This window comes from Somniosus microcephalus, chromosome 1, assembly GCF_052327205.1.
Source record: "Somniosus microcephalus isolate GS21.2 chromosome 1, FLI_Smic_1.0, whole genome shotgun sequence".
In the NCBI taxonomy this organism is placed as follows: Eukaryota; Metazoa; Chordata; class Chondrichthyes; order Squaliformes; family Somniosidae; genus Somniosus; species Somniosus microcephalus.
This window is the reverse complement of record NC_140987.1, coordinates 430,331,354-430,403,442: the sequence shown is the minus strand read 5'-3', so window position 1 is coordinate 430,403,442 and position 72,089 is coordinate 430,331,354.

Genomic DNA, 72,089 nt, shown 5'->3' with positions numbered 1-72,089 from the left:
AGGATGCTCCTTTTTGGAGCTGAAGGTCACATGCTTGTTAAAACAGGCATGGCTGGAGCGGGTAAGTGTATTCTCCTAGATCTGTCGCACCTGGGAGCAAAGCATTTGCTCATATCAGAAGGAGTGCTAAGGTAACTGTATCCTCCTTTGTATACACGCATAATCTTTCTCCATAGAAAGCAGGGCACTTCTGTTCTGCACCCTAAAGGCGATAGCATCCAGAGACCATTTATTCCCTCTCACAACACTTGTTCATACAGAATGGAGGTCAAAAGTTTAGTAATATTTTGCCGTAGCAGCGAGTAGACTCACAAAGAAAACTGCCAGCAGAAACACTGTGCCTTCTAACTTGCAAAGTGATGGCTGATTGGAGCAGAGGGGTGCTGTTTGGGGTGCATGGGTAGTTGATTATAACTTGCTAAATGTGTTCTCCTTACAGGCCAAGGAGGATACAGTTACCTTAGTACTCCTTCTGGTATGAGCAAATGCTTTGCTCCCAGGTACAACAAATCTAGGAGAATACACTTACCCGCTCCACTACCTCTACAGGCCAATAACATTTATATAGCGCCTTTAACGTAATAAAATGTCCCAAGCCACTTCAAAGGCGCGTTATCAAACAAAATTTGACACCGAGCCACATTAGGACAGATGACCAAAAAGCTTGGTCAAAGAGGTAGGTTTTAATCACACACAGAGGATCAGGACAGCCAAGGGAGCAGTCATTAAACAGCTCACCCAATATGTAGCCATTGACCCACCCAATTGGCCTTTTCAGCAAGTATCTATGAGGGTGAGTTTGGGGCCACGGTGCCACCATCCAGCAAGTCTCCGCCATTAATTATTCTTCTTCCTGCACTCACATTCACCGAGATGGCCCTTGTTCAGCAGCTGTGTGACATACAAAATGCCTTATGATCTTACGTCACCTTGAAGGCATTGTCTTGGGGATGCATCGGAAATCTTCATCCCAAGGTGAGGCGAGAGGAAGTGAGACCACAGAGCCTGACGCATCACAGCCGGTTGCATCAAGCACTTTCCCCAGCCCATCAGAAGCACAGATATTAGATGCCCCAGGGTGCCTTTATTCCGCAGCAGTCCACAGTGTCTGCATTATTTGAAGATCCTTAGAAAATGAACAAATGACTCTTGTTCGTGGCTGTCTTAGGAGGGTAATGAGGGCATCCCAAAGTTCTTTACAGCCAATGAAGTACTTTTGCAGTGTAGTCACCTGTTGTAATGTAGGAAACACGGCAGCCAATTTGCAAACAGCAAGCTCCCACAAACAGAAATGTGATAATGATAAAAAATCTGTTTGTGATGCTGGTTGAGAGATACCTATTGGCCAAGAATCTGGGGAGAACTCCCCTGGTCTTCTTCGAAATAGTGCCATGGGAACTTTTATGTCCACCCGAGAGGGCAGATGGGACCTCAGTTTAATGTCTCACCAGAAAGACGGTACTCCCAACAGTGCAGCACTCCCTCAGTACTGCACTGGAGTGTCAGCTTAGATTATGTGCTCAAGTCTCTGGAGTGGGACTTGAACCCATGACCTACTGACCACCTGACTTTGAGGCAACAGTGTTACCACTGAGTGCTGCCAGCTGTGGCCCTAATGAGCCAGTAGAGCATATCCTTAGTCCTCGAGGAGACGTCTGTCCAGTCTTCACATAATGGTGGCCCTATAGATTGCCACAAAATGAAGGAGTCTTGAGTGCTGTCAGGGTAGTGGACTTTCAGATGAATAATTTTCTGCCTATGGTAACAGACCGCATATTAATGGTCTGGAAATCCTTTCTGTTCAGCAAAGATGTGGGATTGAGGGCTGCAGATCTGTCATCAATAATGTCTTACACTTTGGGGAAATCTGCAACATGAAAGTGCAGTGAACTGCGGCCAGCTTTCCATGGGGAAATGCATGGATGAGTTAGCCCAGGTGAACAAGGCAGCTGTCATCTGCTTGATGCATCAATGCACTACCAGTTGCAAAATTTGGCATGTATCCCCCTACTGCCAGGTCCAGTGAAGCATCGGCATAGAAAGTTAACATGTCCTCGGAATGTCACAAAGCACTTTACAACCAATAGATTACTTTTGACATACAGTCAGCGCTGTTATGTTGGCACACAAGGCAGCTGACTTGCACACAACAAGACCCTACAAACAGCAAACAGCAGATGATCTCTTCATTTATGGTGATATTGGTGAGGGAGCAATGTTGACACAGGTACTGAAAACACAGTGTGTCGCTGGTGCAGGGGAGCAGAATTTCAGTCCAACTGTTCTCTTAGTTCCTAAATCTAGATCATGTGTCTATAATCATTAAGAACTGCCCAACACTGATGTGTGTTTTCTGCTGGCCCTGCAATTTCCTGGCTTATCCCTGTCTCATTTTTTGAAGAGAGGCGTCACATTTGCCACCCTGCAATGCTCTGGGGTCCACTTCCCTGCCCGCTCCCCGTAACCCCTAATTCCCTTATCAGCTAGGAAACTGTCTGATGTGCCTTCAATAACTCACAGACAAGGAATTTAAAGGATTCAACTAAGGCTTTTAATCACTAAGAACATAGCAGCATTACAGGTCTTCCCACATCGGGCGTCTGGTAGGAATGACTCATACAGCTCCTGAGACCTTTATATGGCAAAAGACAGGGGCGTAGCCAATACACACAATAGAAACAAAAGGGGGCGGTTCACACAATACAAGCAGGTGAAACACACAGGTAAAACACATAGGCTGATGAAGGCATATATTTCATCACACTCACCCCTTCTACAGATTTAGTCTGTCAGGGGGTGTGATAGTCCTTCCTGAACGTCGCAACAGTACCTCGGGTTCCGACCAGGAGTCCGTGGTGCCCTCCTGGGCATACCCATGTGCTGGGGGTGTTGCAGGTACTGCTGGGGGTGGTGAGGATACCTCTGGGGATGGTGGAGGTTCTTCTGGGGGTGGTGGTGATGGGTCGTCGTCGTCGCTTCCTGCCGAGGCGAGGTCCTTTATGGACACGGTGTCTTCACGCCCGTCGGCGTGCTTGACGTACGCGTACTGTGGGTTTGCGTGGAGTAGGTGTACTGCCTCCACGAGGGGATCCGTTTTGTGGCCCCTCACATGTTTCCGTAACAGGACTGTCCCTGGGGCGGAGAGCCACGAGGGTAGGGATACTCCTGAGGTTGATTTGCGGGGAAAAACAAACATCTTCTCGTGAGGAGTGGCGTTAGTAGCAGTACACAGTAGCGACCTTATCGAGTGGAGTACGTCTGGGAGGATCTCCTGCCAGCGGGAGGTGGGGAGGCCTTTAGACCTTAGTGCTAAGGTGACCGCCTTCCACACTGTCGCGTTCTCCCTCTCCACTTGCCATTACCCCGGGGGTTATAACTAGTGGTCCGACTCGTGGCTATCCCCTTTGACAGCAGGTATTGGCGCAGTTCATCGCTCATGAACGACGCCCCCCTGTCAGTGTGGACGTAGTTGGGCATGCCGAACGTGCAAAACAGGTTGCCGAGGCACTTGATGACCGTGGCACTGGTCATATCTGGGCAGGGGTAGGTGAATGGGAAGCGGGAGTACTCGTCCACAATGTTGAGGAAGTACACATTGCGGTCGGTGGAGGGGAGTGGTCCCTTGAAATCTAAGCTCAGGCGCTCGAATGGCCGTGTAGCTTTGATCAGGTGGGCTCGGTCAGGCCTGAAAAAACGGGGCTTGCATTCCGCACAAGTGCGGCAGTCCCTGGTCATAGACCGGACCTCCTCGATGGAATAGGGCAGGTTACGGGATTTTATAAAGTGGAATAGCCGGGTGACCCTCGGGTGGCAGAGGCCATTGTGGAGGCCCTGCAGCCTGTCCCCCTGGATGCTGGCACACATCCCTCGTGATAGGGCGTCGGGGGATTCATTGAGGGCCCCCGGCCTATATATTATGTCGTACTCAAACGTGGAGAGTTCGATCCGCCACCTGAGAAGTTTGTCGTTCTTGATCGTCCCCCTCTGTTTGTTGTTAAACATGAAGGCTACCGACCGCTGGTCGGTAAGCAGGGTGAAGCGTTTGCCGGCTAGGTAGTGCCTCCAGTGCCGCACTGCCTCCACTATGGCCTGGGCCTCCTTCTCTACCGAGGAGTGCCTGATCTCGGGCCCTTGGAGGGTTCTTGAGAAAAAGGCTACGGGCCGCCCATCCTGGTTGAGGGTGGCTGCTAAAGCGAAGTCGGACGCATCGCTTTCGACCTGGAAAGGGATGTTTTCGTCCACTGCCCACAGCGCGGCCTTCTCAATGTCGTGTTTAATGCTGTTGAAGGCGGCGTGGGCCTCGGCCGTGAGCGGGAAGGACGTTGATTTCAGGAGGGGACGGGCCTTGTCGGAATAATTGGGGACCCATTGGGCATAATAGGAGAAGAACCCCAGGCACCTTTTCAGGGCCTTGGGGGTGTTTGGTAGGGGTAGCTCCCGTAGGGGGCGCAATCGGTCGGGGTCCGGACCGATTTCCCCATTTTCCACCACGCAGCCCAGGATACAGAGGCGCGTGGTGCTAAAGACACACTTATCCTCGTTGTAGGTGAGATTGAGTCTGAGGGCGGTTTTCAGAAATCTCGCGAGGTTCAAGTCGTGGTCTTGCTGGTCGTGGCCGCAGATGGTGACGTTGTCTAGGTATGGGTAGGTGGCTGTTAACTGGTTCTCATCGACCATGCGGTCCATCTCCCGCTGGAAGACCGAGACCCTGTTCGTTACCCCAAAGGGGACTCTGAGGAAGTGGCAGAGACGTCCGTTCGCCTCGAAGGCGGTGTATGGACAGTCCTCCGGCCTAATGGGGAGCTGGTGGTATGCCGATTTTAGGTCGATGGTGGAAAACACCCGGTATTGCGCGATTTGGTTAACCATATCCGCTATGCGGGGCAGAGGGTAGGCGTCTAGCTGGGTGTATAGATTAACCGTCTGGCTATAATCTATCACCATCCGCTTCTTTTCGCTACCCTTAACTACTACTGCCTGGGCGCACCACGGGCTGGTACTGCATTCGATGATACCTTCCCGCTTGAGTCTTTCTACTTCCGACGCAATGAACCGTCTGTCCTCCCAGCTGTACCGCCTACTCTTGGTCGCTATGGGTCGACAGTTGGGTGCGAGGTTGGCGAACAGAGAGGGCGGCTTGACCTTCAGGGTAGCCAGACCGCACACTGTGAGGGGCGGCTGGGACCCACCGTAGGTAAGCGTGATACTTTGGTGGTGGCACTGGAAGTCCAGACCCAAGATCACGCTCACACAGAGATCTGGCATTATCAATAGTTTAAAATCTCTGTAATCATTGCCTTTTACCGACAACATAACCGCGCAGAAACCTGTAATTTTTGAGGTATGAGTCTTATCGGCCATAGCGATTTTGCCCTGTGTGGGGACTATCGTTAGTGAAAGTCGTTTTACCAGGCTAGGATGAATAAAGCTTTCGGTGCTCCCGCAGTCAATCAAGCATTTAACCTTGTTCCCGTTTACCTCTATGTCCATCATCGATTTAGACAACGGATGCGGTCTGGACTGATCCACTGTGATCGAGGCCACCAGTGGGTCCTGGAGGTCCGTGTAGTCGGGGCAAGATGGTGGACTCCATGAGGGTGGACAAGATGGCTTCCAAGATGGCCGCTCCCACGGCGCGCACGCGGCGGTGGTGGAGTTGGAGGCGGGGTTCCCTCTGCAGACTTTGCTGAAATGTCCTTTCTTCCCGCATTTAAAACAGGTGGTGCCCTTCGCTGGGCACAGATGCCTGGAGTGTTTGTCCTGGCCGCAGAAGTAGCATTTCGGGCCCCGATGCATTGCAGCAGTAGTGGGGCTCCTGGGTGGAGGCTGGGGCTCCGATGGTGCTGGGCTGGCCTGAGACCTGGGAGGTGAAGATGGCTTCCAAGATGGCGGCCCCCACGGCGCGCACGAGGCGGAGTGGGCCGCGTGGCCTGGGGAACAGGATTCAGAGTTCCTCTGGGCCATATCCAGCGATCGCGCTATATATATAGCCTGTTTTAAGTCCAGTCCCTCCTTTTCAAACAGTTTCTGCCGAATATAATTTGAACTGAGGCCCGCAATAAGGGAGTCTCGAATCAGCTCCTCCGTGTACACGATGGCAGACACGGCCTTACAGTTACAGTCTCTGCCCAGTACTTTTAGGTTTAGTATAAAGTCCTCTAGTGACTCACCATGCCGCTGCGTGCGAGTAGTCAGAAGATGCCTGGCGTACACCACGTTTATTGGCCGCGCGTAGTGGGCCTTCAGGATGGTGCAGGCCTCCTCGTAGCTGGTGGCATCTTGGATGATGGGGGAGACCCGATGGCTCACCCAGTTTCGCAGGATTCCCAGTTTCATGTCTCCGGTAGCGGTTTCGGCTGCGGCTATGGCAGTGGATGAGTTTGCAATGAAAAATTCGAAGCATTGGAACCAGTGTCCGAACTGTGTGGCTGCGTCTGAGGCATGGGGGGTCCAGATCCAAGCGCTCTGGTTTCAGGAGTCGATCCATCCTGGTGTTTTAGTGATTAAAATTGATGTGCCTTCAATAACTCAAAGACAAGGAATTTAAAGGATTCAACTAAGGCTTTTAATCACTAAGAACATAGCAGCATTACAGGTCTTCCCACATCGGGCGTCTGGTAGGAATGACTCATACAGCTCCTGAGACCTTTATATGGCAAAAGACAGGGGCGTAGCCAATACACACAATAGGAACAAAAGGGGGCGGTTCACACAATACAAGCAGGTGAAACACACAGGTAAAACACATAGGCTGATGAAGGCATATATTTCATTACACTGTCTATCTCCGTTTTAAATTTATTTAATGTCGCAGCTTCCACAGCTCTCTGAGGTAGCAAATTCCATAGATTTACTACCCTCTGAGTGAAGAAGTTTCTCCTCATCTCAGTTTTGAAAGGGCAGCCCCTTATTCTAAGATTATGCCCCCTAGTTCTAGCCTCACCCATCAGTGGAAACATCCTCACCGCATCCACCCGATCAAGCCCCCTCACAATCTTATATGTTTCGATAAGATCGCCTCTCAGTCTTCTGAATTCCAATGAGTAGAGGCCCAACCTACTCAACCTTTCCTCATAGAAAAGGTAAATCCAGAGTACTGTCTCAAACTAAATCTTAATGGTTGGACTTTTTTTTATTCGTTCCTGGGATGTGGGCATCACTGGCAAGGCCAACATTCATTGCACATCTCTAATTGCCCTTGAGAAGGTGGTGGTATTGTAGGAATCGATCTATCCCTAACTGAAGCACTGAAGTCGAGTCAGTTCAATAATTTAACTGAATTTAATCAAACAAGTGAACAAAACAAAAACATGCAGGAGCAACAGCAAACAGGTCTTTTCAGCAGCTTGTTACACGAGGTCTGGCCTTAGAACCTCCCCCTCTCTGACGTCATGACGTCATCACGTTTCCTGCCGTTCGGGGCATCACGTGACCAACGTGATGACGCCATCACGTTGTTTCAGGGCTTTTGCAGAAAGCTTATTTACACTCAGCCAACAAACACAGATGCTGTAGCATTGGGTTAAAGACAGTTATGCATTTGTACAGAAGATCATTGGTGGTTTTGCCACAGTATTACATTTTGGTAGGAAGAATAGGGAGGTCACTTATTACTTGGAGGGTGCGAGTCTGGGTGGGGTAGAGGAACAAAGGGATCTCGGAGTACAAATACACAAATCACTAAAGGTTGTAACACAGTTTAGCAAGGCCATAAAAAAAGCAAACCAAGCACTAGGGATAGAATTGAAAAGTAGGGAAGTTATGCTAAACCTGTATCAAACCTTGGATAGACCAAACTTAGGCCCCGATTTTCTCCTCGGTGTCAGGATGGGTGCGGGTCAGCTGGTTTCCGGGTTCCAGTCCCGCCCCCCAGCTGCCTCCGCTCCACAGACATGACTTTCCCTTGATTGGCCCCTGCGGGCTTACCGGCCAATTAACAGGAAGTCGGTCTGATGACATCATTTGATGATGCGTCATCTACCGGTTTCTTTAACGGGACCATGCACAATTTTATTTTGACTGTTGATATTTCAGTGTTTGATGGCATTGAGGTGCTGAAAACACTGACAATCACTGCACAAAGGTGAACTCTTGCACCAAGGCTCTCCAATGACTCCCTCCATATGCTGGAAGAGATGGCAGCTGCAGGTGAGATGACAGTATCGATCTGTCACTGGTGAGAGGGGTTCTCCCAATGAGGTGGCACTGGACATACAGTTGGATTTAAAAATCTGTAAGCTAAAGAATTCTGTATATGTTTTAAAAATGCAATAACCAACATTTTCTTTGCTCTGAAACTCACCATGTGCAACACTGGATCCTTCACACCACTTCTGCAGCTGTCATCTTTTCACAAACATTAGACCAGACTCACAACATGCCACACTTACCTGGCGTGCTGTCCGGACGTCGTGAAACCCGACCCAGAAGCTGAAAAATTGAAAAACAGCCTGAAAACAACTGACAAGTACCAGTTAATTGCCTTTAATCCATTTCCCATCGCTAGGTGTTGGGTCCATTTGCAAATCGGGAACCCGACACTTGGGAAGGTTGTTTGAAGGCGAGTTGATGGTGGGTGCAGAACCCGCCGTCAATCAAAATGGCTTTAACCTCTGACCCGCCTCCAAACCCGCCCTCTGAGCACTGGCAACATCGCGGCCTTAGTGTACTGAGTACAGTTTTTGTCGCCAAATTATAAAAAGGATATAGAGGCACGAGAGAGGGTGCAGAGATTTACAAGGATGATACCAGAAATGCGAGGGTATACATATCAGGAAAGGATGAACAGGCTGGGTCTCTTTTCTCTTGAAAAAAGAAGGCTGAGGGGTGACCTAATAGCGGTCTTTAAAATTATGAAAAATGTTGTGGATACAGAGAGAATGTTTCCACTTGTGGGGAAGAGCAAAACTAGAGGCCATCAATATAAGATAGTCACCAAGAAACCCAATAGGGAATTCAAAAGAAACTTCTTTACCCAGAGAGGGTGAGAATGTGGAACTCGCTACCACAGGGAGTAGTTGAAGCGAATAGTATTGGTGCAGTTACGGGGTGCATTTAAGGGGAGTCTAGACAAGCATAGGAGGGATAAGGGAATAGAGGGTTAAGTTGATAGAGTTAGATGAGGAAAGACGGGCAGAGGCTCGAGTGGAGCATAAACGCCGGCATCGACTGGTTGAACCAAATGGCCTGTTTCTGTGCCGTATATCCTATGTAATTCTTGAACCGCTGCAGTCCATGTGGTGAAGGTACTCCCACAGTGCTGTTCAGTAGGGAGTTCCAGGATTTTGACCCAGCGACAGTGAAGGAATGCCGATATATTTCCAACTCAGGATGGGGAACTTGCAGGTGATGGTATTCCAATGCACCTGCTGCCCTTGTCCTTCTAGGTGGTAGAGGTCGCGGGTTTGGGAGGTACTATCGAAGAAGCCTTGGCGAGTTGCTGCAGTGCATCTTGTAGATGGTACACACTGCAGCCACGGTGCGCCAGTGGTGGAGGGAGTGAATGTTTAAGGTGGTGGATGGGGTGCCAATCAAGCGGGCTGCTTTGTCCTGGATGGTGTCGAGCTTCTTGAGTGTTGTTGGAGCTGCACTCATCCAGGCAAGTGGAGAGTATTCATCACACTCTGACTTGTGCCTTCTAGATGGTGGAAAGGCTTTGGGGAGTCAGGAGGTGAGACACTCGTTGCAGAATACCTAGGGAAAAAATTGGGTTGCTTTTTCCTCCCGTTAGCACCCTAAGAGGGTCCTAACGGGGCACAAAGCAACTAGTGCCCAGATGCGGCACCGCCCACACCTCCCACGAAATTGAGTGGGAGGTTAGCGGCGGCGCTAACCGGTAGCGCCCCGCAGCGCCCCGCAGTGCCGCCGGCGATGACGTCATCACCGTGCGCAGCGCCCAAGCCGCAATCTTCAGGAGCACCCCAAGACTTACCGCCGGATGCTATGTCCGACGGGGTCAGGGAGGCCTACCTGCGGCCGGGGATGGTGATATTTAAAGGTGAGGTGCAGGGCGGCCATTTTTATTGCTGGCCGCCTTCCAGCAGCTGCCTGCGCTCCCGTCCCCGGCCTCCTCAACGGCCACCACCCCCCCGCCCCCCGCAGAGTGCCGGCTGCACTCCAAGAGCCTGGCACTTCTCTTGAGTGCCGGGCTCTTTTGCCAGCTCTCCAGATCCTCGAGGGCCCAGCTGGGCCCCGGGTCGTGCTGCGCAAGGACCCTCCCCTTTAAGAAGGGGAGGAAGGCCTGCAATACTGCGGCACGACATGCCGCGATATTGACTCGCAGTGCCCCAAGAGGGTTGCGAGGCGCTTCCAGTAGTGCCCCTCTTCCCTCTTGGGACGCAACCACTCAATTTCTGGTGCGGGGGCACTAATCTTTCTGGGGCGCTACGAAGTTAGTACCCCAAATGGGGTGCTACTCAATTTTTAGCCCCTACTCTCTGACCTGCTCTTGTTGCCACAGTATTTATGTGGCTGGTCCAGTGAAGTTGCTGGTCAATGGTGACCCCCAGGATGTTGATGGTGGAAGATTCGGTGATGGTAATGCTGTTGAATGTCAAGGGTTAGACTCTCGCTTGTTGGAGATAGTCATTGCCTGGCACTTGTGCGGCGCGAATGTTACTCACCACTTATTAGCCCAAGCCTGAATTTCGTGCAGATCTTGCTGCATGCGAATGGAAATGAACATTGTGCAATCATCAGCAAACATCCCCACTTCTGACCTTATGATGCAGGGAAGGTCATTGATGAAGCAGCTGAAGATGGTTGGGCCTAGGACACTGCCCTGAGAAACTCCTGTAGCGATGTCCTGGGGCTGTGATGATTGACCTCCAACCACCACAGCCATCTTCCTTTGTGCTAGGTATGACTCCAGCCAGTGGAGCATTATCCCCCTGGTTCACATTGACTTCTTCAATTTTACTAGGGTTCCTTGATGCCACACTTGGTCAAATGCTGCCTTGATGTCAAGGGCAGTCACTCTCACCACACCTCTGGAATTTAGGGGGGAAAAATTTGTTATCGCCCCATTTGGGGCGTCATTATTGGTGTGCAAAGTTTAGCACCTGGCGCTAATTATCGCCTCCGACAGCAAACTTGGCTTTTATCGCCCCTGGAGGTGATTGGAGCGCTAAATCAGGCGCTTCACACCTGTCTTAAGGTGCAAAGGCCGAGGAGCAAGGCGCTACCTCAGAGCGCTGGCGAAGCAAGGAAGGGCAAATCAAAATGAACCTGCAAAGTGCTGCTCAGTACTCAAAACTCCTTCACACAGCGTTGAATCTCTCCAGAAGTCTCTCTCTCTCTCTCTCTCAGAATGCGTGGTGCAAAAATGTCACCGACAAAAAAAGGCAGGAAGCGGTCGCCTTTAAATAGCGCTCCCCTAGTCCCTTTCTGACAGCATAACGCTCCCCTCAACCTGTTGTTGCTAGCGGCAGGCGGTAAGGCAGGGGGCACCACTTAATATCCGGTCCGGGGCGTTACCGGGGTGTTGCGCACTCGAATGAAGTCACAAACTGCCGGCGCAGGAGATCGTGGCGGTAGTGTTTAGCGCCGCCGCAAAATGTCTAGTTAATTTCACGAGCGGCACAAACATCACCGTGCCCGGCCTCTCGTTGCTTTGCGCCCCACTTGGCGCCCTCTTAAGGCGCTAACGGGAGGCGCAACCAACTGAATTTTTCCCCCTAGGTCTTTTGTCCATGTTTGGACCAAGGCCATATTGAGGTCGGGAGCTGAGTGGTCCTGGCAGATCCCAAACTGAGCATTGCTGAGCTGGTTATTGGTGAGTAAGTGCCGCTTGATAGCATTGTAAATGACACCTTCCATCACTTTGCTAATGACTGAGAGTAGATTGATGGGGTGATAATTGGCCGGATTGGATTTGTCCTGCTTTTTGTGGACAAGACATACCTGGGCAGTTTTCCACATTGTTGGGTAGATGTCAGTGTTGTAGCTGTAGTGGAACAGCTTGGCTAGAGTCACAGCTAGTTCTGGAGCACAAGTCTTCAGCACGATAGCCGAGATGTTGTCGGGGCCCATAGCCTTTGCTGTATCCAGTGCGCTCAGCCGTTTCTTGATATCACGTGGAGTGAATCAAATTAGCTGAAGACTGGCTTTTGTGATGGTGAGGAACTCTTGAGGAGGCCGATATGAATCATCCACTCGGCACTTCTGGCAGAAGATGATTGTAAATGCTTCAGCCTTGTCTTTTGCACTCGTGTGCTGGGCTCCACCATCATTGAGGATGGGGATATTTATGGAGCCTCCTCCTCCCATTAGCTGTTTAATTGTCCACCATCATTCATGACTGGATGTGGCAGGACTGCAGAGCTTTGATCTGATCCGTTGACTGTGGGATCGCTTAGCTCTGTCTATAGCATGCTGCTTCCGCTGTTTAGCATGCATGTAGTCCTGTGTTTGTTGCAGCTTCCCCAGGTTGGCACCTCATTTTTAGTTACGCCTGATGCTGCTCCTGGCATGCTCTTCTGCACTCTTCATTGAACCAGGGTTGGTCCCCTGGCCTGATGGTAATGGTAGAATGAGGGCTATGCTGGGCCATGAGGTTACAGATTGTGGTGGAATACAATTCTGCTGCTGCTGATGGCCCACAGCGCCTCATGGATACCCAGTTTTGAGCTGCTAGATCTGTTCTGAATCTATCCCATTTAGCACGGTCGTAGTCTGGGACATAAGTTCAAACTAGTGAAAGAAAATTTTAGAACTGACGTCAAGAACTTCTTCACACAAAGGGTGATCAATATGTGGAATAGGCTTTCCATGTCGAGTAATGGAAGCAAAATTCCTGGAATTGTTTAAGAAACAGTTGGAGTTGTGACACTAGTTGTGATGAAGAACGAGGCCTAGAAATTGGCCTGAGGCGCCCAAGCGGCGCAAAGTTCGCCTGGGCGCTGGAATTTGCGCCGCGATCGCCGCATTAGCGATCGCCGCAAATTCAGTTGAAGTGCCACTAGAGGGAGACGGGGCGCGGCTCGAGGCGCTCCGCGTCCCTCTTAGGGCGCTGAAAGTGAATTTCGCAGCGCTACGTGCCGCAGCGCCACACGCTGCGGCACAGCACGCTGCGGTACTGCAGGCCTTCCTCCCTCTGTTAAGGGGGAGGTGCCTGCAACAGCGCGAGCCCCGATCGCGAGTGCCGGCAAAAGAGCCCGGCACCAAGGAGAAGTGCCGGGCTCTCGGGAAACAGCCGGCAATGCCGCGGGGGGGGGGACCAGGAGGCCGGGGACGGAGGTGCTGGCAGGCGGCCGCCGAAAAAGCGGCCGCCCCGCACCGCCACCTTAACTTGCGCCTCTGCCGGCGCAGCAAGGCCCCGTGAACCGGGCGCGGGTAGCGAATGGCGCTACAGCGGCGTTCGCTACCAAATATCGTGATCGGGGCGCGAATGGGGCGCTGCGCACACCGATGACGTCATCGGTGGCGGCGCAGCGCAAAAGGCTAACGCCACCATTAGCGCCCCTGCTGAATATCGCGGGAGGCGCAGCCAGTGGCGCTACAGCCACTGACTGCCTCTTTAGGCGCTAACAGGTGGCGCTACTCACCCAATTTTCCCCCCTTAGTGTTTTTATCTCAATGGATGAGATAAAAGATCATCTTCATTTATATCAATTTTGTTAACTTGATCTTGTGAAACAGTCATCCCTATGGTGACAAAGCAATTCTTATTGCAAAGCCAGATTGTACAGAATCTTAAATGCTCACTATAGTGGGACGTTATTGGGCAAATCCAGGTGCCTTGCCTAGAGCTGTTGCAAATGGTGTACACACATGCAGAAAAGCAAATACTCGCAAATATAAATTCAAATATCACAAAACAGGAGCTCTGACTTTTTGTTCCTGTAAGCAAGTGCTTGTCTGACCCACACATAAACAAATAATATGGGGACATATAATATACACGCATAACCAAATACAGACCCACACACATGCTCACACAGATACGCACCTGTATCTCTATATGCATATATATGTTCAGCAACAAATAAACACACTCATGCGCACATACAAATATACATAGAAACATAGAAGATAGGAGCAGGAGTAGGCCATTCGGCCCTTCGAGCCTGCTCCGCCATTCAACGAGATCATGGCTGATCATCCAAACCCTAGCACCCGGTCCCTACACCGACAGCCATCCCACCCAAGCCCTATCCCCGTAACCCCACGTATTTAATCCCCCCTAACACTAAGGCTCAATTTTTTTTATCATGGCCAATCAACCTAACCCGCACATCTTTGGACTGTGGGAGGAAACCGGAGCACCCGGAGGAAACCCACGCAAACACGGGGAGAATGTGCAAACTCCATACAGACAGTCACCCGAGGCCGGATTTGAACCCGGGTCCCTTGCGCTGTGAGGTAACAGTGCTAACCACTATGCCACCGTGCTGCCCAAGGGAGAATTTTAACTGGGAGCGGGATTTGGGCGGAAGCGGAGTGGTGAGTACCTGGCTCCTGTCAGAATTCTCAGGGCCAGGCTTTTTAAATAGATTGGGCGGGTGCCTTCATCGCTATTGGTGCAGCTGAGGTGCCCGCTAGATGGGAGAGGAAATAGTGGCGATGGGCAGCCATTGTGCACCAGTGTTGACAGGTCCGGCTGAAGAATGGGGAATAAAATGGCTCGTTTTTCCAGAACAGCTGCTTTCCTCACAGCAGCTGATCGCTTTGCAACAGGCTGCTGTCAGGAAACCAGCTTTTAATAATCTGTCGGACCCCACTTCTGCCTTCTTTAAAATACTGTTCACCTACTCCTTGTGGTATGTTGGGAGCACTGGAGGTGGGACTGGTGGAGATTCCGGTGAGTGGCATCATCGCGCCTGTCCTGTCTCATTCACTATCATCAGGACTGAAGGGTGATGGACGCAAGAAGCACCCGAGGGCACTCCGGTACTGCCCAACCAAGGCTGACACCCAATGTGGTTGGGTCCCACCGGAAAATTCACCGCCACTCGTCTCAATAGCAGCCCAAATCCGCCTAAAGGCTGTGGATTTTTGGGCCTCTCTCTAGAAAGATGCAGTGCTCCAAATCTAGCACAACAATAATCACTATGTTCTAAAGGTTGCTTTATTGAGCATCACGCCTTTAAGAGTTTCTGCTACATATATGGGAATGGGCTTGTTTTTCAATTTAAGATACAGTCAGGCAGATCAAAGAACAAAGTAAAATTTCACTAGTGGTAATGTACTCGATCTCCACTGTGCAGCCAGCTGTATATAAAGGAAGCACAAGGTCACAGGATCATCAGATAATAAGTGAGAAACAGTCAAAGTTAAAGCTCCCTTTGTTTTCAGTGGGAGTGAGTATGAACTTTGGCCTTTCCTTGTGCTGGAAAGTTCCCAGACCTTTAGGCAGTCTCTTATTTTCATTGAGGCTTGCCAAGACTGCTGAAAAACAACTCACCTGTTTGTGTGTGTCAGCACTTTCTTTCTCCCTGACCATGTTTCTCCCCCCTCCCGCCGCCTGCCCCCCCGCCCTACCTTTCCTGAAGGTACTGCTGGGCTAACTCAATCCTGGATTCACTCAATCCTGGGTTAACTCAATCCTGGGCTAATTCAATCCTGGGCTAACTCAATCCTGGGTTCATCCAATCCTGAGCTAACTCAATCCTGGGTTAACTCAATCCTGGGTACATCTAATCCTGGACTAACTCAATCCTGGGCTAACTCAATCCTGGGTTCATCTAACCCTGGGCTAACTCAGTCCTGGATTAACTCAATCCTGGGTTCACTCAATCCTGGCTTCACTCAACCCTGGCTTCGCTCAATCTTGGGTTAACTCAATCCTAGGTTCACTCAATCCTGGGTGTTATAAATCTCATCATTCATCAAGAAACTATTCGTGAAATAACTGGTGGTGCCGTACAAGGTGTATAAATACTCGGGCGTCGGCCCCAGCTTGCCAGGGACATTTTGTAAGACAAGGAACTAGTGAAGTACAACTAGACCTCCATGTTCTGAAACAAGTTGATTAAAGCCTTGCTTTATACTCAAACCAAGTGTGTAGTGAGTTTTATTACGTCAATTTAACCAACTTGATATCGACTCCACGCTTTGGGTGATTTCGGGAACAGCCAGCTATGACTCAAACGGTAGAAGGGAACTCAGACAAGTAATCGATCCATCATGGAGAAACTACTCAGACCCGCCCGTCTCGACCTGGACCCGAATTCACTTACAGCTGCTAAGGTATGGAAACACTGGTATCGTACTTTCAGCAACTTCCTCAGGGTGTGTGGTGAAAATGTTCCTGATAAATTAGAGATACTTGCTAATTATGTATCCCCTCATGTGTTTGATTATATCGAAGGCTGTGTAGACTATGACGCCGCTATCCAAATACTACAGCAGCTGTATGTCAAGTCCCCAAATGAAATTTTTGCTCGGCATCTACTGGCCACAACTCGACAACAACCCGGGGAATCACTTGACGAATTCCTTCAGAAACTTCACAGGCTCAGCAAGGATTGTAATCTTAAAGCTGTTACAGCTGAGCAGTACCAGGAGGAGTTAATTCGTGATTCCTTTATTAATGGGATGGCATCTCCCTTCATATGTCAGCGTCTGTTGGAGAATAAAACCCTCAAGTTACAGGCTGCCTGTGACCAGGCATGTTCTCTGGACTTAGCCAAGAGGAATGCAGATACCTATCTTTCACCACATGCACGGCTGCTGCTATCACTTTTAGTGACTCTTTCGATAGACCTCGGGCGGAAGCCCTCACGGATAATGACTCCAACCCGGCTGATGACAACTCTACCCTAGAAACCTACACAGATGACGACCCTGCCCTAGCAGCATCTTGGCAATCTGGAAGGAAGTGTTTCTTCTGTGGAGGTGCGTTCCATTATAGGTTCATCTAATCCTGGGTTCATCTAATCCTGGGTTCATCTAATCCTGGGTTCACTCAATCCTGGGTTCACTCAATCCTGGGTTCATCTAATCCTGGGTTCACTCAATCCTGGGTTCACTCAATCCTGGCTTCAATCAATCCTGGGTTCACTCAATCCTGGGTTAACTCAATCCTGGGTTAATGTAATCCTGGGTTCACTCAATCCTGGGTTCACTCAATCCTGGCTTCACTCAATCCTGGGTTAATCCAATCCTGGGTTCACTCAATCCTGGGTTCACAGAATCCTGGGTTAACTCAATCCTGGGTTAACTCAATCCAGGCTTCACTCAATCCTGGGTTAACTCAATCCTGGGTACATCTAATCCTGGTTTCACACAATCCTGGGTTCACTCAATCCTGGGTTCACTCAATCCTGGGTTCACTCAATCCTGGGTTCATTCAATCCTGGGTTAATTCAATCTTGGGTTAATTCAATCTTGGGTTCACTCAATCCTGGATTCATTCAATCCTGGGTTAACTCAACCCTGGGTTCAGTCAATCCTGGTTTCTCTCAATCCTGGGTTCACTCAATCCTGGGTTCATTCAATCCTGGTTTCACTCAATCCTGGGTTTACTCAATCCTGGGTTCACTCAATCCTGGGTTCACTCAAACCTGGGTTCACTCAATCCAGAGTTCACTCAATCCTGGCTTCACTCAATCCTGGGTTCACTCAATCCTGGGTTCACTCAATCCTGGGTTCACTCAAACCTGGGTTCACTCAATCCAGAGTTCACTCAATCCTGGCTTCACTCAATTCTGGGTTCACTCAATCCTGGTTTCACTCAATCCTGGGTTAACTCAATCCTGGGTTCACTCAATCCTGGGTTCACGCAATCGTGGGTTCACTCAATCCCGGGTTCACTCAATCCTGGGTTCACTCAATCCTGGGTTCACTCAATCCTGGGTTCACTCAATCCTGGCTTCACTCAATCCTAGCTTCACTCAATCCTGGGTTAACCCAATCCTGGGTTCACTCAATCCAGAGTTCACTCAATCCTGGCTTCACTCAATTCTGGGTTCACTCAATCCTGGTTTCACTCAATCCTGGGTTAATTCAATCCTGGGTTCACTCAATCCTGGCTTCACTGAATCCTGGGTTCACTCAATCCTGGGTTCACTCAATCCTGGGTTCACTCAATCCTGGCTTCACTCAATCCTGGGTTCACTCAATCCTGGGGCCACTCAATCCTGGTTTCAGTCAATCCTGGTTTCAGTCAATCCTGGGTTAATTCAATCCTGGGTTAATTCAATCCTGGGTTCACTCAATCCTGGCTTCACTCAATCCTGGGTTCACTCAATCGTGGGTTCACTCAATCCAGAGTTCACTCAATCCTGGGTTCACTCAATCCTGGGTTCACTCAATCCTGGGTTAATTCAATCCTGGGTTCACTCAATCCTGGGTTCACTCAATCCTGGGTTAGCTCAATCCTGGGTTCACTCAATCCTGGATTCATCTAATCGTGACTTCACTCAATCCTGGGTTAACTCAATTCTGGGTTCACTCAATCCTGGGTTCACTCAATCGTGGGTTCATCTAATCCTGGGTTCACTCAATCCTGGCTTCACTCAATCCTGGTTTCAGTCAATCCTGGGTTCACTCAACCCTGGGTTCACTCAATCCTGGGTTCACTCAATCCTGGTTTCAGTCAATCCTGGGTTAACTCAATCCTGGGTTCACTCAATCCAGAGTTCACTCAATCCTGGGTTCACTCAATCCTGGGTTCACTCAATCCTGGGTTCACTCAATCCTGGTTTCAGTCAATCCTGGGTTCACTCAATCCTGGGTTCACCCAATCCTGGGTTCACTCAATACTGGTTTCACACAATCCTGGGTTAACTCAATCCTGGGTTCACTCAATCCTGGGTTCACTCAATCCTGGGTTCACTCAATCCTGGTTTCAGTCAATCCTGGGTTCACTCAATCCTGGGTTCACCCAATCCTGGGTTCACTCAATACTGGTTTCACACAATCCTGGGTTAACTCAATCCTGGGTTCACTCAATCCTGGGTTCACTCAATCCTGGGTTCACTCAATCCTGGTTTCAGTCAATCCTGGGTTAACTCAATCCTGGGTTCACTCAATCCTGGGTTCATCTAATCCTGACTTCACTCAATCCTGGGTTAACTCAATCCTGGGTTCACTCAATCCTGGCTTCAATCAATCCTGGGTTCACTCAATCCTGGGTTAACTCAATCCTGAGTTAATGTAATCCTGGGTTCACTCAATCCTGGGTTCACTGAATCCTGGCTTCACTCAATCCTGAGTTAATCCAATCCTGGGTTAATGTAATCCTGGGTTCATCTAATCCTGGGTTCATCTAATCCTGGGTTCATCTGATCCTGGGTTCATCTAATCCTGGGTTCACTCAATCCTGGGTTCACTCAATCCTGGGTTCATCTAATCCTGACTTCACTCAATCCTGGGTTAACTCAATTCTGGGTTCACTCAATCCTGGTTTCATCTAATCCTGGGTTCACTCAATCCTGGTTTCAGTCAATCCTGGGTCCACTCAATCCTGGGTTCACTCAATCCAGAGTTCACTCAATCCTGGGTTCATCTAATCCTGACTTCACTCAATCCTGGGTTAACTCAATCCTGGGTTCACTCAATCCTGGGTTCACTCAATCCTGGGTTCATTCAATCCTGGGTTCATTCAATCCTGGGTTCACTCAATCCTGGGTTAATTCAATCCTGGGTTCACTCAATCCTGGGTTCACTCAATCCTGGGTTCACTCAATCCTGGGTTAACTCAATCCAGGGTTCACTCAATCCTGGCTTCACTCAATCCTGACTTCACTCAATCCTGGGTTCACTCAATCCTGGGTTCACTCAATCCTGGGTTAACTCAATCCAGGGTTCACTCAATCCTGGCTTCACTCAATCCTGACTTCACTCAATCCTGGGTTAACTCAATCCAGGGTTCACTCAATCCTGGGTTCACTGAATCCTGGGTTAACTCAATCCAGGGTTCACTCAATCCTGACTTCACTCAATCCCGGGTTCACTCAATCCTGGGTTAACTTAATCTTGTCTTCCAATAATTTGCTCACCACACACTTTCTAGCAGGGGTCATTGGACAACAATTTCCCTCTCTAGCTCAGGGCCAATGTAACCAATTCTAACCCCTGACCTGTCACCCTGCTGAACTCAGGATGGACTGAGGACTAAACCTGGTACCATTGCGATCTGTTCGGCAGAGTTCTACACTGCGCAGTGCATTTGACACCTACATCTTTGGGAGGTTCTTTGTCACATTTTAGAGAATTAGAATTCTTGTATTTTCTGCATGGCTTTCCCAGCCCACGCAGTGATTGCCACGAAGAGAGCAGGCAACAGCACTAACCTGTTAACAGCGCACCTCTGACCTGGCCACTAGAACAACAACTTGCATTTATATGGCACCTTTAATGTAATAAAACACCCCAAAGCATATCACAGGAGTGCCATCAAACAAAATTGGACACCGAGCCACATAAGGAGATATTAGGACAGATGACCTAAAGCTTGGTCAAAGAGATAGGTTTTAAGGAGTGTCTTAAAAGGAGGAGCTAGAGATAGAGAGGCGGAGAGGCTTAGTGAGGGAACTCCTAGTGGGCACAACAGTGACTCAGGATGCCTCTTCCTCCTGTTCGTTCTTCCTCCTCCTGGTTCTTCCCCATAGTAGCAAGGCTAAGATCAGGAACTCAGGAACTGGAGAAATTTTACCTGCATCCCATCATTTAAGTGGTGCTACTGATTGTGCTCCAACCTATCGCACCATCCTACTGTAGGAGTCTACGTACTCCTAGCAAAAAATACTGAACTCGGAGAGGTTCAACAGAAAAGGTTTAATTGTTGAGGCTGCATGCTGAACACAAAATGGAGTCAGAGACTACACAAAGTACAACTGCCTTTCATCAGTGCACAGCTTCGACTGCTCCTCCCCCACTCTGGGCTTAACTATGTTGCAGATCGAGTTTCTTAAAGGTGTGATCCTTCTTAAAGGCATGACGTCTGATTTATAGTCTACGGACCGGAAAGCGGATTGTGTCCTTTCTGTGATCGGTACGCCACACTACTTTGATTTTACTTTATTTATAGTCAGCACCGCTGTCCTTCTCTGGACTAAGTTTTAGTTGTATTGGCACACTGTGGCGCACAGCATCTGTCTGAACGTATCATTCTTTGCATCTGGTGCTTGAACCTGCTGCTGTAAATATTAGTCATCCTGTCAGAAACCATTTCTGTCTCTTTTTTTTATTTGGTCTCGGGGTATGGGAAATGGTGGCAAAGCTGCATTTATTGCCCATCCTTAGTTCCCTTAAGTAAATGTAATTGTTTTTAAAACAGAGCAGCTTGCTAGGCCACTTTGGAGTCATTGAGAGTCAACCATGTAGTCGGACTGGAGTCAGATGTAAGCCAGACCAGGTAGGGATAGCAGGTTCCCTTCTTTGACGGACAAATGTAAACCAATTGGGTTTTACAGTTGATCCAGAAATCTTCATGGTAATTTTGTCCGGTGCCAGCCCACAAATGACCACATTTATTGAATTCAACTTCACAACTTATCCTGATGGGATTTGAACGCATGACCACTACACTGCCATACCCAAAGTTTTCGTAAGAGCATCAATATGAAGAGAATGGTCACGTATAAGGAATTTTTGCATCCAAGGCAATGGTAAGAGAAAACAAGATGACTGTCTTGATATCTGATCCTTGGGAGTTGAGTGAATTGTTTTGTTTAATAGATGCGCTGCCAGTGTTTACTCCTCTGTGGTGTATTTGTTGCATGGTAGTCATCCAGGCACGTTCAGCAGCAACCAGCCATTGCATTGGAACGGACTCTGCCTGTGTGCAGCCAATAGCAAAGTGTCATGGAGCATGTCCAAGTGCAAGTTGAAGCCCTGGTGCGCTCAGTTTCCACTCTGAGTCCTGTTGTACAAAGAAGCAGCAAGCGGAAGCTATGGTACCTCTCCAAAGGGGAGACTGGCAGGATCAGGCCTGGGCCCAGCCTCCTTCTAGCAGCTGGTTACAGAGTGATGTGCCATCAATAACTCAAAGACAAGAAGTTAAAGGATTCAACTGAAGGCTTTTAATCGCTAAGAACATTGCACGTCATTCCACATCGGATTCGTCTGGCAGAATGACTCATACAGCTCTTGAGACCTTTATATGACAAAAGACAGGGGCGGAGCCAATACACACAATAGGGGAAAAGGGGGCGGTACACACAATACAATGCAGGTAAAACACAGGGGCTGATGAAGGCATATATTTCATCACACAGAGGAGGATATTCCTGTCTGCTCAGCCTCTCGACTGCAAGATGCCAGTGAAAGAAACTATAAATAGGGATAACAATTACAGGGGAAAGGGGACAAAACAGACCCCATCTCCTCCATGCACACTCAGATAGACAAGCCATGCAGAAATTGCTGTGATGGATAACTACATTGATTTGCAATATACTAAGTGGTCCATAGCATTACAAAATATAATACAATACAGCTACAACACTGGCATCTACCCGATAATGTGGAAAACTGCCCAGGTATGTCCTGTCCACAAAAAGCAGGTCGAATCCAATCCAACCAATTACTGCCCCATCGGTCTACTCTCAATCATCAGCAAAGTGATGGAAGGTGTCGTCGACAATGCTATCAAGCGGCACTTACTCACCAATAACTTGCTCACCGATGCTCAGTTTGGGTTCCGCCAAGACCACTCAGCTACAGACCTCATTACATTTGGTCCAAACGTGGACAAAAGAGCTCAATTCCAGAGGTGAGGCGAGAGTGACTGCCATTGACATCAAGGTAGCATTTGACCGAGTGTGGCATCAAGGAGCCCTAGTAAAATTGAAGTCAATGGGAATCAGGGGGGAAACTCTCCACTGGCTGGAGTCATATCTAACACAAAGGAAGATGGTTGTGGTTATTGGAGGTCAATCATCTCAGCCCCAGGACATCGCTGCAGGAGTTCCTCAGGGCAGTGTCCTATGCCCAACCATCTTCAGCTGCTTCATCAATGACCTTCCCTCCATCATAAGGTCAGAAGTGGGGATGCTCGCTGATGATTGCGCAGTCTTCAGTTCCATTCGCAACTCCTCAGATAATGAAGCAGTCCATGGCCACATGCAGCAAGACCTGGTCGACATTCAGGCTTGTGCTGATAAGTGGCAAGTAACATTTGCGCCACACAAGTGCCAGGCAATGACTATCTGTAACAAACGAGAGTCTAACCACCGCCCCTTGACATTCAACAGCATTACAATCGCTGAATCCCCCACCATCAACAGCCTGGAGGTCACCATTGACCAGAAACTTAACTGGACCCGCCACATAAATACAACAAGAGCAGGACAGAAGCTGGATATTCTGCAGTGAGTGACTCACCTCCTGACTCCCCAAAGCCTTTCCACCATCTACAAGGCACAGGTCAATGTGCGATGGAATACTCTCCACTTGCCTGGATGAATGCAGCTCCAACAACACTCGAAGCTCGACACCATCCAGGACAAAGCAGCCCGCTTGATTGGCACCCCATCCATCACCTTAAACATTCACTCCCTCCACCATCGGCGTACCGTGGCTGCAGTGTGTACCATCTACAAGATGCACTGCAGCAACTCGCCAAGGCTTCTTCGGCAGCACCTCCCAAACCCGCGACCTCTTCCACCTAGAAGGACAAGGGCAGCAGGTGCATGGTAACACCATCACCTGCAAGTTCCCCTCCAGGTTACACACCATCCTGACTTGGAAATATATCGCCGTTCCTTCATCGTTGCTGGGTCAAAATCCTGGAACTCCCTCCCTAACAGCACTGTGGGAATACCTTCACCACACGGACTGCAGCAGTTCAAGGAGGCGGCTCACCACCACCTTCTCGAGGGCAATTAGGGACGGGTAATAAATGCTGGCCTTGCCAGCAAGGCCCACATCACATAAATTAATTTTTTTTTAAATACAAGTGCATTATTATCACACAGCAAGTGGAAGCAAATCTAGTCTGCTATCGCTAATGCCCAAACTAGGCAAAATAAACCTGGCATTTATTTCTTAAAGAATGAATATGTTAGCCCCTTAAATTGTTCATTAGATTATTTATTGTTTTTGGTGTGAGACCAATATTTTTATTTAAACTGATTCTGAAGCTGCACAGGGATAGTGTGCTGGAAGACCAATGCCTTGTAAGACCCTTCGCTACATTTATATACAGCTGTTGCATGGTGACACTCCTGCGCTGACATCACTGTGCTGCTAATTGTTTGTGGAATGGATTTTATTTTTAGTTGTGAATGAAACCTTAACAGTAATAATTGAAAATTGAATGCTAGAAAGCTTCTCTGCTGCCGCACAGAAACTGAGCCCACTCGGTCCAAAGATGCACCTTATATTTAAAGAACCAGAAGGTCATCGACCAATGTCAAGACCCTCTGCAGGTCTTTTTTACTTCTCTACTCCAACTTTGTGTCTCCCCCTTCCTCCTGCTCCTCCGAAGGAGCTCGTCATAGTGCAGTTCATGCAGTGCTTGACACGTTAGTACAGTTGGTAAAGGCGCTTGACACGTTGGCTGAGCAAACAGGGAGGAACATGGCGATGCATCTTTAACTTCGTAGTCACAGCAAGCAAGATTGGCTTTAGAAGAACTAATAACATGATGATGCCAGCAGAATCCAGCTTGCCGAATGTGGTGGAGGAAACAGCTGCTGGCTGATTAATAGTATGTGGGTGATGAAGGGAACTAAGTGTGAGAGTGTGCGTGCCACCAGTCAGCAAGCATCTGTTTCCTAATATAGGGTTTTATAATGACACAGAATGAACCCAGTCCATAATAGTTCTCTTTGGAGCTGAGCTAAGGGCAGGAGGGGCTGTCAGTGCATAGATAGTGTGTCGCCTAATACGGCTGCAAGCCTAAATCATTGGTTGTTTGCTGGGTGGTCAATACAGGCAGGTGGTCCCTCTACAGAGGTGGTCTTTTGAGACTGATTTCACCACACTCCACTCCAGTAAGAACGTACACTGTTTCTGGGTTCTCTATTTTTCATACAGCACATTGCCAAGTTCGGACAGGAAGAAGAGGCAAAAATGTACGTGAGGGCAGCAAGACAAAGACAATTCCGCTCTGGCCACCTCAGTGTACGTATCACTGGCTGGCTACAGAATGGTATTTGGTTGAGCTCGCATTGCAATTGGCTCCCTCACTGCAGCAGAAACCCGACAAGTCTCTCTTTTTGTAACAGGCCCTTTTTAGCACTCACAGATGTTACACACGCTGTTTCTGGATCCTCGCTGGTACAGAAGTCAAAAAAGTCTTCATCTTTCTCTCTCTTTTTCTCTCGAACATATTCTTCTCTATAGCGCGCTCTCACATAACACACGCAGGGGTAGAAATTAATCTTGCGCGGTACCTCAAAACAGATGATAGTGAGCCGGCTGCCTGCTTTGCACTCCGCCCGATTCAATGGAAAAGAAAATCAGGTGGAGTGCAAAACGGGCGGCCAATTTGTTAGCGTTCATTTTCCTCTACCGCCCAAGACAAATTTATACGCCCATTGTTTCTGGTCCCTTCACAGAAGCCAGTTCGGATTCTTTCTCTAACACATTCCTAACTATATCACTTTATGATACAATGTGGTACAGCAGAGAAGATTGAGAGGAGATTTATTTGATAGAGGTGTTCAAAATCATGAGGGCTCTGGGCAGAGAAGATAGAGGCAAACTGTTCCCATTGGCAGAACGGTCGAGAACCAGAGGACACAGGTTTAAGGCGATTGGCAAAAGAACCAAAGGCGACGTAAGAAAAAACTTTTTTACACAGTGAGTGGTTAGGATCTGGAATGCACTGCCTGAGAGGGTGGTGGAGGCAGATTCAATCACGGCTTTCAAAAGGGAGTTGGATAAGTATCTGAAGGAAAGAAATTTGCAGGGCTACAGGGAAAGGGCGGGGCAGTGGGACTAGCTGAAGTGCTCTTGCAGAAAGCCAGCATGGGCTCGATGGGCCGAATGGCCTTCTTCTGTGCTGTAACCATTCTATGATTTTAATGTGTATTTTTCATTGCTCTTTCACTGATACACAAAACAGATAAAACTCTGTATAACACAATCCTTATTGTGGTATTCTCCAATATTACACTCACTGTGGCTGCCTTGCTGTTACAGGACACAGATCAGATGTCCTTCATTATTATAAATATATAAATAAGTTTGCCTCTCAAAAGCAGCCTTTCAGAGAGACCCCTGTGTTTCTGCAGAAGATACTAATGCTACCAAAAGTGTGTTAAATATCAAGAGAATAATTCACATTCACATTTTTTTGTGTTATGATTGAATCACATTGTTGTTGAAAATTGAATATTACCATCAGTGATCCTTTTAAAAATCAAACAAAGGGGGGAACTGGGTGGTTTAGTGGGTTAGACGCCAGCTTTTTATTTCTATGGCCTAGATTCACAAACCAGCTCATTGTAATGAGATGAAATTCCCCTCTGTTTGTTGGCTGTAGGGGCCCTGTATGAAATGAGTTTGGGCAATCCAATTCATAGTGGGCTTGGGCCTACACCACAAAACTGCCTTTAATTTGGTACTAGGAGGGGATACTCTTCTGAGATTGGGACAGAGTAGAGGGAGCTTTATTCTGCATCTAGCTATGCTATACTTGTCCGAGAGGTGCTTAATGCGGCACTGGATTCCTGAAATGGAAAGTATTCCAGTTCTCACTAACATGGAGAAATGTGAAGTTATCCACTTTGGTAGGAAAAATAGAAAAGTAGAGTATTTTTTAAATTGTGAGAGATTGGGAAATGTTGGTGTTCAGAGGGACCTGGGTGTCCTTGTACATGAATCACTGAAAGTTAACATGCAGGTACAGCAAGCAATTAGGAAAGCAAATGGTATGTTGGCCTTTATTACAAGAGGATTTGAGTATAAGAGTAAAGACGTCTTACTGCAATTGTATAGGACCCTGGTGAGACCACACCTGGAGTATTGTGTACAGTTTTGGTCTCCTTACCGAAGGAAGGATATACTTGCCATAGAGGGAGTGCAACAAAGGTTCACCAGGCTGATTCCTGGGATGGGGGGATTGTCCTATGAGGAGAGATTGAGTAGACTTGGCCTATATTCTCTAGAGTTTAGAAGAATGAGAGGTGATATCATTGAAACATACAAAATTTTTACAGAATAAGGAGTCGACCATTTAGGACTGAGATGAGGAGAAATTTCTTCACTCAGAGGATGTTGAATCTTTGGAATTCTCTACCCCAGGGGGCTGTGGAGGGTCAGTTGTTCAGTATATTCAAGACAGAGATCGATAGATTTTTGAATATTAAGGGAATCAAGCGATATGGGGATAGTGCAGGAAAGTGGAGTTGAGGTAGAAGATCAGCCATGATCTTATTAAATGGCGGAGCAGGTTCGAAGGGGCCGAATGGCCTACTCCTGCTCTTATTTCTTATGTTCTTATGTTTTTATCCCTCACCTCCATTTTTTTAAATCAAAGGGTTCTGAATAACTTTTGTATATCTAAAAAATAAAGGGAACTGAGAGTGCAGTGGATTATACACGTTGACCTTTCACATCTGGGACTTGAGTTCAAATTCAATCTAAACAAATGGGATATAAAATCTCCCTGGTCTGCTGGCTGTAAGTGAAATTGCTGACAGCAACTCCACCCAGTTCCGTTTTGACACTGCAATGTAGTGTATGGGGTAAAAATGGACATTCTGGCCACCAGCAAAGTTCTGAAAGAATTATGAAGAAATTGAGGAACCCCCCTCACCTGTGCACATAAAAGCCTTTGAGTCAGAAGGTCGTAGGTTCAAGCCCCACTGCAGAGGCCTGAGCACATAATCTTGGCTGATACTTCAGTGCAGTCTGAGGGTACGTTGTTCTCTCAGATGGGACAAGACGTTCCACTAAGGTCCAGTCTGTCCTCTCAGGTGGATTTATAAGATCCCATGGTAATACGAAGAAGACGGGGAGTTCTCCCAATGTTCTAGCCAACACTTACCCCCCAAGCAACACCACTACCACAGTTGAATGGGTCATTTATGTCATTGCTATCTGAGGGACCTTGCTGTGCAGAAATTATCTATCACATTTCCCTACATTACAACAGTGATGGCACTTCAAAAATAATTCATTGGTTGTGAAGCACTTTGTACTTTACTAAGTTCAAAACTAGACAGCGGAGAGGATAGGGACTGGCCGAATAATGGGATTGTGGTTTGAGTTCTGATATTTGCTATGTTGCTAATGGAAATTCCTTGAAAACCGAATGCACTCCAGGCTTCACATCAGAAGACACAGCAGTAAAAGGGAAAAATCAGGTTTTTCAAAAATCAGGTTTTACATTTCGAAATTTCTGGGCAGCTACCTCAAAAATGGACTGTTTAGTCCAAAACCATACTGGTTGCAACTTCAGCCTGCATGAAAAGACAGTCTTGAATGTGTGCTTGCATAGAACGTTCAATTGGTGGCTATAAGGAATGGAAGAATTGAGTTCTTGAAGTAAAGTTTTGAAAGCTGGAATGGTCTTTCTCAGTTTCTGTTCTCATCTCAGCTAATATTGCATGTGACATCAGGAGACAGGATACCATGCACACAGTTATTTGATTATCTTATGCCACCGTGTCATCAGTTTGCCATCTTGCCTTTTTTTCCCCTCTTCTCACCAAAATATCGCGGGAGGACGAGCCCACACCCTAGCCCTGCAATGCTCACTGGGCGCCCAAGCTGCCAAATTGATTATCGCCCCCTACTTTAGCGTCTCGCCCCGACAACGAGAGGAAGAGGAGGCGTGAAGCAGGCGGATGGCGGCTCCTGCGGCGCTATTTAAAGGATGACTTGCAGCTGTCATGTTTCACTGCTCCCTTGTCAGTTTGCGATTGTGCAAGAATTTTAATTCATCTAAAGGTTCTTTAGCATCAGGAGTGTTGTGGTTACTCACAATTAGTTACATTTATTCTGAAAAAATTTCAAAGTGTTACACTTGGTTACATTAATGGGTGCTGTACTGGCAGTCGACCTCGCCCTCCTCTATCTACGGCGGAGGGAGCGGAGGCAGCGACAAAGACTGGAACATGTAGCCAGAGGGAGGAGGGGGGCCATCAGGGCTCTCAACAGGAGGCCTTACCCTCCCAGGGTAATCCGAGAGCACTTCTCCTACCTCCAATTAAGCGAGGAGCAGTGTATTAGAAGGCTCCACTTCAGCAAGAATGTGGTCACCGAACTCTGCCACCTCCTGCAACCAGACCTCCAGCCTCAGATCAAGTCGACCACAGCTCTCTCAGTGGCAGTCAAGGTCAACGTCGCCCTCAATTTCTTCGCCAGCGGTTCCTTCCAGTCTGCAACAGGAGATATAGCGAACATCTCGCAGTTCGCTGTCCATCGCTGCATCCGGGAGATCACAGAGTCTCTCTACAGTAGGAGAAGGGACTACATTTCCTTCCCCATTACCAGAGAGAAGCAGGATGAACATGCATGTGGCTTTGCCAGGATAGCGGGTTTCCCCATGGTGGAACTGCACCCACGTGGCTTTGTGGGCACCGCATAACAATACTGAGGTCTTCCATAACCGCAAAGGCTACCACTCACTTAATGTGCAGTTGGTGTGTGGCCACAGACAGCGGATCCTCACTGTGAATGCCCACTATCCTGGCAGCAGCCACGATGCCTTCATCCTGTGCCAGACCGGTGTGCCAGCTCTCTTCCAGCCATCACATCAAGCTCATGGCTGGCTGGTCGGAGACAAGGGCTATCCGCTCTCCACCTGGCTCATGACTCCCCTCTGCAACCCCAGCATTCCTGCTCAGCGCTCATATAATGAGAGCCATGCTGCCACCAGGAACATCATCGAGCAGACCATCGGGGTGCTCAAGCAATGGTTCCGCTGCCTTGACCGCTCGGGAGGAGCCCTCCAGTACTCAGCTGAGCAGGTGTCCTATTTCATCGTGGTCTGCTGCATGCTCTTCAACTTGGCCATCATGAGGGCCCAGCCCTTGCCACCAGAGATTGTGGGACCATCTCAGAAGGAAGAAGAGGGAGAGGAGGAGGAGGATGAGGACGAGGAGGAAGAAGAAAACGAGGAGGAGGAGCAGGAGGAACAGGAGCGAAGGAGGAGGCAGCCACTCAATCGGCCTTCTGGAAGGGTGGTCCGTGACCATCTCATCAAACTGCGGTTCCAATAAATTAAACCCCAGATCCCCGTTGCTCACCACATCGCCATCATTCCATCCCTGTCACAGGCCATATCACAGCGCAAAGCTGAAATGAGAGACACCACAAAATCATCCAAAGCCAATTAATAAATTTATCAATAATCAGTGAACACATATTTACAACAATATTATCTATTCACCCTTGTGCAATCCCTTAGTGCCCCTTGTTACTGTGCCTTTGCCTACTCTGCTCCTACGAAGTGTTGGCCCAGTGGCTGCAGCACGGTGGGCGGAAGGCTGCTGATTGTCCATGTGGGAGACTTCAGATGGCCTTCCAGGACACCCTCAACCAGCTCTGGGCCTGGAAGGCCCGGCTGTAGACTGCACCACCTCAGCATGGGCGGCAGCAGTCTGGGCTAGCTGGATGACAGGCAGCAACAAGGGCAATGACGGAGTGCCAGTGGTGGGAGCAGGAATGCTGTCATCCTGAGAGAGGACAGCAGCTTCCTGCTCCACTGACCCACTGCCACTCTCCCAGGGCAGCACCTCAGCATCACTACCAATCTGCTGGAGCACAGATTGGTGGCCTACTGTGACACCATGAAAGACCTGGTGGACGGTGGTCGACCCAGCCACGATGGCAGCATTCAGAGCTTGCGTAGCATCAAGCTGAGACTGCATGAGAGCAGTCTGAGAATCGATGGTGGCAACCACTGACTGCATTACAGCACTAAGACCTTGCGTCGCTTCCACCTGTGTTGCAATGGAAGCTGTGACATTGTCCATCACACGCGGCATGAGGCCTGGGTCGCCACGGTCTCTCTGGGAGTCAACCATCCTTTGCAGACTGCTCCATGGTGCATGCAGAGCCTTGCGCAATGTTGGAGGTGGATTCCTCCACGCTCCTTACCATTGCCAACAGCCTTTCGGGTGCCCTTGCCATTGCACCTATCATCTCCATATCCATATGGAGGGTATCCACTTTGGTGGCAAAAACAGGAAGGCAGATTACTATCTGAATGGCAATAGATTGGGAGAAGGGGAAGTGCAACGAGACCTGGGTGTCCTTGTGCACCAGTCGCTGAAGGTAAGCATGCAGGTGCAGCAGGCGGTTAAGAAGGCAAATGGTATGTTGGCCTTCGTAGCGAGAGGGTTTGCGTACAGGAACAAGTATGTCTTGCTACAGTTATACAGGGCCTTGGTGAGACCACATCTTGAGTATTGTGTGCAGTTTTGGTCGCCTTATCTGAGGAAGGACGTTCTTGCCATGGAAGGAGTTCAGCGAAGATTCACCAGGCTGATACCTGGGATGGCAGGAATGACGTATGAGGAGTGATTGGGTCGATTGGGCTTGTACTCGCTGGAGTTTAGAAGAATGAGAGGAGATCTCATTGAAACGTATAAAATTCTGACAGGACTGGACAGACTAGATGCAGGGAGGATGTTCCCGATGGTCGGGGAGTCCAGAACCAGGGGTCACAGTCTAAGGATAAGGGGTAGGCCATTTAGGACAGAAATGAGGAGGAATTTCTTCACCCAGAGAGTGGTGAACCTGTGGAATTCTCTACCACAGAAGGCAGTAGAGGCCAATACATTAAATATATTCAAGAAGGAGTTGGATATATTTCTTAAGGCTAAAGGGATCAAGGGATATGGGGAGAAAGCAGGGACCGGGTACTGAATTTGGATGATCAGCCATGATCGCATTGAATGGCAGAGCAGGCTCGAGGGGCCGAATGGACTACTCCTGCTCCTATCTTCTGTGTTTCTATGCATGCCCATCACCCTTCTTCAAAAGGCCTCCCCATCGAGGTCCTCATCTAAGTCCTGTGCAGCAGAACTTGCGTGCGAACCCACCCTCCGGGGTGCTGGCGCCTGAGCTATCCTTTCCCCCTGGCCTTGCTGCAGCCCACTCATCCCCGGTGCATCACCCTGTGCAGATCCTGCTACTATACTAGCCTCTAAAGAAGGCGTAGTGCCAGTATCTGAGCTGGTGCCTGCAGGTGAGACATGCAGTGACGCGGTGTGTTCTTCCTCCTCCTCTTCTCACGCCTCGCTCTCTGCGGTGCCCTCAGGGACAGGCTGCTCAGCTGCTTCCTCATTATCTGAAAGCATAAAGGCTCAAGATTCAGGTTAAGGTGAGGGGAGGGGGGCAGGAAGGGAGCAAGGCATGCATCCAGCATGATTAGCTGGAAAGTGGGAAAGGCTTGTGGAGTGAGGGGGAAGTGGGATGTGAGACGAAGGAGTAGGGATGAACATACCGTTCTTGTCCCCAAGGGGTCAACTTCGCCGGTGGCCATGGCACCCACCACCTGGCGCCCAATGATTTGCAGCACTCTTTCCTCCAACTCAGAAAGTGGTTGGGTGTCAGGTTGTCCCCTGCCTGTGTGCTCCTGCTCCTCCTGTTGTGAGCAACCTTGGCCTGCAAGAGAAAGGAAAGTATGTGAGTGAGTTTGGAGCAATGTGTTTGGGAGATGTGCCTGCCATAGTTGAATAGCTGTCATTGTGTGCAAGATGTGGATGTTGGTAGGTGGAGAGTGTTGGCGGGTGAGTGCTGGGGGTGTGGTGCTTTGGGCAGTGTGTGCAGACTGAGGTTCAGATGGTGGTATGTAGCATCTGCTGAAGTATTGTCTCACCATGTCCACCCAAGTGAGGTCGTTAAATTTCTTCCTGCACTGAGTGGTGCCCGAGATCTGCTGGGCTACCTCCCTCCACATGGCGTGGAAGACTTGCAGCGAGGGCCTCCTGTCAATTGCCAGGCACAGCACAGCCCTCCGTCTCTCCATAGCGAGGACCAAGTCCTCCAATGCCTGGTCGCAGAATCTGCGAGCTCTCTTCCTGGGCCGTTGATCTGCCATAATGACGCCTCCTTCAGTGGTCCGGTTCCTTCTCCTTGGCCTTCTGCTGCTTGCTGAGACAGCTGCAAAACCAGCAATGCTGAGAATGAAGTTCTGCAGCATGATTGAACCTCCCCTTTAAGAACTGTAATGAGCCTGTGGCAATGATGACTAGCGATTAAACTGCACCGGAAATTGCTTAGCTCTTTGAGTCTAACACCACTGAGCTAGCTCATTAGCATTTGATTTAGCGCTCCAGTCCTTTCTTTGAGCGATGACACTGAATTTTGCATGCAGCGAGATTCATTAGCGCCTGGCGCTAAATCTCAAACTTTTCCAAAGTTACCGCCCACTCCTGGGCTATAATGAATTTCTCCCCTTTGGAATTTGCATAAGGATGATTTTTATTTTTCAAACTTCACTGTAATGAATCTTGAAATGAACCATAATGAGCCTGTTTTCTGTTGGCCACCAGTTTCTTTGCATTGGTGTTGTTATTGAGGGCAATCATCAACAACAACAACAACAACTTGTAGTTATATAGCGCCTTTAACGTAGTAAAACGTCCCAAGGCGCTGCACAGGAGTATTTTAAGACAAAAAATTTGACACCGATCCACATAAGGATAAATTAGGGCAGGTGACCAAAAGCTTGGTCAAAGAGGTAGGTTTTAAGGAACATCTTAAAGGAGGAAAGGAAGGTAGAGAGGCGGAGAGGTTTAGGTAGGGAATTCCACTGCTTCGGGCCTAGGCAACAGAAGGCACGACCGGCAATGGTTGAGTGATTATCATCAGGGGTGCTCAGGAGGGCAAAATTAGAGTCTTGGGGGGGTTGTGGGGCTGAAGGAGATTTCAGAGATAGGAAGGGGTGAGGCCATGGAGGGATTTGAAAACAAGGATGAGAACTTTGAAATCGAGGCGCTGCTTAACTGGGAGCCAATCCCCCCCCTACCATCACACCAACTACTTACATCAGCTGGATGTAAGTAGTTGGTGTGATGGTATGGGGGAATGTTGCTGCATTGGGAGGAGGGATAATTCAACGGAACTACTCATTGATTTGTTGGCCGTAGAGCTCTGGTAGCTGACATCATTGCTATTCTTCCTGTTCATCCTCAGCTTCCTAGTCATCCTCTTTCTCTTGCTCTTCCACTTCTTTTTTGAGGTGGCTTCAGGAGTTTCACTCTTTGCAAGTCAAAATTGTGAAGAATGCAGTAGACAATGACAAATCTGGAGAACTTCTCGACGCTTTCAGATCTATCCAGGCCACAGAACCTCTAAAAAGAAAGAACTTGCCTTTTATGGCCTCAAGACATCCCAAAGCACTTTTTAGACAATGAAATACTTTTGAAGTGTAGTCACTGTTGTAATGTTTTTATAGAATATAAAAATAGGGAGGTATTGCTTCAGTTGTACAAGGTATTGGTGAGACCGCACCTGGAATACTGCATACAGTTTTGGTGTCCATACTTAAGAAAAGACATACTTGCTCTCGAGTCAGTACAAAGAAGGTTCACTCGGTTAATCCCGGGGATGAGGGGATGGACATATGAGGAGAGGTTGAGTAGATTGGGACTCTACTCATTGGAGTTCAGAAGAATGAGAGGCGATCTTATTGAAACATATAAGATTGTGAAGGGGTTGGATCGGGTGGATGCGGGGAGGATGTTCCCGATGATGGGTGAAACTAGAACTAGGGGGCATAGTCTTAGAATAAGGGGCTGCTCTTTCAAAACTGAGATGAGGAGGAACTACTTCACTCAGAGGGTGGTAGGTCCATGGAATATGCTGCCCCAAAAAAGCTGTAGAAGCTACATCATTACATAAATTTAAAACAGAAATAAACAGTTTCCAAGAAGTAAAGGGAATTAATGGTTATGGGGAGCGGGCAGGAATTTGGACATGAGTCTAGGTTCGGATCGGACATGGCCCTGTGGGTAGCGGAGCGGGCCCAGGGGCCGTGTAGCCTGATCCTGCTCCTATTTCGTGTGTCTAATTCTGTTAGATTCAGGAGATGGTTCTGTGATAGTAGATTGGCGGTTAGGATCAGATCAGCCATGATCTTATTGAATGGCGGAGCAGGCTCGAGGGACCGATTGGCCTACTCCTGCTCCTATTTCTTATGTTCTTATGTTCTTATGTTGGAAATGCAGCAGCCAATTTACGCACAGCAAGGTCCCACAAACAGCAATATGATAATGACCTGATAATCTGTATTTTTTAGTGAAACCGGTAAGAACTTCCATGCTCTTCTTCAAAATGGCGCCATGGGATTGTTTATGTCCACCTGAGAGAGCAGAACAGGTCTCGGTTTAACATCCAAAAGACTGCAGCTCTGAGAGTGAAGCACTCCCTCAGTGTCAGCCTAGGTTTTGTGCTAAGTCTCTGGAATGGGACTTAAACCCACAACCTTCTGACTCAGAGGCAAGAGTGCTACCATCTGAGCCAAGGCTGACACCTATTGCTTTAGAATGCCAAATGTTTGCTCTATCAGAGCTTTGGTTGAGGTGTGTCTTTGATTATAACGCACCTCAGCATCAGTGCTCGGGTTCTTGACAGGAGTCATGAGCCAGTTGGTCATGTCCCCAAGCAGCCAGCCTGACATCCAATAGTCTGGGTGGGAGAGAGGGGGTCTGAGGACTGGAGTAGGATAAGTGCATCATGCAGGAAGCCAGGCACAGACCTGCATGATCTTTGCCTGTGGTTGCACACCAGCTGAACATTCAAGTTGTGGAAGCCCGACCTATTCACGAATAGTCTGGGGTCTTTATATGGAGCACGCAGGGCAATGTGTGTACAATCATAGAATCATAGAAACATAGAAGATAGGAGCAGGAGTCGGTCATTCGGCCCCTTGAGCCTGCTCCGCCATTTAATGAGATCATGGCTGATCATCCAAATTCAGTACCCTGTCCCTGCTTTCTCCCCATATCCCTTGATCCCTTTAGCCTTAAGAAATATATCTAACTCCTTCTTGAATATATTTAATGAATTGGCCTCAACTGCCTTTTGTGGTAGAGAATTCCACAGGTTCACCACTCTCTGGGTGAAGAGATTCCTCCTCATCTCTGTCCTAAATAGCTTACCCCTTATCTTTAGCCTGTGACCCCTGGTTCTGGACTCCTCCACCATCGGGAACATCCTTCCTGCATCTAGTCTGTCTAGTCCTGTTAGAATTTTATAAGTTTCAATGAGATCCCCTCTCATTCTTCTAAACTCCAGCGAATACAAGCCTAATCGACCCAACCTCTCCTCATACGTCATTCCTGCCATCCCAGGTATCAGTCTGGTGAATCTTCGCTGCACTCCCTCCATGGCAAGAATATCCAATTCAATTCAATTCAATTCAATTCAATTCAATTTTATTTGTCATATATGCAGCAGACGTGTGTACTGCACAATGAAATGTTGATTTTTACGAGTCCTCCCAACATTGGAATAAATATGGCATAACAATGATAAAAATACTAATAGAAATACTAATACTAATAAAAAGACAGTAATAATAAATAAAACAACAGTAATAAATAATAATAAATTAATCGTTCATGAGCCTTATGGCCTGGGGGTAGAAGCTGTTTCGAAACCTGTTGGTACGAGACCGTATGCTTCGGTATCTCTTACCGGACGGGAGCAGGGCGAAGAGGTTGTGGCTGGGGTGACTCGCGTCTTTAATGATTCTCAGGGCCTTCCCCCGGCACTTCTCGGGGTAGATATCCTGCACAGCAGGTAGTTTAATTCCTATAATGTGTTGTGCAGCTTTCACTACCATCTGTAGAGCCTTGCGGTCTGTGGCGGTGCAGTTGCCATACCAGGTAGTGATGCAGCCGGACAGGATACTCTCGATGGTGCACCGGTAGAAGTTGGTGAGAATCTGGAGGGCCATTCCAAATTTCTTCAGTCTCCTGAGGAAGAACAGGCGTTGGCATGCCTTCTTGGTTACAACGTCGATGTGATGAGACCACGTTAAGTCCTCCGTAATGAATACACCCAGGAATTTGAAGCTGCTGACCCTCTCCACCTCAGCCCCTTCGATGTAGATTGGGGTGTGTCCCTCCCCCTGCCGCTTCCTGTAATCCACGATCATCATCCTTCCTCAGATAAGGACATCCTTCCTCAGATCAATGATGCCCTGCATATAACCAATGATGTAGGAAGCCCACAATTCTGGTAAAGTCCAAGCCCTTTTCTCTTGTTTAGCTGCATCCATCAGAAAGGTGATAAATTGCTTGCACTTTTCAAAGAGGGCATCTGTGACCTGCCTGATGCAACAATGCACAGCAAATTGATTGATTTTGCTAATGTCACCTGTTGCAGCCTGGAACCAAAGATTCCTGCAGCCCCAAAGGCATAGACATTGAAGTGGCTTTCCTTGCATTTTTGTGACATCTGACAAATTAGGCAGGATCTAAATAGATCATTGTGCCAAGGAAGTGTTATAAGCCTTTTTTTATTGCTTGTTTTGTTTCATGTGTTTGATTGCCTCTACCTTTTTTCGATCAGCTTTTAATCCATCTACTGTGAGCGTGTGTCCTATGTAAGTGACATCTATATTGTCCTCTGAGATTCCACTTAATCCATTTCTGCTTCACATTGTCTGCTGTTACTCATTGTAGGACTTTTTCCAACTTTAAAGTGGGCTAGAAATTCGTTATAGCCAACGAATGGGCAGTGTCAGTAGTAGAGTTGGAGAATTAGCGCCAGGCGCAAATGCATTAGACTGCATGAAAAATTCATACTCACTGCTCAATAAAATGATTGGAGTCCTAAATCAAGTCTTAAAACCCAAGCTCATTGGCGTTAGACTTAAAGGGTGGACCAATATCAGGTGCAGTCTAATCGCAGCTCATCATTGCCACAGGCTTTTTTCACTACTTAAAGGGGGGGTTCATTGATGCGGCAGCACCTCATTCTCAGTATTGCTGGCTCTGCAGCTGCCTCAGCAAGCAGAAGCAGAACAAAGAGAAGGAGCCAGAGAACTGAACCAGGTGTGCTCATGGCAGGTCCACACCACAGGGAGAAAGCCCACAGATTCTCCAATGAAGCATTGGTGGCATTGGTTTTCACCTTGGAGTGATGGAGGGCGGTGCTCTACCCCACAAGTGGCAGGAGGCCCTCGCCACAAATCTTTCACACTATGTGGAGGGAGGTAGCGCAGCACGTCTCGGGCAGCACTGTGGTTCCCCAGGGCCCACACACAGTGCAGGAAGAAGTTTAACAACCTCACTTGGGTGGTCAGGGCGAGTGTATGCTTCAACAAATGCTATATACCACCATCTGTACCACAATCTTCACACACTTCCCAAAGCACCACACCCCCAGCACTCATCCACCAACAATCTCTACCTAGCAACACTCACACCCACACCTCACACCTTGCACACAATGATAGCTATTTAGCTATGGCAGGCACAAGGGTTATTAGTTATTAGAATTCATGTGATATGTGTGATATGTTTATAGATAAATTTATTAATGGTGTTTGGAATATTTTGTGGTCTCTCTCATTTCACCTTAGCGCCCAGGAGGACGCTGTGATACGCCATGAGACAGGAATTGTATGAATGGCGATGTGGTGAGCTACGGGGATCTGGGGTTTCATTCATGTGAATCAGAGTCTGATGAGCCAGTCATGGACAGCCTGTCCAGAAGGCCGATTGTCTCACTGCCTCCTCACTGCCTCCTGTTCCTCCTCCTCATCCTCATCCTCCTCTGCCTCCTCCTCCTCCTGAGGTGGTCCCACAATCCCTGCTGGCAAGGGCTGTGCCCTCATAATGGCCAAGTTGTGGAGCATGCAGCGGACCACCACGAAATGGGACACCCGCTCTGACAAGTACTGGAGGGCTCCTCCCGAGTGGTCAAGGCAGCGGAACTGTTGCTTCAATAAGCCGATGGTCTACTTGATGATGTTCCTGGTGGCAGCATGGCGCTCATTATATGAGTGCTGGGCACGAGTGTTTGGGTTGCAGAGGGGAGTCATGAGCCAGGTGGAGAGCAGATAGCCCTTGTCTCCGACCAGCTACCCTGGAGCTTGACGTGGTGGTTGGAAGAGTGCTGGCACACCCGTCTGGCACAGGATGAAGGCATCATGGCTGCTGCCAGGATAGCAGGTATTGACATTAAGGATTCGCTATCTGTAGTCGCACACCAACTGCACATTAAGTGAATGGTAGCCTTTGCGGCTATGGAAGATCTCAGGATTGTTATGCGGTACCCGCAAAGCCACGTGTGTGCAGTCGATGGCAGCCTGCACCATGGGGAAGTCCGCTATCCTGGCAAAGCCACATGCACACTCGTCCTGCTTCTCTCTGGTGATTGCGAAGCCAATGTAGTCCCTTCTCCTGCTGTAGAGGGCCCCTGTGACCTCCCGGATGCAGCGATGGATGGCAAATTGTGAGATGTTCGCTATGTCTCCTGTTGCAGACTGGAAGGAACCGCTGGCGATGAAATTGAGGGCAAAGGTGACCTTGACTGCCACTGAGAAAGCCGTGGTCAACCTGATCTGAGGCTCGAGGCCTGGTTGCAGGAGGCGGCAGAATTCGGTGACCACATCCTTGCTGAAGTGGAGCCATCTAATTCTTTGCTCCTTGCTTAATTGAAGGTAGGATAAGTGCTGTTGGAATACCCTCGGGGGGTAAGGCCCCACGGTGAGAGCCCTCATGGCCCTCCTCCTCCCTTTGCATGCATGTTCCAGTATTTCTCGCTGCCTACGCTCCCTCCGCCGTAGATCCTGGAGGGCGAGGTGGCATGCCAGTACAGCCCCATTAATGTTACAAGTGTAGCAGTTTGAATCTTTGAAGAATAAATGTAGCTACTTTTTAGTTGGCAGAAGACTCCTGATACACAAGAATCTTGAAATTACTGAATGAAACTGTTGCAGTGGGTGAAACTAACAAAAACCACTGAAACTGCACTAACCTGACAGCTGCCAGTGAATACGGATGATCCCTTTAAATAACGTCCTGCGAGCTGGCTTCCTGCTGCTGCACGCCAGCTCTCCCTGTCGGTGTATACTCCAGGCCGTGAGGTAAGTGGCGAGAATCAATTTTGCAAATCGCACTCACTGATGTCACAATCCACCTGGCGTTGACGTTTCCGGCGATACCTCTTACCGGCGGCGCTACGGGGGGTGGGGGGGGGTGGGGGCGGACTTGGCATGCGGCGCTGGATTCGCCTCGCCCCGGTGATACTGGTCTAGCGCCCCATTAGCGGCATCTACTGGTGCGAACGGGAGGCGTTAAGGGGACGAATTTTTCTCCCATAGAATCTTACAGCAGAGAGGGAGGCCACCTGGCTCATTGTGGCTGTGCTGGCTCTTTGAAGAGCTGTCCAATTAGTCCCACTCACCTGCTCTTACCCTATAGCACTACCATTTTTCCCTTTTCAAGTATTTATCCAATTCCCTTTTGAAAGTTACTATTGAATCTGTTTCCAGCACCCTTTCAGGCAGGGCATTCCAGATCATAACAACTCACTGCGTTAAACAAAAATCTCCTCATCGCAACATCATGTTTCTGTTCATTCGCTTCCCAAATCCGGATAAAATCTATAATAACTTCCACTCATTCGATGTCATCTAGCATCTATGGCCCCAATTTTCGGCTTGTGTGGGAAATGGTCGGGTTTCCTCGAATGTGGGGTTTCTGACACACATAAAAAAGTGTCAGCCAGCCCCATGCAATTTTCCCTCAATTGGCCAATTAATTCCCAGCATGTGGGAAGCCTTGCTAATTGTCCAATTCGAGTCAGAAATCCCCACAGTATGATGTCATCATTCGTGGTGTTTTCAAGGTCCATAGCAAGCACTGCATCCTCTGAAGGCTTCCAAACGAACCATACAGGATGGCAGAGGAGCCTGCAGCAGCTGTGGCCAGTCCCAGATCCCGAGCTGCCTTCAAATTCGATGAGGCTTCACTGCAGGCATTATTGGATGGGGTTAGGGCCCACAGGGAGGTCCTCTTCCCTAGGTCAGGGAGGAAGAGGCCTCCCACTGAGACCAATGCTGCATGGATGCAGGTGTCAGCAGATGCCAACTCGCTGGGAGTCACCAGAAGAACCTTGGCATTACATCTCTAACTCCTTCCTTTACTCCCCCACAGTACCATCCAGAGCCCCCGTCCTAACTGTGGAGGAGGAAGAGGCTGTGCAGCCAGACTCCTCAGAGGAAGCTCCAACCTCTGAGGGCGCAGCGTCAGCAGAAGTAAGCGCACCCAGCACCAGCGCAGACATTCACACCTCAGGGGGACCTTCGGGACATAGAGTAGTGTTGTCACCTGGTGTTTCACAGCTCACAAGTGAGCCTCAGCAGATTCTGGAGCCAGGGACAGCAGTGGAGAGTCCTCGTCGGAGGGCGCAGGACTCTGCCAGCTCAGCTCAGCTCCGCTGCATGTCGATCCTCTGCCTCTGGGTCCATCCGCAAGAGAAGAGGTGATGGATCTCCATGCACAGATGCAGAAGTCTCTGGCAGGTTTTGTCTCCAGGGTCGCTGCAAGTGTGGAGTGAATGGAGGAGTCCATAGCGACCATGAGCAGAGCCTTTGTGGAGTCATTGGCGCATGAACGCATCACCATGGAAAGGTTGGCAACCTCCATGGAGGAGATAACTCGCCAGGGTACGGAAAACATGGTGAGTGCTCATAAGAGAATGACATCTCTTGAGGAGCGTTGGCCATCTGTTGAACAGAGAAACCAGATCTTCATGGAAGTCCTTCTGAGTAGGACTGCCAGTGCAGAAACGGGTCCCCATGGCCCCCTAAAGCGCAGCAGGGTGCTCTCAAGCCACTTCCAAGCCCTGGCCCCTTCTGGCCTGTGCAGCTTCAGGTGAGTGAGCAGCAGCCTGGTGCTCCTGTTGCTCATCATGCTGTTCCTGGTTCTGCTGCTGCCGCCTCTGCTGCTGGAGATCCTCTAACGGCATGAAGGGAAGGAAAAAAAGGCGTCGCATGCTTCTCGTAGATGCCTCCGCTGAGGAAGCGCTGAGTGAGGGTGGCGAGAGGGGCTTCCCAGGAGATCGCATTGGAGAAGTGTGTGAGGCTCCAACCTTCCACAGCTGTGCCTAAGCCTTGAAGAAGTAGCTCCAAACCTGCAACAACAAGGTCCTTCAACATACAAGTGCTGTCCCTTTAAATCGCAGCTTCTCCATTGACCTGCAGCTGAGAGCAAGCAAGCCGGCAAGCTTCACGCCAGCTCTCAGCAGCGAGATTCCCCGCAGGCGGGTTTGATGTGGGGAAAGCCCCAAAGTTGCAACGGCGCTGGAGAAACTACCTCAACAAGCTGGTAATTGCTTATTAGTGCTCCGACGACCAGTCCTGCCAGCGGCGGCTGGGACTGAAGCGGGGCGGGGGGAAACGGCGGTCCGAAAGTCGGACGGGGCGGAGGATCAGGCGGGGGGGGTCCCGACCCGCTTTTTCGCCGATTTTCGGCCCCCGGCCGCATGAAAAGCCGCCCGACGGCGGCCAGAAAATTGACCCCTATGACATTATAGGGGAAAAATTCAGTATCGTCCCATTTGGGGTGCCATTATTGGCCGTGCGCAAAGTGTAGCGCCTGGCGCTAATTATCGCCTCCGACGCCAAACTTGGCTTTTATCGCCCCTGGAGGTGATTGCAGCGCTAAATCAGGCGCTTCACACCTGTCTTAAGGTGCAAAGGCCGAGGAGCGAGGCGCTGCCTCAGAGCGCTGGCGGAGCTCATGTGACGTCAGTCAGCAATGGAACACAGATACACTGGTGCCGGCCAGTTCTTAAAGGGGAGTTCTGACGAAAGGTCATCGACCTGAAACGTTAACTCCGTTTCTCTCTTCACAGATGCTGCTTGACCTACTGAGTTTCTCCAGCATTTTCTGGTTTTATCTTAAAGGGGAGGGTTGATCTTGCTCTCCATCCACATCCTGCCCATTGCAGCCTTGGATCTCGGCCTGGAGAGACCTGTACATCAAATCTGCTGGAAAGAACAATGGAGAGACCCAGGGAAAGAGCTCAGAGTGCAGCCCCCATAGTCTCTTCTAAATAGATACAAGGAAGGGCAAATCAAAATGAACCTGCAAAGTGCTGCTCAGTACCCAAAACTCCTTCACACAGCGTTGAATCTCTCCAGAAGTCTCTCGCTCTCTCTCTCTCAGAATGCGTGGTGCAAAAATGTCACCAACAAAAAAAGGCAGGAAGCGGTCGCCTTTAAATAGCGCTCCCCCAGTTCCTTTCTGACTGCAAAACGCTCCCCTCAACCTGTCATTGCTAGCAGCAGGCGGTAAGGCAGGGGGCGTCACTCAATATCCGGCCCGGGGCGCTACCGGGGCATTGCGCACTCGACTGACGTCACGATCTGCCGGCGCAGGAGATTGTGGCGGTAGTGTTTAGCGCCGCCGCAAAATGTCTAGTTAATTTCGCGAGCGGCGCTAACATCGCCGCACCCGGGCGTTAGTTGCTTTGCGCCCCATTAGTGCCCTCTTAAGGTGCTAATGGGAGGCGTAAACCAACTGAATTTTTCCTCCTATATGTTGGAACATTTCTGTGGCTGAGGTGATCACAAAGGGTACTGTAATGTATGTATATCTGTCAGAGTGTGCACAGCTTTGATAAATCCTCATCCAATTGTATTAGCCAATCGCCACATTTTACAACGTGTGCTGAAGATTTTGATGTTTGATAACCACCAAGCTAAGGAGTCAGCCATGGTAAAATGGTAGTGCTCTCACCTCTGAATCAGAAGATCATGGGCTCAAGGCACACCCAGGAATTGAGCATATAATGAAGGCTGACACTTCTGTGATGTACTGTCAGATGTGTTGTCTTTTGGATGAGATGTTTAACTGAGGTCCAATTTGCTCTCTTAGATGGACTTAGGGGGAGAAATTTAGTATCGCCCCGTTTGAGGCGTTAGTATTGGCGGTGCGCAAAGTTTAGCGCCAGGCGCAATTTATCGCCACCTCGAGCGATATTGAGTTGCTGCGCCACTGAAGGTGATTGCGGCGCTAAATCAGGCGTTGCACGGTACTCTTAAGGCGCTAACCCGGCGGCGCTACTCAATTTCTCGGCGGCCGGGCGCAGCGCAGGTGCTGTCAATAATCGATTTCCCCGAGACACGCTGGCACCGCCAGCTCTTAAAGGGGCAGGTCAACTAACATCAGCAGCCACACTCTACGCCTTGTAGGCCTCAAAATCGGCGATGACCTACCTGTGGCATTCAAAACTTCCAAGACATGGAGAGGGTCAGGCAGAGAGCGGAGCGCTTTAGCAATGGGGCATTGGATGATCTGGTTGGCGCAGTGGAGCGCCGGCGAGCTGTGCTGTACCCCGAGAATGGCAGGAGGCCTCATCAGAGCAAATACCGCAGAGCTTGGAGAGATGTTGCCCAAAGAGTCACCTCCAGCAGCGTGGTGCCCAGGACTCCTGTGCAATGCAGGAAGAAGTTCAACGACCTCACTCGGGTCGTTAGGGTGAGTGCCTTTTTCACATTCATGTTCATCCCTCCATCTGCACCTGACTTTATGGCCAGAGTGATGCGCCTCAATAACTTCAAGGCTCAAGGTTAACTGGATAAAACTAGGCTTTTATTAGCAAAGAAAGATGCCTGTGTCTTCACCTAGCATTCTGCTGTTCTGCTGCAAGACAAGCCTGGGCTTGTCTTAAGTAGGGCCAGGTATGGGCGGAGCCGACACACCCAATGGGGAGAAAGGGGGCGGTGCACTATATACAATACAAGGTAAGAACACAGGAGCAGGCAATACAAACACAGGAGCAGGCAATACAATATATGTAGTTAAATACAGAGTCTGATGAATGACATATTTCATCACACAGAGGGTGCGCGAAGTCCCAATGGCCATCTGCCAGCCAGCACCCATGGCTATTTCTGGAAACACACACGCACATTCAGCTCAGTGCATCATGTAAGGGCTATTCTATCATGGGGGGCATGTAATATCAGCTCAGGGCAGCATGTTTCATCACTTCCCGTCCTTTCTCCTGCAGGCCAAGCTGGCCAGGAACCGTAGGGAGCAGCTTCGTACCGGAGGAGGCCGGCCTCACCTGCAGACCCTCACAGACCTCGAGGAGCGAGTCCACCAGATTGTTGGAAGCCGGATGAGTGGTCATAAGAACATAAGAACATAAGAAATAGGAGCAGGAGTAGGCCAATCGGTCCCTCGAGCCTGCTCCGCCATTCAATAAGATCATGGCTGATCTGATCCTAACCGCCAATCCACCATCACAGAACCATCTCCTGAATCTAACAGAATTAGACACACGAAATAGGAGCAGGATCAGGCTACACGGCCCCTGGGCCCGCTCCGCTACCCACAGGGCCATGACCGATCCGAACCTAGACTCATGTCCAAATTCCTGCCCGCTCCCCGTAACCCTTAATTCCCTTTACTTCCAGGAAACTGTCTATTTCTGTTTTAAATTTATGTAATGATGTAGCTTCTACAGCTTTTTGGGGCAGCATATTCCATGGACCTACCACCCTCTGAGTGAAGTAGTTCCTCCTCATCTCAGTTTTGAAAGAGCAGCCCCTTATTCTAAGACTATGCCCCCTAGTTCTAGTTTCACCCATCATCGGGAACATCTTCCCCGCATCCACCCGATCCAACCCCTTCACAATCTTATATGTTTCAATAAGATCGCCTCTCATTCTTCTGAACTCCAATGAGTAGAGTCGCAATCTACTCAACCTCTCCTCATATGTCCATCCCCTCATCCCCGGGATTAACCGAGTGAACCTTCTTTGTACTGACTCGAGAGCAAGTATGTCCTTTCTTAAGTATGGACACCAAAACTGTACGCAGTATTCCAGGTGCGGTCTCACCAATACCTTGTACAACTGAAGCAATACCTCCCTATTTTTATATTCTATCCCCCTAGCAATGAAAGCCAACATTCCATTGGCCTTCTTAATCACTTGCTGCACCTTCATACTAACCTTTTGAGTTTCGTGCACCAGGACCCCCAGATCCCTTTGTACTTCAGTACTTTCCAGTTCCTTGCCATTAAGATAATAACTTGCTCTACGATTTTTCCTGCCAAAGTGCATAACCTCACACTTTCCAGTATTGTGTTCCATCTGCCAAATCTCTGCCCACTTACTTAGCCTGTCGATGTCCCCTTGCAGGTTTTTTATGTCCTCCTCACTCACTACTTTCCCTCCCATCTTAGTATCATCTGCAAACGTTGATATGTTACACTCGGTCCCCTCCTCCAAATCGTTAATATAGATTGTAAAGAGCTGGGGACCTAGCACTGACCCCTGCGGAACACCACTAGTTACTAATTGCCAGTCTGAGAATGAACCATTTATCCCAACTCTCTGCCTTCTGTTAGATAGCCAATCCTCTATCCATGCCAGAATATTACCCCCAATCCCGTGATTTTTTATCTTAAGCAATAATCTTTTGTGTGGCACCTTGTCAAATGCCTTTTGGAAGTCTAAATACACTACGTCCACTGGTTCCCCTTTATCCACCCTATACGTTACTTCCTCAAAGAACTCCAGCAAATTTGTCAAACATGACTTCCCCTTCATAAAACCATGCTGACTTTGTCCTATTAAATTATGATTATCCAAATGTCCTGTTACTGTCTCCTTAATAATGGACTCCAAAATGTTACCTACCACAGATGTTAGGCTAACCGGTCTATAGTTCCCAGCCTTCTGTCTACTGCCCTTTTTAAATAAGGGTGTTACATTAGCAGTTTTCCAGTCTGCCGGGACCTTTGCCGAGTCCAGGGAGTTTTGGAATATTATACCAATGCATCCACAATCCCTACCGCCACTTCCCTCAAGACCCTAGGATGTAAGCCATCAGGTCCAGGTGATTTATCCGCCTTGAGTCCCATTATTTTACCGAGTACCACTTCCTTAGTGATTTTGATCATGTTTAGCTCCTCCCCCCCCTTTAGCCCCCTGTTTGTCCAGTGTTGGGATATTCTTAGTGTCTTCTACTGTAAAGACTGATGTAAAATATTCATTCAGTGTTTTTGCCATCTCCATATTTCCCACCATTAATTTCCCGGTCTCATCCTCTAAGGGACCAACATTTACTTTAGCCACCCTTTTTCTTTTTATATAACTATAAAAACTCTTACTATCTGTTTTTATATTTTTTGCTAATTTACTTTCATAATCTATCTTCCCTTTCTTAATCAATCTTTTTGTTATTTTTTGCTGTCTTTTAAAGTTTTCCCAATCCTCTATCCTCCCACTAGATTTGGCTACCTTATATGCCCTTGTTTTTAGTCGAATACTATCCTTAATTTCTTTACTTAGCCACGGATGGCTATCTTTTCTTTTACACCCTTTTCTTCTCAGTGGAATATATATTTTTTGGAAGTTGTAAAATAACTCCTTAAATGTACACCATTGATCATGTATCATCTTACCCTTTAATCTATTTTCCCAATCCACTCTACTCAATTCCGCTCTCATACCTTCATAGTCTCCTTTATTCAAGCTTAGCATGCTTGTTTGAGATCCAACCTTCTCACCCTTTAATTGAATATGGAATTCAACCATGTTATGGTCACTCATTCCAAGGGGATCCTTTACTAGGACATTTTAAATTAATCCCGTCTCGTTACACAGGACCAGATCTAAGGTTGCTTGCCCCCTGGTCGGTTCAGTTACATACTGCTCAAGAAACCCATCCCTAATACACTCAATGAACTCATCCTCAAGGCAGCCCTGCCCAATTTGATTTGTCCAATTAATATGATTGGTCCTGTCACCTCTGGAGCTGCCGACCCCATTGTGCACAGCGATGGTAAGGTCATCAACTTTTTGAGCTCCCTCCTTCCACTTGTTCCCCCCACCAGCATGCTTTTTCACTTTGGACCCAAGTCAGTGCATTGCAGCACTCATGCATCCCTTGCTGCCACCCTGTCCTTTCGCTAAAGCCACTCTTCAGCCTCCCTGCTTTCAGATGCTGCATCACCAGCTCGGGAGCCGGGTCCTCAACCTGCCACTGCCACTGACTCCGGAGGCGACGAGCAGGAGGAAGCCGGACCATCCCTACCACCCTCAGGCGAGCCAGCCCCTCTGCAGACTGGGGAGACTACTTCCCTGGAGGGGAGCAGGGGGGAATGCTCTGAGAAGGAACCAGTTCCAGGAACCAGCGGGCTGCAGCAACGCAAGGGGGGTAGGGAAGCTCGGGGGCCGTCTCCCCGGAGGGCGAGTCAGGCCGTGAGTGCTGCTGCACAGAGCGCAGAAGAGGTGCGTGCCCTCGCAGAAATGAGCGCCCAGGCTGGACTGAGGCACACTGAGCTCATGGCTGCAGTGGCAAGGATGCCTGAATCCATCGAGACACTGGCAAGGAGTGTCCAAGACTTCGGCGCAGCACAGGCAAGGAGTCCCCAAGACTTCGGGACAGCACAGACAAGGAGTGCGCAGGACTTCGGGACAGCACTGGAAAGGACTGTCCAGGGCTTGGGGACAGCACTGGAAAGGACTGTCCAGGGCTTCACCAAAGCACTGGCACCTGCCACGCAACTGCTGAGTGCTGCCACGCAGTCACTCGCTGGTCTCATGCAGATGCAGATTGAGGCCACGCAACCACTGACTGCTGCCACCTTCGCTGGATCAGGCAGGATTACCCGGGGCCCTTGCAGCACCACAGCAGGTCAGCAATCTGTGGACCATCCGATTGCTGCGCATGCTGCGGTGCTGCCCCGTCAGAGTGCCATTGTGTCGGCTGACCAGGGAGCAGCTGTCCGCTCTCAGGATGACAGCATTCCTGATGCCACCGCTGGCACGTCTCCGCTGCAGCTGCCACCACCTGCAGGACAGATTGCTTCCACCCATGCACAGTTGGAGCAGTCAGCAACTGGGCCCTCCAGGCCCAGAGGTCGTCCAGGCCGTCCCTCAGGGGCATCTGCGCCTTCGGACAGTCAGCAGGCCTCCCCCAGCCTTGCTGCAGCCACTGGGGTCCCATTACGGAGGAGCTGCAGAGAGGGAAGGAGCCAATCTCGCAAGAGAAGCAGATCACCATCAAGGGGGAAAGAGTAGATGGTGCTGCTGTAACGTCTTATTTGTAGAAATCAAGGCCGAGGATGCTGGTCTGAATGTTAGTTATGTTTTGGACAGTCTCCCGGGTGTGCGATACACTTATGTGGCAGTCTGTTAGTTTTGCTTTCTGTTGCCATTGCTTTGTCTTGTTGGAAGGAAGCAGATTTTGTACAATAAAAAACTTTCTTTATTTACAATGGCCATGTCTGCTATTTACATGCTGATGGGCCTTCAATAACCACAAAACTAGAAGTTATAGACTTAAACAAGTTGGCTTTTAATCACTAAGATCAGAGCTAACATCTCAACACGCCGACTGGTTCACAGAAATGAGTCATACAGATCCTGGGATCTTTATGTAAGAGAAGTCAGGGGCGGAGCCAAGAGCCAAGACCTGGAACCTCCCAGGTTAGTCGGGGAAAGAGGAAGTGAAACTATACACAGTGGGGGAGGGTAATATACATGAGTGCAAAACCAATACAGGATCAAGACAAACAGATTTCATTACACATGCATTTTGCCCTTCACAGGCTTTGGGGTATCAGAACAGTTCCATTCCTCTTCTTGGAATGTCAGCATGCATTCCGTGAGAGGGGCCTAGAAGCAACTTCTGATCAGCCTCTGACGGACGGCCCTTCCAGTTTGTGCCTCCCTCCCATCATGGTCCTTGTAGTAACCTGGGAGGTTATGAGTAACCTGATCCACCAGGTGGTGCTGTAGCAATTGGTCTCCTGAGTTAAGTCTGATCTGTACTGGTTGTACTCTTTGTTTTTGCTGCCTCATGGCAGAAGCTTTTATGTGCAAGTGTTGATTAAACCATGTTACGGAGTTAACCGGTGTCCGTCTCCATCTATGGCCACCTCAAGATACCACATATGGCGACGAGAATAAAGGACGGAAAAGTTTTGGTGGATCAGTCATAGTTAGGGAGTATTCGGAAGAGGTGCTCGGGTTGGTTAGCAAACTAGTCGGAAAAGCACGAGGCTAGGCCGCGGGAGTTGAAACGGAGTTTGATTTTTTGGCTGAAGTGACCGGACTCCAAGGATGGCAGGAACGGTAGGCTCCGTGGCACCTTTTGACAGCAAGTCGCTGTCTTGGGAGGAGTATATTGAAATACTGAGCCATTTCTTTATGGCAAACGAGGTGGACAGTGCTGAAAAGAAAAGGGCCATTTTACTGAGTTGTGTGGGAGCGCAAACCTATACACGGATGAGGAATCTGCTGAGCCCGGAGCGGCCAGGAGAAAAATCTTTTGACGAGTTGGTGAGTCTACTAAAGAATCATTTCAATCCGAAACCTAGTGAAATAGTACAGAGATGGAAATTCAATTCGAGGATTAGGAGGCCGGAAGAAAGCGTTACTGAGTATGTGGAGGTGCTTCGGAAGCTCGCACAGGACTGTAATTTTGGAAATGCGCTCACAGTCATGTTAAGGGACAGACTAGTATGCGGAGTTAATGACGACAGTATACAGCAAAGGTTGCTGTCAGAAGAAGGATTAACGTTTGAGACGGCACTTAAAAAAGCACAAGCCATGGAGATGGCTAACAAGGACATTAAGGACTTAAACAGTATGAGCAAGGAGAAATGGAGTAAACCAGTGGGAGGAGCTGTTTTCAAGATGGAAGCTGGCGCGAAAAGTCCACCAGTCGGGGTTGGGGATTGCTACCGATGTGGCGGGACGAGCCATTATGCAAAGGACTGCAGGTTTGCAAAGGCAAAGTGCCACAATTGTGGAAAAATAGGGCACTTAAAGAAAGTCTGTAAAAGGGCAGTGAGTGAGACAAGCAGTGCTAAAGGGGCAAAGCATGCAAAAGGGGGGAGGGAGAAGTACACAAAGCGGGCAAATTACATACAAGAGGAGGAAGAGTCTAGTGAGGAGGTTTTCACTGTATACAGTATAGACACTTCAAGGCCCAACGTACCCCCTCTCACTCAGTATTTGATAGTGAACGGAGGTCAAGTAAAGTTTGAGATTGACACTGGATGTAGTGTAACCATAATGTCACAGACTGAGTATGCCAAGCTATGGGGGGAAGCAAAAGTACCAGAGCTAGGTACATGCCCCATTAGTCACAAAACCTACACAGGACAGAAGGTGGACATTTTGGGGGCGGCTGAAGTACAAGTGGAACACAAAGGAGTCACCAAAGAGCTTACGGTGGTAGTGGTAGCAGGGTCAGGGCCAAATCTGTTAGGGCGAGGGTGGATCAGTGAGTTGAGTGTGTACTGGCAGGCAATGAATAAAATGGAGGACAGTACAGAGGCACTGCAAGAAGTGCTGATGAAGCATGAGTTAGTGTTCAAGGACGAACTGGGCACCTTAAGGGGAGCCACAGCCAAGATTCATGTAGCCAGTGATGCCACGCCTCATTTCTTTAAACCAAGGTCGGTACCTTTTGCAATGAAAACCAAGGTTGAGGCGGAACTAGATCGCCTGCTAAGGGACAAAGTAATAGAACCAGTGAAATTTTCAGACTGGGCGGCACCAATAGTCCCGGTATTGAAGCCCGACGATAACGTAAGGGTGTGTGGTGACTATAAGTTAACAGTGAACAGAGTATCATCACTGGAACAGTACCCCATTCCGAGAATGGAGGACATGTTAACATCGCTCGCTGGGGGAGAAAGATTCAGCAAACTGGACATGAGTCATGCGTATCAGCAGATATTGCTAGATGAAGCATCAAAAAAGTTTGTCACGGTGAACACGCACAAGGGGCTGTTCACGTATGCCAGGTTACCATTTGGTGTCAGTTCTAGCCCAGCAATATTCCAACGGACTATGGAGGGCATTCTGCAGGGCATTCCAAAGGTGGCCGTGTACTTAGATGATATTCTGCTAACAGGAAGTGACGATCAGGATCACTTAAAAACACTGGACAAAGTGCTATAGCGGCTGGAAGAGGCGGGGCTACGCCTGAAACGGAGTAAGTGTAGTTTCATGGAGAAGGAAGTTACATTCCTGGGACATCGGGTGGATGCCACAGGCCTCCATCCATTACCAGGGAAAGTGCGGGCAGTGCAGGATGCACCTGCACCCACCTCAGTGACTGAACTGAAAGCCTATCTAGGGCTCCTGAATTATTATAACCGGTTTCTTCCAAACTTATCGATGCTGCTGGCACCCCTGCACAAACTGCTGAGAAAGGAGGAGCCATGGCGTTGGGGGCCAGAGCAAGCGAAAGCGTTTCAGCAGTCAAAGGAGCTACTTCAGTCCAGCAGGCTGTTGGTGCATTACGATGAGAAGAAGGAGCTGATAATGTCCTGCGACGCATCACCCTATGGAGTGGGGGCAGTGTTGGCCCACCACATGCCAGATGGAGCAGAAAGGCCCATCGGGTTTGTTTCACGCACGCTCACAGCTGCGGAAAAGAACTATTCACAGCTTGATAAAGAGGGGTTGGTCATTATATTTGGAGTAAAGAAATTCCATAAGTACATATATGGGAGGAAGTTTGTAATCAGTACTGACCACAAGCCTCTTATTAGCTTACTGAATGAGATGAAAGCAGTGCCTCAAATGGCATCACAGAGAATAATGAGATGGGCAGTAATACTAAGAGCCTATGAATATGTGATCACGTACAGAGCCGGCAAGGAAAACGGGAACGCGGATGCTCTCAGCCGCCTGCCCCTCTCAAAATCTCCTTGCAGTACTTCCCCTGAGGAGCACGTCCTGATGCTGGATCAGGAGATCAGTCCCCTGATGACTTCAGTGCAAATCCAGGGCTGGACAGCCAAGGACCCCGTTGTGGTAAACCACTGTTTGTATTCCACTGTGTACATGCCTGGACATGCCTCGGCTGACTCCTCCCACAAGTCCTAGTATAAAGGTGACTGCTCCCCAGCCCCTTTGTATTCTGGACCAGTCGACCACTCGAGGCAGACCTTCATTCTTTTGTTAATAAAAGCCTTTAGTTACTCTCTTAACTCTCAGTCTTTTATGAGTAATTGGTAGTGCATCAATTTTATTAACAAAATTTTTATAATGGAGAAGATCCTCACACCAGCATGCCTGGACTTAGATCATCGGGAGGCGGACTCATCCACCAAGTTTACTCACTGGCTTAAGTGTTTCGAAAAATTCCTGACCGCCTCCGCAGCAATCAAATCGGACGAGGACAAACTGGATGTCCTGACCTCCAAAGTGAACCACCGAGTGTACTCGGTCATCCAAGACGCGACCTCGTACGCGGACGCTATCAAGCTCCTCAAGGACCAGTACACGCGCCCAGTGAACGAAGTGTACGCCAGGCACCTTCTGGGGAGTCGTAAACAACAACCTGGGGAATCGACCGTGGAATACCTTCAGGCACTGTCTGTGCTTGGCCGGGCCTGTGGTTGTAAGGATGTAAAGGCCGCCGTGTACACAGAGGAACTTATCCGGGACGCTTTTGTAGCGGGCCACAGATCCAATTACACCCGACAGCGACTGTTGGAGCAGAGTGACCTCGACCTCAACAAGGCCTCTGAACTCGCACTATCATTGGATGCAGCCTACCGGGGCATGGATGCCTACTCCTCTGCACCGTGGACGCCGCGGGGAATGACAGCCTGGGACACGGTAGGACCGCCTCATAGCGTCGTGCCACCCCAGCCACACCCCAGCAACGGCCCAACTACCGCAGCAGTGTCCCAAGGCCAGACAGCAGTGCCCCAAGGCCAGAAATGCTACTTCTGTGGCCAGGCAAAACACCCCAGAGCGCGCTGCCCGGCGAAAAACGCGATCTGCTCGGGCTGCGGGAAGAAGGGACACTACGCTAACGTCTGCAGGGCCAAAGCCACCCCGAACCCCAGCAGCGCCGCGTGTGGGCCATGCGGGCCGCCATCTTGGGCCTCCCCGGCCATGTGCGAACCACCGGTACAGCAGCCATTTTGGACGCCTCCAGCCACATGGGGATCATGGACGCCGTCATCTTGGACGACAGCCGGAACGCAGCAGGCCCCCAACACCACCTCATCTGATACCCGCAGCGACACACCGACCCCTACGCTGGCATCCGTTACACTGGACCAAGCGAGACCGCACCAGCTGGCCAGTTCCACAATGGACATTAAGGTAAATGGCCACGATACAACCTGCCCTTTTGACTCTCGGAGCACGGAGAGCTTCATCCACCCCGACACGGTGCGGCGTCGCTCTCTCCCAGTCCTGCCTGCGCACCAGCGGATTTCTATGGCCTCCGAGTCCCAGTCGGCGGACATCGGCGGCTACTGCGTAGTGACACTCGTAGTAGACGGGACCGTGTACGATCATTTTAAACTTCTGGTCCTGCCCGACCTCTGCGCTGCCGTCCTGCTGGGGTTAGATTTTCAGTGCCACCTTAAAAGTGTTACGATGGCGTACGGTGGACCCCTACCCCCACTCACAGTCCGCAGCCAGCAGCTCCCAAATTGCCCGCCGCGCACCAGGTGCAACCTCTCCACACTCAGAGTCACCCCCCCCCCACTGTTTGCTAACCTCACCCCCGACTGTAAGCCCATCGCCACAAAGAGCAGGCGATACAGTGCCGGGGACAGGGTTTTCATTAAAACCGAAGTGGAGCGGCTCCTGAAGGAAGGGATTATTGAGGGCAGCACCAGCCCCTGGCGAGCCCAGGTTGTGGTCGTTAAGACCGGCAAGAAGCAGCGCCTGGTCATCGACTACAGCCAGACAATAAATCGCTACACCCTGCTGGACGCCTACCCACTCCCCCGCATAGCTGATATGGTCAACCAGATCGCGCAGTACCGCGTCTTCTCGACCATTGACCTGAAATCAGCGTACCACCAGCTCCCTATCCGCCCTGAGGACCGCCAGTATACTGCCTTTGAGGCAAACGGCCGCCTCTATCACTTCCTTAGGGTTCCCTTTGGCGTCACCAACGGGGTCTCCGTCTTCCAAAGGGAGATGGACCGGATGGTAGATCAAAATGCGTTGCAGGCCACTTTCCCATATCTGGACAATGTGACCATCTGCGGCCGTGACTTGCAGGACCATGACGCAAACCTCAAAAAATTCCTCCGCACCGCCCAACTCCTGAACCTGACATATAACAAGGAGAAGTGCATATTCCGCACAAACCGCCTCACCATCCTTGGCTGTGTTGTGGAACACGGAGTCATCGGCCCCGACCCCGACCGGATGCGTCCCCTTATGGAACTCCCACTGCCCCACTGCCTCAAGGCCCTGAAGAGGTGCCTAGGGTTTTTCTCCTATTATGCCCAGTGGGTCCCCTACTATGCGGACAAGGCCCATCCGCTGATCAAGTCCACCTCTTTCCCCTTGACGGCAGAGGCCCGCTTAGCCTTCCACCGTATCAAGGAAGACATTGCCAAAGCCACCATGCACGCAGTGGACGAATCCATCCCCTTCCAGGTGGAAAGCGACGCGTCCGACTTTGCCCTGGCTGCTACCCTCAATCAGGCGGGGAGACCCATGGCCTTCTTTTCACGAACCCTCCAAGGCCCGGAGACCAGACACTCCGCTGTTGAGAAGGAGGCCCAGGCGATTGTGGAGGCTATGCGTCATTGGAGGCACTACCTGGCCGGAAAACGATTTACCCTGCTCACTGACCAACGTTCAGTTGCTTTCATGTTTAACAACAAGCAGAGGGGCAAAATCAAAAATGACAAGATCTTGAGGTGGAGAATCGAACTTTCCACCTACAATTACGAGATCTTGTACCGGCCCGGGAAGCTCAATGAACCCCTGGATGCGCTATCGCGTGGCACCTGCGCCAGCGCGCAGATCGATAGACTGCGGGCCCTCCACAATGACCTCTGCCACCCGGGGGTCACCAGGTTCTTCCACTTCATCAAGGCCCGCAACCTGCCTTACTCTATTGAGGAGGTCAGGACCATGACCAGGAACTGCCAAGTCTGCGCTGAGTGCAAACCGCACTTTTATAGACCAGACAGGGCCCACCTGATAAAAGCCACTCGCCCCTTCGAGCGCCTGAGCGTTGATTTTAAAGGGCCTCTCCCCTCCTCCGACCGCAATGTGTACTTCCTCAATATTATTGATGAGTACTCCCGTTTCCCGTTCGCCATCCCCTGCCCGGACATGACCAGTGCCACGGTCATTAAATGTCTGAACGACCTCTTCACCCTGTTCGGTTTCCCCAGCTATATCCATAGCGACCGGGGCTCATCGTTTATGAGTGACGAACTCCGTCAGTACCTGCTAACTAGGGGTATTGCCACAAGCAGGACCACCAGTTACAACCCCCGGGGGAACGGACAGGTGGAAAGAGAAAATGCGACAGTTTGGAAGGCCGCCCGGCTAGCCTTAAAGTCTAGGGGCCTTCCAACCTCCCGCTGGCAGGATGTGCTCCCCGATGCGCTCCACTCTATTCGGTCACTGCTCTGCACTGCCACTAACGCCACCCCTCATGAGAAAATGTTTGTCTTCCCAAGGAAGTCCACATCGGGGACATCGCTACCGCCATGGCTGATGTCCCCAGGGCCAGTCCTACTGAGAAGGCACGTGAGGACCCATAAAACGGACCCCCTGGTCGAGAGGGTCGACCTCCTCCACGCCAACCCCCAGTATGCTTACATTGCATACCCGGACGGGCGGGAGGACACAGTCTCCATAAGAGACCTTGCACCCTCGGGGGCCGCAGTAACCCACTACTCACTACCACCCCCCCCCACGGTCCGATATCCAGCCCCGGCAGATGGCAGGCCTGGGCCCAGCGACTCGCTCGACATCTACGAGGACGACACGCCTGTGCCACAGCCTACGCGGGACTCGACGCCGGAAGCTCCACTACCCCTGCCGTCGCCACGCCGATCACAGCGGCAGACAAGACCTCCGGAGAGACTCCAATACACTAACTTTTAATACACTTCACCCCGCCGGACTCAATTTTAAACAAGGGGTGAATGTGGTAAACCACTGTTTGTATTCCACTGTGTACATGCCTGGACATGCCTCGGCTGACTCCTCCCACAAGTCCTAGTATAAAAGGTGACTGCTCCCCAGACCCTTTGTATTCTGGACCGGTCGACCACTCGAGGCAGACCTTCATTCTTTTGTTAATAAAAGCCTTTAGTTACTCTCTTAACTCTCAGTCTTTTATGAGTAATTGATAGCGCATCACCCGTTCTGTCAAGGGTCCGTGAGTATGTGTTGAAAGGCTGGCCAGATCACCGTGAGGGACCGGAGTTCGCGCCGTACAGACAGAGGCAGCACGAGCTCAGTGTCCAAGATGGATGTGTGCTATGGGGAGCACGCATCATAGTCCCAGAGCGGGGATGCTCTACTTTGATGGAACAGTTGCATCAATCGCACCCAGGAATGACTAGAATGAAAGGACTGGCTAGAAGCTACCTGTGGTGGCCTAACTTGGATGCTGAAATTGAGTCAAAGGTAAAGTCATGCACTATATGTCAGGAACAGAGGAAAGCACCTGCCGGGGCACCACTCCATCCCTGGGAGTGGCCCAGCAAACCCTGGAGGAGAATTCACATAGACTATGCGGGACCTTTTATGGGCAAAATGTTTTTGGTGCTGGTTGACGCTCACTCAAAGTGGATCGACGTTTATCCAGTGAGCTCTGCAACGACTGATGCCACACTGAATTGTCTCAGGAACAGCTTCAGCACGCATGGTATTCCAGAAGTGATTGTATCCAACAATGCACAGTGTTTTGTTAGTGAAGAGAGCAAAGAATTCATGGTAAGGAATGGAATCACACGTCACCTCGGCTTCATATCACCCAGCCTCAAATGAGTTAGCCGAGCGAGCCATGCAGACTTTTAAGGAGCTCGTGAGGAAGAGCTCAGGTGACACCCTGGAGACCAAGCTCAATAGAGCCTTGTTTAGTTATCGTATAACACCCCAAGCTACCACGGGGCTTTCTCCGGCTGAGTTGATGATGGGGAGAAAGTTGCGGTGCACGTTAGACCTGATACACCCAGATCTCAAAAGCAAGGTTGAGACAAAACAAACAAACCAAAAAGCGTACCATGACAAACATACTAAAGCTCGCCATTTCGCCATAGGGGACTCTGTGTACACCCGGAACTTCGGTTATGGACCTAAATGGATACCAGGACTAATCCAGGACATTACAGGACCTGTGTCATACTCCGTGTTACTAGGGGATGGTCGAGGGGTTTGTCGGCATGTGGATCAGCTTTTCAGCCGGCAGCAGGGGGAACTGCCTCAGATGGAACAAAGGGCAGTAGAGGAGGCTGTTCCAGGACCCAGCACGGCTTATAAGGTGCCAGTGGACACTGGTACTGCCAGGCCACAGCGGGACAGAGTAAAACCAACATCAGAGACTACTCCAATCTCAAGTGCGAATGAATCTGAGAATCCACCACAAGTGGAATTAAGACGTTCACAAAGGATTCGCAAGCAACCAGAAAGACTTATACAAACCTGTTAAATTAGTCAGGGGTTAACCATGGTGAGAGCATACTGGTTAATTAAAACGTAGTACCTAGTAAGGGTTATTGTTTAAGAATTGCACACGGCAATCTTAAGGGGGGAGGAGTGTAGTAACCTGGGAGGTTATGAGTAACCTGATCCACCAGGTGGTGCTGTGTGTGGTAAACCACTGTTGTTGTTGTTGTTGTTGTTGTTGTTGTTGTTGTTACACACTGTTGTACCTATGCATGCCTCAACATGTCTCGGCTGGCTCCACCCACACAGGCCCAGGTATAAAGGTGATTGGCCTGCAGCCCCCTGCCTTCTTGGAACCCAGTCAACCACGAGAGGCATGCTCTGTTCTTTGCTAATAAAAGCCTTTAGTTACTCTCTTAACTCTCAGTCTTTTATGAGTAATTGATAGCGTATCAATTTTATTAGCAAAAACAAAATGTCGACATTTGCTGAACAGCAGGCTGCTGCACCAAACGCTGAACAGCAGGCTGCTGCACCAAACGCTGAGCAACAGGAGCTGCTGCGAGCCCTCAGACCAACATGCCTGGACCTAGACCCCCAAGAAGCGGGTTCGGCTACCAAATTCGCGCATTGGCTGCGTTGCTTCGAGGCCTACCTGCAAGCCTCAACTGTGACCCTGGACGAAAACAAGTTGGAAATCCTGGCCTCAAAGGTGAGCCACCAAGCTTATACAATAATCCAGGACGCGACGACCTACGCGGTGGCTATCGGTCTGCTAAAAGGGCAATACGCACGCCCAGTAAATACGGTCTATGCCCGGCACCTCTTAAGATCCTGCAGACAGCAGCCCGGGGAATCGGTGGAGGCCTTCCTACGGGCACTACGGATACTCGGCCGAGACTGCGATTGCAAAGAAGCATCAGCCGCAGCACACACGGAGGGACTGATCCGAGATGCTTTCGTTGCGGGTCTAAGGTCCGACTACTCCCGGCACAGACTGTTGGAAAAGGGAGAAATGGACCTGAGAAAGGCAGTGTCCCTCGCGCTCTCGCTCGACGCGGCCCACAGGAATATGGACGCCTTCTCCCCTAACCGCTCCGCAACGTGGACGCCACAACCTTGGGTCATGGGACCGCCACCTTCAACTGCTGCTGCGATGTCCAAGGCACAGAAATGTTATTTTTGTGGCCAGGCAAAACACCCCAGAGCACGCTGCCCGGCGAGAAACGCTACCTGCTCCGGCTGCGGGAAGAAAGGACACTATGTCAGCGCCTGCAAAGGTAAAACCGCTAACGCCAGCAGCGCCGCGTGCGAACCGTGGGGGCAACCATCTTGTCCGCCATCTTGGACTCCCCCAGCCACGTGGGGATCGGGACCATGGGCGCCGCCATTTTGTCCGCCATCTCGGACGTCTCCAACTTCAACCACGGGGGACCCGGACTCAACCACCGCCTCATCTGACGACCACATCGACTCGCTCGACCATACGCTGGCCTCCGTGACGCTGGACCAATCTCTCCCTCATCAACTGTCCAGGTCCATGATGGACATTAAGGTAAACGGCCGCGCCACTACCTGCCTTTTTGACAGCGGGAGCACGGAAAGCTTTATCCACCCCGACACGGTGCGGTGTTACTCTCTCCCGGTCCTGCCGACGCGACATCGGATCTCTTTGGCTTCCAAAGTCCAGTCAGCGGACGTCGGTGGCTACTGTGTAGTGACCCTTTCAGTAAGGGGCACAGAATACAAAAATTTTAAACTCCTGGTCCTGCCCCATCTTTGCGCTGCCGTTCTACTGGGGTTGGATTTTCAGTGCAACCTTAAGAGTGTCACATTAGCGTACGATGGACCCCTCCCCCCACTCACAGTCTGCAGCCAGCAGCTTTTAAATCGCCCGCCGCGCACCATTTGCAGCCTCTCCACCCTTAAAGTCCCCCCCCCCTCCTTGTTCGCTAACCTCACCCGCGACTGTAAGCCCATCGCTACCAAAAGCAGGTGTTACAGTGCCGGGGATAGGAGCTTCATTAAATCCGAGGTAGCAAGACTCCTGAAGGAAGGGATTATTGAAAGTAGCACCAGCCCATGGCGAGCACAAGTGGTGGTAGTGAAGACTGGCGAAAAACAGCGCCTAGTTATTGACTACAGCCAGACGATCAATCGCTACACCCAGCTAGATGCATACCCACTCCCCCGCATATCTGACATGGTCAACCAGATAGCACAATACCGGGTGTTCTCGACGATTGATCTGAAGTCGGCATACCACCAGCTCCCCATCAGGGCTGAGGACCGCCAGTACACAGCTTTTGAAGCTGACGGTCATCTCTACCACTTCCTCAGAGTTCCCTTCGGCGTCACCAACGGGGTTTCAGTCTTCCAACGGGAGATGGACCGGATGGTCGACCAGAACGCGCTCCAGGCCACTTTCCCCTATCTAGACAACGTCACCATCTGCGGCCGCGACCAGCAGGACCATGATGTTAATCTAGAGAAATTCCTCCGTACGGCCCAGCGGCTGAACCTAACATACAACAAGGACAAATGTATGTTTCGTACCAAACGCCTTGCCATTCTTGGCTGTGTAGTGGAGAACGGAGTCATCGGCCCCGACCCCGACAGGATGCGCCCCCTTATGGAGCTCCCCCTCCCCCACTGCCAAAAAGCACTGAAGAGATGCCTAGGGTTTTTCTCGTACTATGCTCAGTGGGTGCCCAACTATGCGGACAAAGCCAGACCCCTCATCAAGTCCACCTCCTTCCCCCTGACAGCAGAGGCCTGTGCAGCCTTCACTCTCATAAAAGGAGATATTGCGAAGGCCACAATGCACGCAGTGGATGAGTCCATCCCTTTCCAAGCGGAGAGCGACGCATCCGACTTTGCCCTAGCTGCAACCCTTAACCAGGCGGGGAGGCCCGTGGCCTTTTTCTCAAGGACCCTCCAGGGCCCCGAGATTCGACACTCCTCTGTCGAAAAGGAGGCCCAGGCCATTGTGGAAGCTGTGCGACATTGGAGGCATTACCTGGCCGGAAAACGATTTACCCTGCTCACTGACCAGCGTTCAGTAGCTTTTATGTTTAATAATAAGCAGAGGGGCAAAATCAAGAACGACAAGATCTTGAGGTGGAGAATCGAACTCTCCACCTACAATTACGATATCTTGTACCGGCCCGGGAAACTCAATGAGCCCCCAGATGCCCTATCACGTGGTACATGCGCCAACGCGCAGGTCGATAGACTGAAGACCCTCCACAATGACCTCTGCCACCCAGGGGTCACCAGGTTTTTTCACTTCATCAAATCCCGTAACCTGCCCTACTCCATCGAGGAGGTCAGGACCATGACCAGGAACTGCCAAATCTGTGCCGAGTGCAAACCGCATTTTTATAGGCCAGACAGAGCAAGCCTGATCAAAGCCACGCGCCCCTTTGAACGGCTGAGCATCGATTTTAAAGGGCCCCTCCCCTCCTCCGACCGCAATGTGTACTTCCTCAACATAATTGATGAGCAGCCCCGTTTCCCGTTTGCCATCCCTTGCTCAGACATGACCAGTACCACGGTCATTAAATGTCTGAATGACCTCTTCGCCTTGTTCGGTTTCCCTAGCTATATTCATAGCGACAGGGGCTCATCCTTTATGAGCGACGAACTCCGGCAGTACCTGCTCTCGAGAGGTATCGCTACAAGCAGGACCACCAGCTACAACCCCCGGGGGAATGGCCAGGTGGAAATGGAGAATGCAACGGTCTGGAAGGCAGTCCTTTTAAACTTTAAATCTAAGGGCCTTCCGACCTCTCGCTGGCAGGAAGTCCTCCCTGCGGCGCTCCATTCCATTCGGTCACTGCTCTTCAGACACCAATGCTACCCCTCACGAGAGAATGTTCTCCTTCCCCAGGAAGTCCACATCGGGGATCTCGTTACCGACATGGCTGACTTCTCCAGGACCCGTCCTACTGCGGAAGCACGTGAGGTCCCATAAGACAGACCCCCTGGTCGAGAGGGTGAGCCTCCTCCATGCCAACCCTCAGTATGCTTACGTGGTGTACCCGGACGGGCGGGAGGACACAGTCTCCATACGAGACCTCGCACCTTCGGGTGCTCCCGAAACACCCCCCTCGCCATCCACCACTACCCACGCCTACCCCCAGTACGCTTACGTAGCGTACCCGGACGGGCGGGAGGACACAGCCCCCACACGAGATCTCGCACCTTTGGGTGCCCCTGAAACACTACCATTGCCATCCACCACTACCCACAACCCAACCCCGCTAGACGGCATGCCGCAGCCCCAGGACCCGTCATTGACCACCCAACCACTCGAGACGCCAGACTCAACGTTGGATGCTGCACCATCACCGCCGCCACCACGACGATCAGGACGGCATACAAGGCCACCTGATAGACTTACTTACACGAACCTTTAGTACACTTCACCCCGCCGGACTCAATTTTAAACAAGGGGTGAATGTGGTAAACCACTGTTGTTGTTGTTGTTGTTGTTGTTACACACTGTTGTACCTATGCATGCCTCAACATGTCTCGGCTGGCTCCACCCACACAGGCCCAGGTATAAAGGTGATTGACCTGCAGCCCCCTGCCTTCTTGGAACCCAGTCAACCACGAGAGGCATGCTCTGTTCTTTGCGAATAAAAGCCTTTAGTTACTCTCTTAACTCTCAGTCTTTTATGAGTAATTGATAGCGTATCACTGTGGCAATTGGTCTCCTGAGTTAAGTCTGATCTGTACTGGTTGTACTCTTTGTTTTTGCTGCCTCATGGCAGAAGCTTTTATGTGCAAGTGTTGATTAAACCATGTTACGGAGTTAACCGGTGTCCGTCTCCATCTATGGCCACCGCAAGATACCACAGTCCTGCTCCTCCTCCTCCTCCTCCTCCTCTTCTGCTGGTGCTTCAATGTCTGGTGGCATTGGCTGGGTACGTAGGATAGCAAGGTTATGCAGCATGCAACATACAACCACGAAGTGGGAGTACTGCAGAGCTCCTCCGGAATGGTCCAGACAGGAGAACCGCTGCTTCAGCACACCGATTGTGTGCTCCACAATGTTCCTCATCGCCTGATGGCTCGCATTGTAGCGTTCTTCAGCAGGGGTGCTGGGCAAACAGAGCGGGGTCATCAGCCATGGGCACAGAGGATAGCCTTTGTCCCCGAGAAGCTAGCCTCCTGGGTGAGCCGGGGCCTCGAAAAGGTCTGCAACAGAAGTCTGGCGCAGGATGAAGGCATCGTGGCTGCTGCCTGGGAACTGCGCATTCACTGCGAGGATCAGCTGTCGGTGGTCACAGACCAGCTGGACATTCAAGAAATGGAACCCCTTGCGGTTGTGGAACTCCTCCGGATTCAATACAGGCACTCGCAAAGCCACGTGCGTGCAGTCAATGGCACCCTGCACCATGGGGAAGTCCGCTATTGCTGCGAAGCCCTCTGCACGCTCCCGCTGCTTGTCTGGGGTCATTGGGAAGGAGATGTACTGCCACCTCCTTTTAAACAGGGCCTCCGTCACGGATGCAGCAATGCACCGCAAACTGTGAGATGTTGGCTATGTCCCCAGTTGCAGCCTGAAAGGAGCCACTTGCGTAGAAGTTTAGGGCAACAGTCATCTTCACAGCCACCGACAGAGATGTCCTGCACCTTATCTGAGGCTGCAGATCTGGCTGAAGCAGGTGGCACAGCTCAGTCACCACCTCCTTTCTAAAGCGCAGCCTTCTGATACACTGCTCCTCCGACATGTTCATGTAGGAAAACTGCTGTCGGAAAACCCTGGCAGCGTAAGGTCTGGTGTGGCGACGTCTGTTGGCCCTCCTCCATCTGGCCATGCCTGCCCCTCTCTCCCTGCGTCTCTGTGCCCTTTCCAGATGATTTAGCAGCAGGACGTTCCCCTCCAATGCAGCCCCCATAATAAGTGCGCACAGAAAGTCTCCCCGTTTGAAATGCTCACCAGCAGCAAGGTGATGGTCAGAAGGCTGAAGTTCTTCTGCCAGCGCTGGCTCAGTGGTGAAATGGCTCTCAGTGTGCAGCTCAGCAACTCTCTGTAACTCTCAAAGAAGTTATGCTCTAAAAATGGCTGCCGCTTTTATACAACAGCAGTCCCCTTTAAAGAACGCCCCCCCCCGCCCGACAGCAACTGGGGAACGTTCCAGGTAAGCTGTCCTTATTAGCGCCAGGCGGAACGGAGGGGTGCGCCACTGAATTTCCGGTCCGGGGCGCCCAAAAAGCGTTGCACACTGAAATGACGTCATGATCTGCCTGCGCTCGTGAGCGGGCACTAACATTTAGCGCCGGCGCAAAATGCCCGCTCAATATGGGAAGAGGCGCAGGGTTCACTGCGCCCAGGCGCAAGTTGGTTACCGCCCCACTTCTCGGCCTCCTTAGGCGCTAATGGATGGCGCAACCAACCGAATTTCTCCCCCTCTATTTGAAGAGCAGGGTAGTTCTCCCAGTGTCCTGGTCAACAGTTATCCCTCAACCAACACCACTAAAAACACATCCAGCCATACATTAATTTGCTGTTTGTGGGACTATGCTTTGCCAAATTAGCTGTTCTGTTTACCTAAAAAACAACAGTGACTAGACTTCAAAAGGAAATCTTTGACTGTAAAGAACTTTGCAATGTCCTGAGGATGTGAAAACTGACAATAAATGCAAGTTCTTTCTTTATATTTCCTCTATAGACTGTATTGAATAATATTCTCTTTCTATTGCATTGTTTAAATCATCAGGGTCAAGACATATTCTCATTAGTTGGCTTAACTATAGTCACCACTGACCAATTGGCTTGATTCTTTGGGCTTTATTGCACCATTCTATCTAGCTCATCGTGAATTATATCACAAAGTGTGATTGGCACTTTCCTTGGTGGATGTATAACTAGCTGAGCATTTGGCTTAAGTTGCATACTCTGTCTTCCTGCTATCCCAAGCCTTCAAATACATCAACATACTTTAATGTTATTTTTAGGCATTTATTACCAGTAACTGCATCAATTCTTTTGATCAATCTGAACTGTCTGCAAAGTTTCCAGTTGAAGGACTGGCTATACTCAGGCTTCCAGTATTTGAAAATCTAGACTTTGGCATTCGCCTTGATATTCACACACCACATCACATTTTTCTATCAGCTTGAGGTTGTGACCGCAATACATCGCCAACTTTGCATTAGATTTGCTATTTGAACCCCATCCAGAAAACGTCATTCTCACTCTCACACTTAGACTGCTTTTCCACCCTACAAATTTTCCTTTTTATTCTTGGTTTGTTTTGTTACCTCTGGACTTGACTATTCCAACGCACTCCTGGTCACCCTCCAACTTTCTACCCTCCGTAAACTTGAGGTCATTCAAAACTCGGCTGCCCGTGTCCTAACTCGCACCAAGTCCCGTTCACCCATCACCCCTGTGCTCGCTGACCCACACTGGCTCCCGGTTGAGCAGCGCCTCGATTTTAAAATTCTCATCCTTGTTTGCAAATCGCTCTATGGCCTCGCCCCTCCCTATCTCTGTAATCTCCTCCAGCCCTACAACCCTCCGAGATACCTGCGCTCCTCTAATCCTGGCCTCTTGAGCACCCCTGATTATAATCACTCCACCATTGGCAGCCATGCCTTCAGCTGCCAAGACCCTAAGCTCCGGAATTCCCTCCATAAACCTTTCCGCCTCTCTACCTCTCTTTCCTCCTTTAAGATGCTCCTTAAAACCTACCTCGCTACACTAATATCTCCTTATGTGGCTCAGTGTCAAATTTTGTTTGATAACGCTCCTATGAAGCACCTTGGGATGTTTTACTACATCAAAGGCACTATATAAATGCAAGTTGTTGTTGTTTAAGAATGATGGTTTTGCTTTGGATTTGCATACTTCAGCAAAATGGTTTTATATTTACAATACATACATGTTTGGCCCTGTGCTGGACGTTTGACCCTCATGCAATTTACCACAGTAAGCACAATCCATGATCTGTTGTTGACCAGCTTGATCTGATTTTTTTTTCAATGTATGAGCTGACAACTCTGCTCCATTCACAGCGCTGTTAGTATGGCATAGGTAGTCTAGTTGTGTTCTGCTGGTTCCAGCTCTTTTCTGTAGACCTAGGCCCTTTTAGTAATCTGGCTCTGACTTGATCATCCCTTATACGGATAACAATTCTGGCTGGAATTTTCTTTATCTGGGCGGGTCGGGTGCGGGCGGTCGGCGTGGCAGGTCGCGACCCTGTTGTTCTTTTCATCGCGCTCCTCAGAGTGACTTTCGCTTAATGGCGCCTATTAAGGTAAGCCTGCGCGTTTCCCGGTCCTATGAAATGGCGTGGGTCCGATTACGTCATCGATGACTCATTTCCAGCCAGGATATTTAAAGGAGCCTTGGCCACCTTGCATTTGAAGGTTCATCTAGGAGTGTGCAGGCAGCACATTTTAGCTTTTGGGTCTTACTCAGCCTTGCACACGTGTCTGCACAGAGGCAGAGGGCTGCACCTAGGTTCTCAGATGACTCCCTGCATATGCTTGTCGAGGGAGTGAGAGCACGCAGGGAAATCCTTCTCTCTTCTGATGGGCACAAGAGACCTCCCCAGGAAACCAAGGGAGCCTGGCTGGAGATAGCGGAGGGTGTCAACATCAGGGATGTGGTAAGGAGGACCTGGGTGCAGTGCCGGAAACGTTCAATGATCTCATTAGATCAGGAAAGATGAGTGCAAAGCCACACTCAACTTCATCCTGCTGTGCCTGTCATCACATTCCCACCACTCTGCCTTCCCAAGCCTGCTCCTGCACATCATTCCTCACACCAACATACCTTGCACATCCACCCATCCCTCTCTCTCTATCTACATAATCACATCCCCACCTGACTAACCACCCCTCACACTCACCCTCATCCTAATGCAATCATACCAAGTAACACCACAGAAGGAGGCCATTTGGGAACAGTAGCGTAGTGGTAATGTCACTGGGCTAGTAATCCAGAGGCCTGGACTCCTGATCCAGTAGACGTGAGTTCAAATCCCACCATGGCAGCTGGGGAATTTAAATTCAGTTAATTAAATAAATCTGGAATAATTACTAGTATCAGTAATGGTGAACATGAAACTATCGGATTGTAGTAAAAACCCATCTGGTTCACTAATGTCCGAAATGGACTAGCAAGCCACTCAGTTCTAACAAACCGCTATGAAACACAATACATAAGAATGAAACCGGACGGACCACCCGGCATCAACCTCGGCACCGGCTACGGACACGGCAACGGCACACCCATGCCCAGTCGACCCAGCAAAGTCCTCCTCACCAACAACTGGGGACTTGTGCCAAAATTGGGAGAGCTGTCCCACAGACTAGTCACGCAACAGCCTGACATAGTCATACTCACAGAATCATACCTTTCAGCCAATGTCCCAAACTCCACCATCACCGTCCCTGGAGATAGCAGAGGAGGTCAACAACAGGGATATGGTGATGGCACAGGGGTGGTGGCACAGTGGTATACAGTCGGGAAGGAGTGGCCCTGGGAGTCCTCAACATTGACTCCGGACCCCATGAAGTCTTATGACTTCCAGTCAAGCATGGGCAAGGAAACCTCCCGCTGATTACCACCTACCACCCTCCCTCAGCTGATGAATCAGTACTCCTCCATGTTGAACACCACTTGGAAGAAGCACTGAGAGTAGCAAGGGCACAGAATGTACACTGGGCGGGGGACTTCAATGTCCATCACCAAGAGTGGCTCGGTAGCACCACTATTGACTGAGCTGGCCGAGTCCTGAAGGACATAGCTGCCAGTCTGGGCCTGCGACAGAACCAACATGAGGGAAAAACCTACTTGACCTCGTCCTCAACAATCTACCTGTCGCAGATGCATCTGTCCATGACAATATTGGTAGCAGTGACCACCGCACAGTCATTGTGGAGAGAAAGCCATGTCATCACACTGAGGACACCCGCCATCGTGTTGTGTGGCACTACCACCGTGTTAAATGGGATAGATTCCGAACAAATCTAGCAGCTCAAAACTAGGGGCTAGAAATTCAGTAGGCTTTGCGCCCAGTTTTCGCCCAAAGAGGGCTTTTGTGCCACTTGCTGAGCTTTCGCCGATATTCAGCGCTGCGGTAATGGCGGCGTTAGCCAGTAGCGCTGCGCCGCCACCGATGACGTCATCGGTGTGCGCAGTGCCCCGCTACCGCCCCGCTACCGGCCCGACCGCCATATTGAGTTGCGGCCGCCTCTTCCGCAGCGGCCGCAAACAGCGATCAGAAAACGGGGCCGTACTGTAGCGTTAGTGGGGCAAGTTAAGGCGGATGTGCGGCCGCCCGCTTTTTCGGCGGCCGCCTGCCCGCACCTCCTTCCCCGGCCTCCTCCACCCACCCCCCGCCCCCGCGGCATTGCCGGCTGTTTTCCGGGAGCCCGACACTTCTCCGTGGTGCCGGGCTCATTTGCCGGCACTAGCGAGTGGCGATCTCGCTGTTGCAGGCACCTCCCCCTTAAGAGAGGGAGGAAGGCCTGCAGTACCGCAGCCTGTCGCTCCGCAGCGGGTGGCGCTGCGGCACCTAGCGCGCCGATATTCAGTCTCAGCGCCCCAAGCGGGGGCGCCGAAACCCTTGAATAGCGGCCGGCTTCGACGTGGGGCGCTGAAACTGAATTTCCGGCGGGCGCAAGTGGCTCTGCGTGCAGCGGTAACTTCTGGGCGCAAGCGAGCTGGCGGGCCCAAACTGAATTTCTAGGCCTAGGTATCCATGGGGCGCTGTGGGCCATCAGCAGCTGCAGAATTGTATTCCACCACAATCTGTAGCATATATGCCTGACATATCCCTCACTCTACCATTACCATCAAGCCAGGGGACCAACCCTGGTTCAATGAGGAGTGTAGAAGAGCATGCCAGGGGCAGCACCAGGCGTACCTAAAAAAAAATGAGGTGCCAACCCGGGGAAGCTGCAACACAGGACTACATTATAGTTAAAAAGTGGAAGCAGCATGCTTTTGACAAGGCTAAGCAATCCCACAATCAACAGATCAGATCAAAGCTCTGGAGTCCTGCCACATCCAGTCGTGAATGGTGGTGGACCATTAAACAACTAACGGGAGGAGGAGGCTCCATGAATATCACCATCCTCAGTGATGGTGGAGCCCAGCACGTGAATGCAAAAGACAAGGCTGAAGCGTTTGCAACCATCTTCAGCCAGAAGTGCCAAATGGATGATCCATATCGGCCTGCTCCTGAGGTCCCCAGCATCACAGAAGCCAGTCTTCAGCAAATTCGATTCACTCCACGTGATATCAAGAAATGGCTGAGTGCATTGGAAACAAAAAAAGCTATGGGCCCCGACAACATCCCGGCTATCATGCTGAAGACTTGTGCTCCAGAACTAGCCGCGCCTCTAGCCAAGCTGTTCCAGTACAGCTACAACACTGGCATCTATCTGACAATGTGGAAAACTGCCTAGGTATGTCCTGTCCACAAAAAGCAGGACAAATCCAACCCGGACAATTACTGCCCCATCAGTCTACTCTCGATCATCAGCAAAGTGATGGAAGGTGTCAACGACAGTGGTATCAAGCAGCACTTACTCACCAATAACCTGCTCATTGACGCCCAGTTTGGGTTCCACGAAGACCTCATTACAGCCTTGGTCCAAACATGGACAAAGGAGCGGAACCAGAGGTAAGGTGAGAGTGACTGCCCTTGACATCAAGGCAGCATTTGACCAAGTGTGGCATCAAGGAGCCCTAGTGAAACTGAAGTCAATGGGAGTCGGGAGGGGGGAGTGGGTGGAAACTCCAGTGGCTGGAGTCATACCTAGCAAAAAGGAAGATGGCTGTGGTGGTTGAAGATCAATCATCACAGCCCCAGGACATCACTGCAGGAGTTCCTCAGGGCAGTGTCCTAGGGCCAACCACCTTCAGCTGCTTTATCAATGACCTTCCCTCCAACATAAGGTCAGAAATGGGGATGTTCGCCATTCACAACTCCTCAGATAATGAAGCAGTCCATGCCCGCATGCAGCAAGACCTGGATGACGTTCAGGCTTGGGCTGATAAGTGGCAGGAAACATTCGCGCCACAGAAGTGCCAGGCAATGACTATCTCCAACAAGCGAGAGTCTAACCACCGCCCCTTGACATTCAACGGCATTACCATCGCCGAATCCCCCACCATCAACATACTGGGGGTCACCATTGACCAGAAACTTAACTGGACCAACCACATAAATACCGTGGCAACAAGAGCATGACAGAGGCTGGATATTCTGCGGTGAGTGTCTCACCTCCTGACTCCCCAAAGCCTTTCCACCATCTTCTAGGCACAAGTCAGGAGTGTGATGGAATACTCTCCACTTGCCTGGATGAGTGCAGCTCCAACAACACTCAAGAAGCTCGACACCATCCAGGACAAAGCAACCCGCTGGATTGGCACCCCATCCACCACCTTAAACATTCACTCCCTCCAACACCAGCGTACTGTGGCTGCAGTGTGTACCATCTACAAGATGCACTGCAGCAACTCGCCAAGGCTTCTTTAGCAGTACCTCCCAAACCCACGGCCTCTTCCACCTAGAAGGACAAGGGCAGCAGGTGCATGGGAACACCACCACCTCCAAGTTGCCCTCCAAGTCACACACCATCCTAACTTAGAAGTATATCGCCGATCCTTCATCATCACTGGGTCAAAATCCAGGAACATAGAAACATAGAAATATAGGAGCAGGAGTAGGCCATTCGGCCCTTCGAGCCTGCTCCGCCATTCAATATGATCATAGCTGATCCTCTATCTCAATATCATATTCCCGCTCTCTCCCCATACCCCTTTAGGCCTTCTGTGTCTGGAAATCTATCTATCTCCTTCTTAAATATATTCAGAACTCCCTAACTAACAGCACTGTGGGAGTACCTTCACTACACGGACTGCAGCGGTTCAAGAAGGCAGCTCACCACCACCTTCACAAGGGCAATTAGGGATGGGCAATAAATGCTGGCTTTGCCAGCGACACCCACATCCCATAAACAAATAAAAAAATTTGGCATTGGCACCACACTCCCTCATAGTCAGCCTCTACAGATGTAACCCACACATTCCTTACACTCACTCCATCACTCTCCCTCAAACTTCTCTTCTTTCCCTCCTTGCAGGAGAAGAGAGTCCACAATAAGAGAGAGAGGGAGCGAACTGGAGGTGGCCCTCCATTATTGGCTACGTTGACTCCAGCAGAGGAGGTCGCCCTGGAGGTCTCAGAAGTTGCAGAGCAGCTGGCGGTGGGAGACGGAGAGAGGGGGACATCTCTCCAACCTGGTGACAGAATAACATCTCATACATTCACATGGCATACAGCAGACACTCATATGCTGAATGATGTCAGCAGCCAGTGAATGTCCATCCTGCTCTGTCTTTAATGAGGTTATGAGGGATCATACTTAAACGGCTAGGCCTTTTTTGCAAATCTATTTCATATTGATCAATATTTTCTCCTTGAACTTGAAACCTGGTATTAAACTGGCATCTTAAAAATACTATACATTTCTGAGATGTGAAATATTCCTCAAACCTGTTCATTAATACCTTCAAGTTCCATTTTTCCTCTCCCTTACCATACATAAATATATTATAAGCCTCTATGGCTTCCTTGCCTATCACTTGCAATAAAGTATTGGTCTACTTTTATTTGTCTCCTCGGCCTGTTGCTGTTGCAAACAAATCAAAGTGTTTTCCCATCTTATCTATGCTTCTGCATCATTACCCTCTAGTCTCGTATGATCTGGAGGCTTTAAAACGTTCATTGCTATTCAGGTTCTGACAGCACGTAAAGATTTGTAGCCTGTATGAACAATAGCTTTTAGAAGGCAATCTGTAGCTTATCTCACGCTTTAGGCAAAATGTTTGACTGGTTCTTTCTCTGAATGC